Source organism: Mytilus edulis, chromosome 6 (genome assembly GCF_963676685.1).
Source record: "Mytilus edulis chromosome 6, xbMytEdul2.2, whole genome shotgun sequence".
NCBI classification, from domain to species: domain Eukaryota; kingdom Metazoa; phylum Mollusca; class Bivalvia; order Mytilida; family Mytilidae; genus Mytilus; species Mytilus edulis.
Genome location: NC_092349.1, coordinates 43,053,760 through 43,125,848, shown reverse-complemented (window position 1 = coordinate 43,125,848; position 72,089 = coordinate 43,053,760). Strand labels below are relative to the sequence as shown.

General features: G+C 32.2%; 3 protein-coding genes and 1 long non-coding RNA gene across 4 annotated transcripts; 3 read left to right on the top strand and 1 right to left on the bottom strand.

Annotated features, from left to right (window-relative positions):
* Positions 1-34,978: 34,978 nt before the first annotated feature.
* On the top strand, positions 34,979-36,087 carry LOC139527701 (uncharacterized). Its single transcript, XR_011665417.1, has 3 exons — positions 34,979-35,105; positions 35,439-35,553; positions 35,922-36,087. It is a non-coding gene; the product is annotated as an uncharacterized lncRNA (long non-coding RNA).
* A 4,615-nt stretch (positions 36,088-40,702) lies between these two features.
* LOC139527700 (meiotic nuclear division protein 1 homolog) lies at positions 40,703-53,085 on the bottom strand. The gene is made up of 6 exons (XM_071323323.1): positions 52,960-53,085; positions 44,782-44,847; positions 43,534-43,707; positions 42,670-42,777; positions 42,082-42,241; positions 40,703-41,728 (listed from the first exon to the last, which is right to left on the bottom strand). The coding sequence occupies exons 1-6, from the start codon at positions 52,960-52,962 to the stop codon at positions 41,622-41,624; spliced, it is 618 nt and encodes a 205-aa protein (XP_071179424.1). The 5' UTR covers positions 52,963-53,085; the 3' UTR covers positions 40,703-41,621.
* Positions 53,086-53,220: 135 nt separating this feature from the next.
* Positions 53,221-65,839, top strand: LOC139527699 (uncharacterized). Its single transcript, XM_071323322.1, has 13 exons — positions 53,221-53,359; positions 55,317-55,411; positions 55,984-56,096; positions 56,667-56,850; positions 57,952-58,056; positions 58,999-59,075; positions 59,819-59,932; positions 61,094-61,190; positions 61,829-61,997; positions 62,422-62,513; positions 63,291-63,458; positions 64,485-64,610; positions 65,245-65,839. Exons 1-13 carry the CDS (start codon positions 53,281-53,283, stop codon positions 65,257-65,259), a joined length of 1,434 nt encoding a protein of 477 aa, XP_071179423.1. The 5' UTR covers positions 53,221-53,280; the 3' UTR covers positions 65,260-65,839.
* A 4,619-nt stretch (positions 65,840-70,458) lies between these two features.
* On the top strand, positions 70,459-71,550 carry LOC139526401 (uncharacterized). Its single transcript, XM_071321545.1, has one exon. It carries the CDS (start codon positions 70,459-70,461, stop codon positions 71,548-71,550), a length of 1,092 nt encoding a protein of 363 aa, XP_071177646.1.
* The last annotated feature ends 539 nt before the right edge of the window (positions 71,551-72,089 follow it).

Sequence of the window (72,089 nt, the reverse complement as noted above, 5' to 3'; positions counted from 1 at the left end):
TACGATCAAGTCGATCTGGTATTGCAGAGATCAGGCTGGGATAGAGTAGAGTTGATTTAGTCTAGCTAGTCGAGTAAAGATCGTGTAGAAATGGTGAATTGGTCAGAAATATCGAATATGTATTCAATTGGTGGTCGGGTTTGAGTCGTGAATGGTCGGGTAAAATCATAAACAGGCCCGATCAAGAATTTGGTCACGCTTGGTCGTGGAAATTTGGACAATCGGAATCATCGAGTTGATCTGATCGGCAGTGTGAACCTAGCTTGAAGGGAACAAGAATGTGTCCCCAGTACACGGATGTCCCACTCGCACTATCATTTTCTATGTTCAGTGGACCGTGAAATTGGGATCAAATTTCTTATTTGGCATTACAATTAGAAAGATCATATCATAAGGAAAATGTGTACTAAGTTTCAAGTTAATTGGACTTCAACTTCATCAAAAACTACCTTGACCAAAAACTTTAAACTGATTCCTATTTCCATTACACGTTTGTTTTAATAATCAGGAACATTCAATTAAACCAAATTACCAGATGTATTTTCGGAAATAAGCGTTTTTCTGATTTTTCGACGTTTCACATGTTGACCAAATTGAAAACCGTTTTGTAATATTTCGTGTCATTTTATTCCTTTCAGACTCAAACATGTGATTAATAAAAAAAAAATAGGCATTAAAAAAACTAGCATTAATTGCTTTCACAAATGAATTAAAGTTGAACGAAATGACTACACACAAAAAAAGACTGTGTAGAGAAGATTTGATAGAATCTACAATTTTTGAATACACCCAAGTCAGGACCCTATGGCCTATGTTAATCTTGTATAATTTTTTATTTTAGTTTCTTGTGTATAATTTAGAGTTTAGTATGACGTCTATTATCACTGAACTAGTATATATGTTTGTTTAGGGGCCAGCTGAAGGACGCCTCCGGTTCGGGAATTTCTCGCTGCATTGAAGACCTACTGGTGGCCTTCTGCTGTTGTCTGGTCTATGGTCTGGTTGTTGTCCCTTTGACACATTCACCATTTCCATTCTCAATTTTATCAATGACATTCATATTCCAGACTAGACCAACCAATTTAAAGCATACTCTGTTCAATCTGATACGACACATACTTTATCAGATGGTATATGTTAGGGGTCTTATCTATCAGATACATAGAGAATAATACATGGCAAAATCCCTATCATATGCCGTATCATTCCGAGATACCAATATCACCCAGAGGGCCTTTAGGCCCGAGGGATGATATTGGTCGAGGGTGATACGGCATGTGATACGGATTTTGCCATGTTGTATACGCTTTATCATATATTTCAACAGGAGAGTATATATGAACTGCTTTCAGATCCCTAGCACCTGGGTTACCTTCGTTTATCCTTTTGTCTTGTTTTTAAAGCTTTAAAAGAACTGCTCGATTACTCATCCGAAGCACATGGTTTACCTTACAATTTTCGTGCTGTTGTTCAAAAAATATTTTTGTTTGTTTGTTTTGTATGCTATTTCATTGAGTTCTTTTTCATAGTTGCATTTCTTGTGTCAGAAATATGAAAACTCGACGTTTGTGATGTCACATTCCAAACAATGACGTCATTCAATAAATTGCGTCACGTCCGAATGACCGTTCATTTAGGGCCCATGTTGAGGGGGGGGGGGGATTCTGAAGAAGCTTGCATAAATTAAAACGGAGTTTATGTAAAAATGAAGAAAAAAAATAGTATGGGTGTGATAAAGGGTATGATAAAGGGAGCGCATCAAAGTTGTGCGATATGGATTAAAAAGCAGACAGTTTATCAAATATTCAAATCTACTGTATTTACTACTAAATATATGATAAAGGAATATTAGGCACTCTAAGAATATATATACACGAATTTTTCTTGTAAAGGGTGCAATATAAAAGTACCTGCTTTTATGGTACACTCTGTTCTGTCGTAGCAACATTTGCATACATAATCGCCTGCATCCTCTGGCTGTGCATTTAATATGGTGAGCTTATGGACAAGACCATTGTTCCTTAAGTTATATTTTTTGTTTGCTGATATTTCGATTTCATTTTTGAACCATTGTACGCCGTACTCATCGTTGACTTCACAGGATAAAACAACGTCTGTTCCGATTTCAAAAGTCAGACTTTTCAGTGGTTCTGATGTAAAGTAATATCTCGCTGCAACTATTGATAAAAAAAAATAACATTAAGAAGCACTATGATAATTTCTACTTGTAATATGTAAAGTTAAATTCAAAGTTTATTCACAAATTCAAAAACGGGCAATTTCAAAAAGGACACGCTATGATGCATTTCTTATATTTTCTCGATCAGTTATATTTTGATTGGATTTTTTCGACTTTACATTTTATCTTAAACTCTTTGATCTTGGCAATAAAACATTCGAATTTCTACATTTAACACAAGTATTCCTCATTCCAAATTAAAAGACAAAAAAATGAAAGTTACAATACTAATCAAAATACAATTGTGGAAGTAATTAAATGATTAATTGTATTATCTAGTTATGTCGGTGTTGGGTTTTTTATAAATCAAACTGTAAACCAAATGTATCGTATACACATGGAAAAAAGTATTGCAACACCTTGATTTTTCAAAAATTGAAAAATCAGCCTCTTTTTTTGGATGATATATAATAAGATATTTGTATAATATTATTGAAACATAGTTTATGATAACATTGGCATTGAAACGAACAAAAAATGTTTAAAAAAAAATGATTTATATAACCACAATTTTAATAACAAAATGAAGCGTTTTTTGTACAAAAAAATGCATTTTACAACTTTGACTGTAGTCGAACTTTACAATGTCAGACATTTCAAAATTAATCTTCAGATGACTGTTCACATCATGGTTGATCGTTAAACGCCAAAGAATTAGTACTTTGTGCGCAGCCTCCATTCAAACGGATAACCGCATCTTAACGTCTTCTGATTCCTGCCAAAAATCGACTAATTTGTTGCTAAGGTAGCAGCAACCATTTCTGATGAAGGGCATTGTTTATTTCATGATGTGTTTGAACTGCGGTGTCCTTTCGCGCACTTCCCGCCCAATAGTGTTCCATATATGCTCGATATGGTTCAAATCTGGGCTACGATCCGTCCACGGAAGATGACCCGAATTCCATTGGAACAATGAATCTTCCTCCATGATGCATATTTTCAATTTTAGCGAGCTCTGCACTACATTGGATACGGAAAACTGTGTGTCTGTTCGTGAACAAAGGTCTCCGAAATGGTCTTATCGCACGATAATCGGTAGCGATGAGTCAATCTCGAACAGTTCTTGTTAAAAGGTCCCTGTATGCCAAACACTCTCTTTTTTGGATTGTATTGTATGCAAGGGGTTTCCTTCTGACCAACCTTTTTTATGCTTGATTTTCCCTAGCAAATGGTATAGAGGGTCTTCTTTATTTCGGAAGGTCTTTAACATCGTTTAGTGCCATTTTTAATTCTCAAATCTTCTAGTGGAATGGTGATGACCAACAATACGTGCAGTTATTACAGCGACCTCCTGCTTCACTCATGCTGATAATCTGTCATCTTGCTGCAGTTAAGAGTTGTCGATGACCCATTACAAGGTGTCAATCACATAACTTTAAAATTTTGGTTATTTAAAGTGTTGAAAACAATGAGGATGAAAACACCTGTTTTGCTGTTTACGGGTACAGTAGCTGCATGTGCAGATAAAAACTTACCGAGTCGATATTTATTGATTAAACTCAGGTGATACTTAAATAATGTTTAAGTAGTTCTATTTTACCAAATTATATCACAAAAAAATAAAAAGTGTTTTTTTAATTTCAATTTCAATTTGGTGTTGCAATACTTTTTTCCATGTGTATATAAATTTAGTTGAACCAAAACTAAAATCTAATAACTGAAATGGGTGATTAATTATCTTTACCATACGAATAAAACAGAAAAAAAAGTAAGATTTACATGTACAAACAATAAGACCTTTGACAAAATTCGATAAAAAAAAAACAAATATAACATCACAACTAAAGACATGAATTTTGGATAGAAAAGTAACGTGACACGTGTTATAAAAATGCGATACACACTCAGCAAACCAGTCATAATCGGGAATAATTATAAGTCATGTTCGGTATTTAAAAGATCAGACGACGTAAAGACAAACTCCAATTAACACGTGTTAGTTTGGACAAAGGCACATCGAATGGATCAACCAATTTGTGATGGTGTCTATGAAGTCCATATAGTGAGAACATGCACTTACATAACGAGATATGTATACACCATACGAAGGCGCAGAAGGTATGTTGCTGCTGAGAAATGGGAAATTGATAATTGGGAAGTTGAAATTTGTATTTAGCACAACTTTTTGGAATTTTGGATCCTCAATGCTCTTCAACTTTGTACATGTTTGGCTTTATAACTATTTTGATTTGAGCGTCACTGATGTGTCTTATGTAGACGAATCGCGCGTCTGGCGTACTAAATTATAATCCTGGTACCATTGATAACTATTTACACCACTGGGTCGATGCCACTGCTGGTGGAAGTTTCGTTCCCGAGGGTATCACCAGCCAAGTAGTCAACATTTCGGTGTTGATATGAATATCAATTATGTGGTCATTTTTATAAATTTCCAGTATAGAAAACTTTAAATTTTTCGAAAAACTAAGGATTTTCTTATCCCAGGCATAGATTACATTAGCCGTATTTTACACAACTTTTTAGAATTTTGGATCTTCAATGCTCTTCAACTTTGAACTTGTTTTGGCTTTATAACTTTGTTTTATCTGAGCGTCACCGATGAGTCTTATGCAGACGAAACGCGCGTCTGGCGTACTAAATTATAATCCTGGTACCATTGATAACTATCATCATAGATTTTCATGTGAAGTCGCCTATCTGTGTCAGTATTGAGGAAAAGATCAAGGTATAAAGCGTGTCTCACATCTTGACTTCCTTCTAGAAATAAACTCATTATAGATACCAGGATCGACATTTTATATTTACACCAGACGCGGCGTTTCGTCTAAAAAAAACTGACAATCAGGATCGGTTGAACACATTATTTTACGAGAAAGGAGATGATTTCAGTTTTCATTGATAGATAATTGCTTACGAGTTGATTGACCGTTGTGAAATATCCGTTTCACAGATGATATTGGATATGTTCCTTTTGTTGTTACTACAATCCCGTTCCCTCTTCACGAATGTGATCTACCGAATAAGACTACCTACCAGATTTGAAATAAAATTACCGACACGAAGAGTGCCACATGTGTTACAGAATCTTCTTACCCTTCCGGAGCACATGAAATCTTTTTTTTGTTAGGGTTTGTGTTGCTTAGTCTTTAGTTTTCATTTTGTGTCTAGTGTACTAATGTTTTGTCTTTTTGTCCTATACATGATGTTGTCAGTTTATTTTCGATCTTTGAGCTTGACTGTCCCTCTGGTATCTGTTGTCCCTCTTAATAGCTGCATCGCACGAGACACAATAGTCATCCCAATATCTTTGCTCAAAGAATTATAAATGTTGAGATATACATTGTATTATACAGATGTACTCCAAGTACAACTGATTGTGTTTTTTAGGGAACATGACGTAATGCAAATAAGGGGTTGATACAGTTTTTGTAACCGTGACTACGGAAGTTCTTGCAGATTATGTGTTTAATAAAACCTTTGCAACCGTGACTGGTAGCGTTATTATCAAGGATTGTATAACACGTACAAATTTCTTTTGTTTACTAACAAGTATTAAATAAAGGTCGGAAATTACCGTTAAGAATTTGAGCATTTTCAAAACTTTGAACGGACGTCCAACGGATGAAGTGTCGGTTGAACGCGCGGTAGGCGCCCGTTCTGTACGGTACTCGTCCGTTATCCTTTTGTTGAAGGTCTGGAAGACAAATTCACAAACGGACTTCTACCGGACGTTTTACGGACACAACGGATGTTGAAAGAATGTAAAACGGATCTCTACCATACGTATAACGAATAAAATGGATGATGAACGGATCTGAGACGGATAAATGCCAATTAAAAATTTTGCGTCAGAAATGCCAATTATTGGTATTCAGATTCCTTGAGAGTCATGAATTCTTAAATAACGATCAAAACCAAGGAGTAAACAAGGACTAAAAGAAACAAAGGACATTTACATCAACAGTTATAAATAATAAATAAGAAACAACACGAATTCCACTAAAAACCGGGAGTGAAATCAGGTGCTCCGGAAGGGTAAACATTTCCTGCACCGTATACGGCACCCGTCGTGTTATTTCTCTAAAGTTGGGAAGATTATTATGACTGAGGAAGAATATCAGATATGATTTCTGACACACTTTTGTCATAATGGCCAATCAACTCATGATGGTGACCGTAAAATTTATTGAGTGATGGTCTTAATTTGATTGATTCATAGCCCTGTCTTAGCAACTTTTGAGAAAGCAGTATTCCTCGATCAACAAAAGGAGAGTAAGGACACGTCTTCACTATCAAGCAGCTCTTATACAGGCCAGACATAACCGCTTGGCGGCATTTCGAAAAACAAACCAAAAAATAGTTACACAGAAACTTTTTGAATATTTGTGCGATTTATATGTATTATTATTGTTTTATCCGGTTCCCTTCCGTTAGGTGTCCGTTTGATGCGGTACTCGTACATTGGATGTATGTTCGATATCCGTTCTGTCCGGTAAGTTTCCGTTGCTCGTCCGTTGCATATCCGATGTGTGACCGTTATGCATTCGTTACACGTCCTTTTTATTTGGTCATTACATCAACGGACTCCAAACGGATAACAACTTGTCAACGGACAATTTTTTTTCATCCGATAGACGTCTGTTTGAGCTATCCGGTGAGGTGTGACCAAAGCTAAACACATATTTTTAGTATACACGAATTACTTAATATTCAATCAAATTTAAATAACATTGTAAAAATTAACAATTTTGTTACATTGATTAGGTTTTTTGATTGTGAATATGAAAAACATCAAATAAGGCCGTTAGTTTTCTCGTTTGAATTGTTTAACATTGTCATATCGGGGCCTGTTATAACTGACTATGCGGGATGGGCTTTGTTCATTGTTGAAGGCCGTACGGTGACCTATAGTTGTTAATGTCTGTGTCATTTTGGTCTCTTGTGGACAGTTGTCTCATTGGCAATCATACCACATCTTCTTTTTTATATGTATTTGCTTTTAACTATCAATCCTCAGTTTACAAATCGATCCACAGCGGTCATTGACATATTATATAGACCCTCTCTATTTAATAAACTCTGTTGCCGGCATGGATAGTAAACTTGAAAATAATAGCAGATAGCAAATACACTTTATTCATAGTCTTTGTATGTTCAAAGTACAGAAAAACGCAAACCGGAAGTCTAGTCTGACTTAAAATTTCGTCCAATGACGGAAAAATATCCGGACGCATTTTTTCCCCTTTTTCTCCCAAAATAACCCAAACTGAATAATCATAAGAATGGATGACAAATGCGACTAAACATGGTACCTACAGGACAAAGAAGTATGATGATTAATTTATTGGGGAAGGAAGAGAAGCGACACACAAAACGAGGTCTTCTCGTTTAATAGTATAGATGATAGGACAAAAAACTGTCATAAAAAACTTAAGCCAGGCTTGGTATGCTGTGTTTGTGGCTGTTCTATTTTACCCACTGTTAGAAATTTAAGAAAATAATCTATCATATCTGTACCTTAATGAATCATTTCTAAAATAACCGCTAAATATGATGTGATTGATTTTTTTCTTCTCAAAGCCAACATATTCTATTTTTTAATATACGTTTTGTCTCGAAAGCTACCGTCAAATTTACTGTTGAAATTTTGTCACCAAGGAGCTGTCATTTTGACTAGCCATCATTAAACGTACGAATAATGCATTAAAATAGAAAAAAGGCAACAACCACTTCTAAACTCTATATTAATGAAATATTTTCCGAGTTTAGAAAAGAAATGCAATGGAAAAATCATCAGCTATGCCGTTTTCATTCGTATGACATAATGTTCGGAAACGGCGTGAATGAGCCAAAAACATTCCTGAAATTTCGCAGAATATTAATTTATTTTCATTTTGTACATTTTTCGATCTCTGATGCATTACTTCTTTTTATTATGCCTCAGAATAGTAGGTTTTTTTTCAATTGTAATGTTTAACACAGCTTAATCGTTTTCACATAGGTCGCGTAACATGTGGATTCAAATGAAAGTATATTTTAACAGCCATTATTATGCACGCTAAGTATAGATATATGGCGAATTTTATCAAGGTGTTGTTAACAACGCGAAAGAAGCATTATTTCGGTACATTGTTTTTGTACTTATACATCTTCGGATTTTTAATATTTGACTTTGAGTGTTCCTGGTGAAGGTAGATCTAAAATAGCGCTTCGGACACATGATATTATTGTTGTTTATTTTTTTTATAGCACAGCTGGTGGACTATCAGTCCCCGAGGATGTCATAAGCTCAGTAGTCAGTACTTCGGTACTGACATGATTTATAACAAACCTTCCTAAAATTGTCCGTTTCTAGATTTTGAAATTATAAAGAAACTAAGGTTTTATCTCTCTCAAGCAAAGTTGACCTTAGATGAATTTGGCTATTTTTAAAAGTAATTTTGGCATATAGCTCTTCACCTATTGGGTACTTATACATCACCGGATCTTTAATACTTTGCCTTGAGCGTTTCTGATGAAGGTAAATCCAGAAAAGCGCTTCGAACGCATTACATTATTAAACGTAATTGGTTTTTTTCATATTAGAAAACATCATATAGGTACTATGACAATGGAAATATTATTACAAGTGATTTATCCGCAAAAGCTCAATTTTTATGCTTGGTCGCTTGATCAAACATCCGACAGCAAACAGGCATACAAAATGAGCAAGTAGGGGGATCAAATTTGAATTAGATAGACTACAAAGATTACGACATATTTCCTAAATTGATTTTAAAATGTTTAGTTTAGAATAAGAATATTTAACATATACAAAACAAAGTTACGGCCAGATATTCCTATCAAACGAAACCGAACACGAATGGCAATTAAGCTTGGTTAAATGACTTTTCAAAAATAAATGGCAATGTTGCTTTAAAAAAGTATATATCACAGTTCAAAAAAGGGATAACAAATTCGACGTACCTCTTCAACCTTTCGGGAAAAAAGTGCAGACGTAAACAAAGAAACATTATTGAGTAAATATGTACAACCCGAACGTTAAGGTAAATAAAAGTTAGAATTCCAATGAGATAAACGGACAGATATGGAAAAAAATAACGTATTAATCATTTCATGTAATTACTCCATATGCAATAAAAAAAAACTTTGTTTAAAGTCCTCAAGGATAAAATACAAGTTATAATATCATTCAATAAATAAAATATCATTGAAGTTCAGAAAAATAAAAAATTGAAAATGAATAAATTTTTGAAGTTAATGAAAAATATCTAAATATAGAATTGAAACTCCTAAAGAAATTGACAAGCACGGTTTAATTTTACTTACGTTGAACGAATTTTGCGATTCCAACCTTTTCTGTTTCATAAAGCATGTAAAGTACATCAATGAACGTACGTAATATTTCTTCATTTATTTCTATATACTCAAACAATTTTTTTATCCCCGAATATGGGGAACTGTCATGAATACTCAATTTCTGCTCTTCAGTAATTGCGTTTCTGTTGTGCAACATAAATACAATGTGATTCAGATGTTTAGAAATCAGGTAAACAAATCGATCACTATGTTCTTCAAAGCAGTTGCTTATCCTCCCCATATTATTTTGTTTGAAATAATTGCATATATCCGTCAGGGTTATGTCAAAAATAAAATATACATATCTTCCATCTTTTTGGCACATTTATTTTAAATCACCAGGGATCACAGAAGACCTCAGCAGAAGACAGTCTAAACATGTCACGCATGATAGATATCTACACGTTGAAGTATATAGACATAAATGACGAACAGGATGAGTTCATTCGTGTCCTTAATAGAACAGAAAATGGTGGAATCGTAAATTTCATTCGACGTAAGTAAAATTAAACAGTGTTTGTCAATCATATAGCAGTTTCAATTCTTTCAATTCTATATTCAATGTGATAGATATTTTCCATTAATTTTTAAACCCAATTCAATTTCAATTCTTTATTTCTCTGTACTCCAGTGATATCTTATTTATTGAATTATATTATAACTTGTATTTTATCCTTTACAATTTTAAACAAAGTTTATTTTTACATATGGAGTAATAACATGTAATGATTAATACATTAGTTTATATAAATATATTCTAGGTACTGAAAAACATCTGCTAATATAGGTGTTAAAGCTGAACTTGGTATACAACCAATAGAAAAATATATAAAAACACAAGCAATTCTTTATCGGGCTGGATTAAATACTGAAAACATAAACTCATTACTAAAAGAAAGTTACACATTAAGTAAACACCTTGATTCACAAGGAATTTATACTTGGTCCACTTTTATCAAAGATTCAACACAAGAAATGAATATTGATATACAAAAAAAAATAATGTCCTGTCAAAATATGGAACAAGTAAACAAACTAAGGACTTGGATTAAGAATATTACAAACAACTTTTATTCAGAATTACTGGAAATTAAAATAAACAGTTTGAACGAAAAATAACAAACTTTGTATTTACAAAAATATTAAAGTCAAACAAGACCTAGAATTTTATCTAAGACATCCAAATTTTTAAATTAGACGTTTATTTACAAAAATTAGAATTAGTGACCATAATTTGCTCATTGAGAAGGGTAGATATATAAAAATACCTCGAGACAATAGAACATGTCCAACTTGTAAAACCTTCAGTTATGAAAATCACGTTCTCCTCTACTGTCAAATTAATCATGTTTTACATATAAAACTTTTTAATGACATGGCAATAGATAATCCTATGTTTCCAAATCTATCTGATACTTAAAAACAAGTAGTCCTACTAAATCCTTCTTATATAAACCAAGTGAAAAAAATAGGTTTCATTATAAAACAGTCTTTAGAGCTGGGGACAGGGGACTTGTAGTTAGTTTTACTTGTATATATATATAGATATGTGTGTGTTCAACTCAGTTATTTTATTGTTGTTGTTACTTTTGTTTATGTCACAAGTATAATGTTACTTATATGACAAATGAAGATTATTATTATTATTAATTTTCCTTATTTGTCTGTTTGTGTTATCGGTATTCTTAATTGTATTTACCTTATTTATGTTTGTTCAATAATGTTTCTTTGTTAACGTTTGCACTTTTTCCTGAAATGTTGAAGGGGTACGTTGAATTTGTTAGCCCTTTTGTGATCTGTGATATATTCTTTTTTAAAGCAACATTAGCATTTCTTTTTGAAAAAGATATTCAACCAAGCTTAATTGTCATTCGTGTTCGGTTTTCCTTGATTGGGAGATCTGGCCGTAACTTTGTTTTGTATATAATAATCTTATTCTCAACTAAACATTTTAAATCAACTTAAAAAAAAATATGTCGTAATCATTGTAGTCAATCTAATTAAACTTAAATCCCCCCACTTGCTCTTTTTATATGCTTGGTCACTGTCGGATGTTAGATCAAGCGACCAAAAATAAAAAATAAGCGAATGCGGAGAATCACTTGCAAATAGATTGTTATTGTCATAGTACCGATATGATGTATTCTAATATGAAAAAATTGAAAACAACACGTTTAAAAATGTCATGCGTTCGAAGTGCTTTTGTGGATGTACCTTCATCAGGAACACCCAAAGTCAAATATGCAAGATCCGAGGATGTATGAGTACCGAAAAAGTTGAAGAGCTATATGACAAAAATACATAAAACAAATAGACAAATACATCTTAGGTCAACTTTGCATGAGGGAGTTGAAATCTCAGTTTCTTTATAATTTCAAAATTGAGTTACGCAACCTAAGTGAAGAGAAGATGACATTATTCAGGGAAATCCTTTTGATATAATCTTTTTAAATACAAAGTCTATGAATATGTCGAATTTTATCGACATGGAAAGAATAGGGGGTCCTTGGGCCCTCCGTAAAAGAGGGACGAATGATACCAGAGGGACAGTCAAACTCATAAATCGAAAATAAACTGACAACGCCATGGCTAAAATTGAAAAAGACAAACAGACAAACAATAGTACACATGACACAACATAGAAAACTAAAGAATACGCAACACGAACCCAACCAAAAACTAGGGGTGATCTCAGGTGCTCCGGAAGTGTTAGCAGATCTTGCTCCACATGCTGCACCCGTCGAGTTGCTTATGTGATAAAAAAAATCCCGTAAATAATTCGGTAGGTCACATTAAACCGTCATTTAAGCGGTATCAGGTAGGTTTTCGTTATATATTTTGAACATCCAACTGGCAGTTGCCTCCGTAAACATAGAAGACAGAAAGTGTACCCCATTCCTTTAAGTCACGTGTTTATCAACCTATTAACTCACTGTCTTGAAGTTCTTAATATCAGTCAGATTGAGGGGGCTCTCGCCGTTGCTCTGCGTCCTTTGTCATGACATTTTGACAATGTGTAGATAAAAAGTGACAATTTATGCCCTCCGTAGATATCGAAGATGACAATATTCTGGAAAATCACTTTGATAAAATCTCTATATATACAAAGTCTATGAATTCGTCAAATTTTATTTTACTTTGCTTGAGGGAGTTGAAACCTTAGTTTCTTTAAAATTTCAAAATTTAGAAACGGAAAATTTTAGATAGGTTTGTTATAAATCATGTCAGTACCGAAGTAGTGGCTACTGAGTTTATGATAGTCCACCAGCAGTGCTATAAAAAAAAATTAAAACTACATGTTTAATAATATCCTGCGACCGAGGCGCTTTTCTGGATTTACCTTATGCAGGAACGTTCAAAGCCAAATATTTGAAATCCGAAGATGTATAAGTTCAAAAACAATGAACCGACATAGTGCTTCTTTCGCGTTGTAAACAACAGCATGATAAAATTCTCAATATCGTCGCTGGGCCTCCAAAATGTTGCATATGACTTTTTTTGGCTATAAATACTTTTTGACACCAATGGTCTGGGCGGGAGAAAATCTTTGGTATTACAAAATAGCAAACAGTTAGACCAATCAAAACGTTTAAAATAAGGCATACTACAAAATTGCTAATGTCAGTTGTAAAGTTTGCTTCCAAAATGTTATATGAAACTTGAAAATCATTGTATAACGGCTTTGGGAATTAAATAATTGTACATTTCTCTGATAATAATTAAAGTTCTTAATCCAGAAATGTCTCAGTTTTCATTTCACTGCTATTTACAAAAATATTCAATTTCACATACACCATTTTGGAACCCTGCATTTTGTCAAAAGTTTCAAAGACTGTTTGTGAGATATTTTTTTCTTAAAAAATTTGTAATTTACAACATTTTGGAAGCCAAGCGACGATATATATATACTTAGCGCAGACCTCGAGATGTACATAACAATGGCTGTTAAAATATACTTTCATTAAAATCCACATGTTACGCAACCTATGTGAAAACGATTTCGATAATTATAATAATACAGTTAAAAAAAACTACTATTTTGAGGAATAAAAAAGAAGTAATGCAATAGAGATCGGAAAATGTACAAAATCAAGTAAAAATAAATTAATATTCTGCGAAATTTAATGAATGTTTTTGGCGCATTCAAGCCATTTCCAAATATTACGTCATACGAATGAAAACGCCAAAGCTGAAGATTTTTTCCTTTACGTTTCTCTTCTTAACTCGGAAAAAAATCATTTAAATAGAGATTTGAGGTGGTTTTTTCTATTTCAATACATTATTCGTACATTTCATGATGGCTAGTCAAAATGTCAGCTCCTTGGTGACAAAATGTCAACAGTAAATTTGACGGTAGCTTTCGAGACAAAATGTAAATTAAAAATAGAACATGTTGCCTTTGAGAAGAAAAATCAATCACATCATTTCTAGTGGTTATTCTAGAAATGATTCATGAAGGTAACAGATATGAAAGATTATTATTTTTTATTTCTAACAGTGTTTAGAATAAAACAGTCACACACACAGCATACCAAACCTGGCTTAAGTTCTTTATGACAGTTTTTGTCCTAACATAATTGTAATAGTTCATGAAAGCCATAGATTTGTTGCGGAATTTTCACATGGTCTGAGCCGTGATATTCGTGAATATTATCTCTCGCTAACGCTCATGATAAAGTTGGGATATCACGGTCCAGGTCATGTGTTAATGTCCAACATATCGATGAAATCCGTCAATCATTTCTTAATTAAATTGTCTGTAATATCCTTCAATTATCCATTTTTAGATGGTGACGTTCCCTTGTCACCATCTTATGGTGTTTATATATCTCAACTTGTACGATTCGCTCGTGTATGTAACAATGTATTAGATTTTAGCGAGAGAAATTTATGTATTACTGAAAAATTATTACACCAGGGTTTTCGATATCACAAACTGGTCAAAACATTTACTAAATTTTATCACCGGTATAAGGAAATAATTCGTAAATATAACTCAACATGCAGACATCTTATACGTTCAGGTATTTCACATCCAAAATTTTATGGAAATATTCTTTATAAAGCACAAAAATGTCAGTATTCTCCTCAGAAACTAACAAAACCTTTAAATAGACTTATTAAAAGGGGATATAGTTACGATACTGTTGTCAGGTCATTAAAGATTGCATATTTTGGCTTTAACATTGATTCACTGATAGGGTCTTTGCATCGGAACTAAACACATTTATTTCTAAAAAAAACAGTTGTTGGCATGACACGGGTTATGTTCCTCTCATATATTTTATGATAGTATGATACTAAACCCCTAACGGGAGGGATTGTACCTGATATTCATATGATGAAGACATAATCTTTCAATCAGTTTAATTGAGGTCTGGAGCTGGCATGTCAGTTAACTGCTAGTAGTATGTTGTTATTTATGTATTATTGTCATTTTATTTATTTTCTTTTGTTACATCTTTTGACATCGGACTCGGACTTCTCTTGAACTGAATTTTAATGTGCGTATTGTTATTCTTTTACTTTTCTACATTGGCTAGAGGTATAGAGGGAGGGTTGAGATCTCATAAACATGTTTAACCCCGCCTCAATTTTGCGCCTGTCCCAAGTCAGGAGCCTCTGGCCTTTGTTAGTCTTGTATGATTTTAAATTTTAGTTTCTTGTGTATAATTCGGAGTTTAGTATGACGTCCATTATCACTGTACTATTATGCATATTTTAGGGGCCAGCTGAAGGACACCTACGGGTGCGGGAATTCTCGCTACATTGAAGACCCATTGGTTGCCTTCGGCTGTTGTTTGCTCTATGGTCGGGTGGTTGTCGCTTTGACATATTCACCATTTCCTTTCTCAATTTTATTATTCAAAACAGTATACGTAAGCACAAATTTTTACAATCACCAAGCTATCAATGATCATATTTATCTACAGGAGATACAATCTCATAACCTTGAATACCTCATTTTTTGTGTAAATATAAGGTCTAATCTATTATTGGTGCACGAACCAATACGTGAATTTCAAAACAAACATTTTATCAGATCTCACAAACTAATATACGTATTTCGTGGAAAGTACCTATTATTTTTGTTGACCATTTATATACTGTTTTACAATAGTGCCGTTTTCTAATCAGATGAAGCGTTGTTTTTTTTTAATTCTATTTGATGTTCTTCATTTTAACAATCATGGATGTGAAGTTAGCAGCCGGTTCGTTATTCGATATTCGATATTCAATATCCAACCGGTTGCTAGCAGTCAGTTCAATATTAGAAGTTTAGCTGAAAATCATAAAAAAATAAATACTTGATAACATTAAAAGCATGATTTTTATAGTTAAGAGGACTGATAAGATACGTAGGATATGGTTTTATGACCCCAATCTGTCGTAAATTCTCGTTGTTCTCTGTTTTTTAATGAATACTTTTAGTTTATTTAGTGCCTCTGCGTTTATGTTTATTAAGAAATACGCGGTATTTATATTGTTTTAAGATACTTTCGTGCCTATAAAATTTTGACAAAGTATGTAAACAACAGGGGCAAACCAATATATTATCATATGAATAGCACTTCAAAAGCCAATTCAAGTTGATTACTGGAGATCGGCCAAAATTCATTACTAAAATTTATCCTACATTGTATTCTGACAAACTTCAATTGATAAAAATGTCATTAATATAAAAATTAACTAATTTTGGCAGAGGTTTTGATGAAGACATAAAATAAGAGTTTCGATCTACCAAGTCTAGGATAATGCGGGGTTCACGTGAACATTGCCGATTATTGCCGATTATTGCTCCCGTTTGAGATCAGACAGCGATACGACACGAAAAGTGAAAAAGTCGGATTAGTATCCTCAATTATCTGGAATGTCCTATTATTGTCTGAACGCAGTCGTTTTAGTTCGTAACAGATTCCTACTGGTCGGGAAGGGTTCGAATAGTTCGGCAAAGCACCCCGACAGTTAGGTGCGTCCCGTAACATTCGGGGAAACTCAGCCGATTTTGTCTAGTCGGATTACAATCGTGCCTATGTCGTGACAGATTCTGCTGTATCGGATCGAATTCCTAACAATGTTCTGTGTATTCGGGACGGTGTCCTGTGGAACGGGAATGATCTGGAGAAGTCCCGACAATAACAGAATACAATACGACTGAGACCAGACAAAGCCGTTTGCAATGCGATAGAGCGGACCGTGATAGGATTACGTTCCGACAGTACCTGATCATCCCGATTATGCCGACAGTTTTCAAACGGATAACTTCCGTCAGCGTCGGTTCACTGTCTTGTCACTATCTGATCTCTGTCGGATACATTCGGTAGAATCGGGACGCAGTCGTGACAGACTCGGTCGAATTTTACCTGGCGAAAGATACAAATCGAATTTCCATCCACGATTCACAGGATCTTGATCAGACTTTTGACAAATTTTAATCGGGAATGGTCCTGTCAAGGACGGCAGTAAAAATCGTAAATGTGTGATCCCCAGCTTAAACCAATTAAGATATCAATACTGTGTTATATTCATCCATTTCAAATCAGGTAGTGAAGTTATGATTTAATCCATATTTTCATCATATTTCTATAACACTAATCGTCCTACTTGTTATATGTATCATATTTCTGTTATTTTATGAAGTCTTACCAAATAATACAGTTATCATATAAAGTAATGTTCAAAGGTCTTACCAAATAATAAAGTAAGTTAATGGCGTCGTTCTTTAAAATAATACTTTTATACCTGATTTAAAGACATCGGATTCAAAAATCAGCTAAGTCAGCTAAAATTTCAGGCCACCTTTTTATTGCATGTATGTCTACGATTCTTCACAGGTTAAATGCTTTTCAAATAAGAGGATGACATGTTTTAAGACTTTGCCCAATACCTAAATAGTTTTTAAATACCAAAATTTTAAAAAAGTATATATATATATATATATATCCATGCCTTATATATCATGTACTGCAGTACGACGCTAGATTAAAACTGACGAGAAAAGGTAACACACGGCCACCGAAAGCTTTATTTTAGGGTCGTGTGGTCTAGCGGGACGGCTGCAGTGCAGGCGATTTGGTGTCACGATATCTCAGTAGCATGGGTTCGAATCCCGGCGAGTGAAGATAAAAAAATTTGCGAAAGCAAATTTACAAATCTAACTTTGTTGGGTTGATGTTTAGACGAGTTGTATATGAGAGCCCAGGTGGTCGTGTGGTCTAGCGGGACGGCTGCAGTGCAGGCGATTCGGTGTCACGATATCACAGTAGCATGGGTTCGAATTCCGGCTAGGGAAGAACCAAAAATTTGCGAAAGCAAATTAACAGATTTAACATTGTTGGGTTGATGTATATACAACTCGTCAAAACATCAACCCAAAAATGCTAGATATATACGTTGATGTTTATATATATAAAGTGCCTAGAAAATCAACCTAACGATGTTAGAGTAGATTTGATTCGTAACTTCCTCCCCGGCGCCGGGGCTGGAACCTGTACTTTTTATTTCTAACTTCTACGACAACACCGCCTAGCATTGCGCAGAGACCTTATCCCCTCCTCTAACTCTAGCTTATAAAAAAATAGCTTCCGTTTCCGGAGGTGTTACCTTGTCGTAGGAATTAAACAAGGATCTATATATATATTGTACAGTACATATTAAATATAAATCATTAACAAGAGGCTCTCAAGAGCCTGAATCGCTCACCTGAATTTTTTTGGTTTAATCTCTCATCAATGATTATTTTGGCTTTTCAATTTATTTAAATGTTCTTTGAATCGTCCTATTTTCTTCAAAAGCAAAAAAAAAATCATTTTCTCCTATGTTCTATTTTAGCCATAGGAGCTATGTTTCTTGACATACAAGGAAATGAAATATAAAATTTATACTAGATACTCTGAAACTCTAAAACTCATTTAGCCTAAGTTTGGCTGAAATTGATACAGCAGTTTCAAAGGAGAAGATTTTTTAAAGTAAGTCAACATGATGAACAAATTGTGAAAAAAAGTCTTTAAAGGGCAATAACTCCTTAAGAGGTCAATTGACAATTTTGGTCAAATTGACTTATTTGTAGATCTTACTTTGCTTACCATTTTTGCTATTAACAGTTTATCTGTATCTATAATAGTATTCAAGATAATGACCAAAAACTGCAAAATTTCCTTAAAATTACCAATTAAGTGGCAGCAACCCAACAATGGTTTGTTTGATTCATCTGAAAATTTCAGGGCTGATAGATCTTGACCTAATGAACATTTTTACCCCCATGTCAGATTTGCTCTAAATGCTTTCGTTTTTGAGATATAAGCCAAAAACTGCATTTGACCCCTATGTTCTATTTTAAGTAACGGCGGCCATGTTTTTTGACGGATCAAAAATCGAAGCACACACTTTGTGCAAGATACTCTAAGGAACAATCATGCTAAGTTTCATTCAAATCCATTCAGTAGTTTCAGAGAAGAAGATGTTTGAAAAATTGTTAACGAAGTCGACGACGACGACGACGACGACGGACGCCAAGTGATGAGAAAAGCTCACATGGCCTTTTAGGCCAGGTGAGCTAAAAATGCATTCAACATTTGATAGTTTAACTTTTCTTTGCTTTGTTATGTTTTTTGGGGGAAAGGGAGTCTTTTTAAGATTGCTTTTATTTTCTTGTCTATAAGATAAATTATATTACAGCTGGACTTGAGGAAGCTCTTTTGGAAAATTTTTTGATTTCGTTTTCAGACTGAGGTTAGTGGACCTTCATAGTAGCATATCATATGATACGTTATATGATAACTAGAGTTGTCAGTGTCATATTTCAAGGTGTTCTTTTTATTATTTCTTTTATTATTTTGAATTTATATGCGTCTACAAATCTATATGACAAAAGAAATAGAGTAATACGATTGGACTCTTTTATCGTTTAAGTTTCAACTAATAATTTGAGATTTTTTTAATCAATTTGTCCTTTTCCCTTTTAAAACATGAAATTACTAACAGCTGAACACTGTGCTTCCTCTGCCAATCTGCTGATGAATTCGTTGAAACCCCAGCTGACATGCTAAGCATTTCGACAACGACATGACTGAAATAAAAAAAACACAAACATACGCATGATATAACATAAACTGATGATGTTCTCCTGGCTGGCAGCAATAAGATGATGGCCCTCCAGCAGCAAGTGCTAGAGATATTGCGACCAGTCAGCTCCGGCAAGGAACGAGAAGCATTTGTTGACTGGATACGTACGGTAATTACTTTGCAAGATGACGTCATATGGCGGCGATGTCAGCAAGACATCAGTAACACTATTTACAGGTACATCACAAAAAATGACCAGACAAACATAGCACAAAGCGTCCTTACTCAAGTGGTACCACCGCAAATAAGACAACAGATGCAACCTCTGCAAGCACCATCTAGCAGCTCCTCCACATAATGTTAACCACCACCACCATCTCCATGGCAAGCTTATCCATAGTCAAACACTTCTATGTGGTAGTCACAAGATGTCAATAGGGTTTCACAACAAAATACGTCCCAATTTCAGCTTATTCGATCTTCTTTCGCTGGGTCAAGTGTGCCAGTATCGGGATGGGGTGGTATTGCCAACAGATCTATGACTGCATCACCTTCACCAAAAAGACAAGCAGATAGTTGGCGCGTCAGTGTGTCTTTCTTTTCATCTGAGTGATTTAATAAACATTTCAGACCCGGATCCAGAAAATGCTAAGATACCGTATTATGTATTCGAATAAGTATCTCATTTTGTGTTATTCATTCCGACAGAGAGTTTTTAAAGTCATTATAATTGGTTTAATAATAAAGTAGATTGTGTATGCTTTTTGAGTTTGACTGTCTTTCTAGTATCTTTCGCCCTTCTTTAAAAAACCTATCACAGTGTGTCAGTCCGTCTGTTTCGCTGTCTATCCGAAAAGTGATGCGGTTTGGTTACGTGTTGTAATAAAGTATTTTTGGTAACTATTTTTTTTTCATATATATTTTTTTACTGTTTTTTATTCATATTTGTTTTTTCCTTTTTTTTTATTCATTAAATTTTTATATTTTTCGGTCACAATATAAAGGAATTTGATGCGACTGTCATACAAGTGAGAGGTTTAGCTAGCTATAAAACCAGGTTCAATCCACCATTTTCTACATAAGAAAATGCCTGTACCAAGTCAGGATTATGACAGTTATTATCCATTCGTTTGATGTGTTTGAACTTTTGATTTTGCCATTTGATTGGGGACTTTCCTTTTTGAATTTTCCTTGGGAACAGTATTTTTGTGATTTTACTTTTTAACTATTTTTCTATTCATATCTTTTTTTAGTTATTCATATTTTTATGCTTTATTAAAACATTTCTTGAATAAAATGAAAAATTATTATGACAAATACAATGTAGGATAAAACATATATAAACATTTATTGTGATGTTACAATGCATTCCTGCCATGGTACAGATCCAGTTGGGCTATTGAAATAGAGATTGAAGTATTCTCTCTCTTTGTTGCAACCGTATCCCTCTTTGGGCCTGCTACATTATTGAACTCATGCATGTTTGCATAAGCTCGCCAAAGACTGGTACAAGATTGAGAAGGTCGTCTTCTATGTCAAGATGGACATTTTGCAGGTTTGGATATCGTATCCTCATTAAGTGTGCAAACATACACATTATGACACTCACGATGTGTGGTACTTGCACCATATCGGAAAGAAATTTTTGCCTTTTCTGTGATTTCCGAATGCATTTTCCATCACTCGCCCCCCCCCCCCCCCCCCCTGGATATTCTGTAATGTGTTATTGCTTGTTCTTTTAACATTTCGCATATGGAATATGACTTCATCAAATACGTTCTCAACCCAAATGCGTCGTCACCTAATAGAAAGTATGGCATGTTCAAGTCATCATTAGGCAATGGATCTTTTAATCATTAAGTCAGTTGGATATGACATCACCTTAAATTTATATTCTTCAACTATTGCTCGGCAAACCTCGGATAAAATGTGTTATAGTATTCTGAGCAACTCTAAAGTCATACTGCAAGGTCGAATACTTGTCACCAGTAGATAAATGTCTTAAAGTGATGGCAAGTTTGGACCTTTTGGATTATAGCTCTTCATCTTTTATATAAGCTTTGGATTTCAAACAGTTTGGCCACGAGCATCACTGAAGAGACATGTATTGTCGAAATACGCATCTGGTGCAGGAAAATTGGCAACGTAAATGTCTTCTTGATTCTTGGACCAACTATGTTAAGAAGTTCGTCGTATATGGTCTTGTGTTTCCATGGTTCAATTAAAATTGTTGAGTTGCACCGTTTTCAAAATAGTTATTATGGTTATGATGAATTAAGGTGGTACCCAACACTTTCACTAAAATTACTTTGGCTCGTTTAATTTTCATAAAACTTTGTCAAAGTATTTACTTTGACCTTTACTTTGACCTTTTAACAAAAATATAAACATTTCAAAAATTTTGAACCAACGTTTTGTCAGAAAAAATTACACTAGTAATATAGCAGTTTGACAAACACCAATTTTGATCATTGAGAAGCTTAATATTCCTTTTACAACACAACGTAATTAAAACGTTTAGCTGACTTTACAGAGTTATCTCCCTGTAGTGTTAGGTACCACCTTAAATGTGAAAAATATATTTCTATTTTACAATATTTCACAATAATTATGATATGTACAGATCGTCGACCAGTCGGTTTGACGATAATAACGAACGTCCAAATGTTCTACATATTTTCATAATAATTTACTCAGTTATACATTTATAGCGACCAATCAAAGCAATATAAAACCAAGTGATCATTACATGTGAGGTTCGATTGACATTTTTTTTAGATACAATACTCATAACGTAAAAAGATAATTAAGCATGCAAAATGTTAAAGATTTATGCCTTTTTATTACATCAGGTAGTTGAGACAACGCGTTTGTTTCAATTCACTTCAGTATGATATATGGATCGTTGGTGTGACGTTAGGCTCCTGAACAACACTTGACAGATATTTTATTATCAAGTTGATTTTCAAATCGAATATTACAATTTTGCGTATTTTTTTTTAAGAATATCTGATAATTGTGAGCCGGCAAACTAATTTAATTGAATATATTGTCTTAACAAGTCGCCACTCTTGTGTATAACAAAAATAGCTGAAATAATTTAGTACGTTTATGTTTTAAAAGTTGAAGTTTTAAAGAGTTTTTTATTTGGAATGGTTATCATAGTTTAAATAATTCTGCATATCCTTACTAAAAGTAGTAAGACATGTTTAACCAATATAAGATTAATCTGTGTGTTGGTCTATTTAGTTTGTATGAGACCGAATCATCTGGTAAAGTTAAGATATCTGTTATAAATCTGTCGCGTGGTCCGGAATTGTCATTTGTTAGATAACTGCAGAAGGACTAACATGAAACTTTTCATTCTAATTTTGTGCATTGGTGCAGGTAATTTATAGAAATGATCAAAACATTTGAATTATATTTAAACGGTGATAATCGATGAAATTGTCTAGTTAGTATATCCATTTTATAAAGCTGATTTCAGTTTCGAGTGAAAGCTATCGATTTCATAATGATTTTTTTGTAACAGTAGTGTGCCTATGTTAAAATATTTTAAATTACAAATTAAGTTAGAGAATAAACTCATCATAGATAAAAGAAAGTCAAAGAGAAGAATATACAGATTTCTTTTAAAGAAAGACGTATATTTAAAATGACATCTTTAACTGAGATTTACAACTCTTAGTTTCTTTAGTGAAGATGTTGAGTTTTAATTCACATTTCAAAATTTCTATTTATAACTATGATTCATAGTAAGTATTCAAAAACATTTATCACCAAATGAAAAAAAATCAAATAGCACGTATGTGCAACACCAATTAGATCGATAGATAAAAATGATTTTACAAAATATCAAACATACTTCATCTATCAGAATATTTGCAAGTTGGATTCTATAGACAAAGATATTCATTAACGTGTTAGTCAAATTTAGAAACATATTTAATGCAGTCAACGTTTATTAAATATGAGAGATTTGTTATCCCTGAAACACGTACAACCATTGTGTGCACGAACAAGTTATATAATACAAATATTGCAGGTTTCACTTATCCATAAAAAAAAATGTAGAATGGAATAAAAAGAAGATAATGAAACAAAGAAAATGGGCCATTGATACCCTACGCTATGTTGATACGTTTTTATATTTAGTAATCAACAGCTGAGCATAATGACGTAAAAGATAGCAACTTAAGGTCACAATACGACTTCATCATTGATCAAAATCTATACCTCAAAGCAAGCTATTAAAGTCCCGGATAAAATACTGCAGAATTAACGACAACAATTTACCATAATGCTAATGAATATAACGGCTTTTACTTTCACCATCCGGAGCTACAGTGCTGACGTCTTCCTACAATATCTAAAAAAAGTAAAATCACAAAAAATACCGAACTCCGAGGAAAATTCAAAAAGGAAAGTCCCTAATCAAATGGCAAAATCAAAATCTCAAACATATCAAACGGATGGATAACAACGATCATATTCCTGACTTGGTACAGGCATTTTCATATGTAGAAATTGTGGATTGAACCTGGTTTTATAGCTAGCTTAACCTCTCACTTGTATGACAGTCGCATCAAAAAAGGGATTTGTCATATTTTAGTTTAACTTGAATGTTTGCTTTGGAGCAGTTTCAAATATGTTTTAGACTTGGATTTTGATGTAGAAAAGACGTTGGTACGGTACATCATAGTTTTGTTTCGAACAGCTTTGAACTTGCGCTGCTACAATGTATCTTATGATGGAAATTTTCATTATTTTTTTTCATTTTTAAGTATATTAACTTCCTTTATGACATACATATAAAATTTATTTTAGATTACTCTATTATCTATGATATATCATACTTGTTTCTTTTAACAAAAAATTTACATGACAATTAAATATGCTATTTTAAAAGAGGGGCGAAAGATACCAAAGGGACAGTCAAACTCATAGATATAAAATAAACTGACAACGCCATGGGCTAAAAAAGAAAAAGACAAACAGACAAAAAAAGAACACAAGACACAAAGAGAAAATTAAAGACTAAGCAACACGAATCATTCAATTTAATGTACTATGGTTTTTTATAAAAATTCAATTTAATGTACTATACTTTTTTACAACATTCAATTTAATAAGTCTTTGTTGTATCATTTTAACTTTGAATAAGTCTTTATGATTTCATTCTAAAACTACCTTTGAAATACTAATTTTAAAGTCACTTTTACCTTATGAAAACTTCAACTAATCACTGTATGTCTTCTATCAATACACCATCTCAGCTATTTATGAAATAAAAAGCATGTTGAAGTGTTTATAAAATTATTATTTTTGCTTTATCTTTCATTTTCTTTCTAGCCCTGGCCGCTGATTGTCCACAGATTTGTCCCTTTAATTACATGCCTGTATGTGGCTCAGATGGTATAACCTACAGTAACATGTGTGGTTTTGAGGCTGCCAAATGTGTGTAAGTATTCTAACTTAGAGAAACTTTATTTCTTAAAGGAGTAAAACAAGATCTTGTCGATTTTAAAAATCTTTTAAAATTGATAAACTAATGTTTTCCATGCAAATCAACTAAAATAAATCGGTCCCATAATTTTCAAAAATATGCATCCATTATAAATGGTATTCATAAACTCAAGGTTTAATTTTATTTATTCTGAATAAAAGGTCACTGTGGCCTTCAAATCTTCCAAAATTAGCAATAAATAGAGAATTGAGAAATATCAGTAACAGATTATGGGTAGGAATTTTGCCCTTGGTCGTCGCTTTTTTTATTCGTTGACACAGATATTAAAGTTTTCTGTCTTTTTCCAGTTCATCCATTTTATTTGTCCAAAAAAGACTCAGTATCGCTCATGTAAACATTTCAAAGCCCAAATCACGTACAAAATTGATGAGGATTTCCTGTAATGTGTCAGGTGAATGAGTTAAGTCTTGCCAAATATAGAACTATTCATTTAACACACTTTCGTATTATTCAAAATAACGAAATAAAATGAAATACACTCATGAAGTATTTATATAAATATCTCTGAAGGATTCTTGTGTTTACTTTTATTGAAGACTTGAATGCTTTTTTGTAAATTTATTGGGGTGTAAATGCGTTGACCGAAGTACATTTTGTCTGAAGATGTAGAGCTTCATTCTAAAAATGTGCGCATTATCAACGCGTTTACAACCCTATAAAATTACTAAAAGAAGCATTCAATACTTATGATTACATTTTTTTACAAGGATCATGAAAACACAATTACTATCAATGTTTTCATTACTTACCTGTGCACTTTATTGTGGAAGCTCATGTCATCATGATTGTTAAATTTTCATTTTGAAATGAATGTTCATTTCAATGTTCATTTCAAAATGACTGGAGATTGTTGTTAGCCAATCAAAATAACGTATCATAATGAAACATACATGTAATATTTTAAAGTATAATTTTTCGTTCCAGAAAAAAATAGAAAAAAGTTTTCTAAACCTTTGTAAATTTATTTACCCGACTAACAACAATATTGAAATATAGTTCCCTATCATGTATATCATTTTTAGTTAAAGATAATAGACATATTCAGAATTCAAGCACATGCGCTTTATAAGAAGCAAAATTCTGATTCAACAAAAAAAATGTAGCATTAAAAAAGTGCTGATGCATTTACAAATCCTACTGTACAACTGATGGTGGTCTTGCATTAGTCCTGTATGTAATAGAACGATAAGAGACAGTCTTTGTTTATAAAAAAAATAGAAGTACGGAGGGGACAATTAAATCTCATAATTCGAAGAAAACGACGACCCCCCCCCACCCCCCCCCCAAAAAAAACAAGTTTACGAAACACTACATAACAATATATAGACTAACCATCAAAACAGGAGTGATCACAGGTGCTCCGGAAGATTCGGCAGATCCTGCTCCACCAGTGCCGCACTTTATCTTAATAGCTATTTCTTATCCTGATAAAACGTATGTGTGGTGAAGATGACACATTATTAATGGTATTGTTGAAAATAGAAAACAAAAACCTTGCACGTTAAACCGATTTGTTGAAAAAAATATTAGTTTTCAACTAAAATTTGGACAATTTAAAAACGAAACAAAATTAAAAGTTCACAAATGGTATATACAGAATATGTATGCGTCTTGTAGAGCTAGAAGTAAACATAGAGTCAAGTATTTATAAAAAGTATTGAATACAACAAAAATGCAGACAAGTCCCGAAAAGACTGAAAAATAGAGGCGAAAGATACCAAAGGAACATTTAACTTCATTTGTCGAAAATAAACTGACAATGCCATGACAAAAAAAAAAACTGACCAAAGGACAAACAACAGTACACAAAACACAACATAGATTTTTGAATTGCAATTATTTTAAAATGATCTCAGTTCCTTGAACTATAAATGAAAGTATGTTTAAAAGTAGATAAATAGATGCAGTTCTTCTCAAATCCTAACACTTTGAAATCAATTTTCCGTTTGCCCACTGTTATGTCACATATTTCGTTACATTGCGAGTCATACTTTATGATGTCATACTTATGTCATTAATATTATTCTTTCAGATTGAAATAAGAATTATCAATAAACTTGAGTCTTATGTTAATGGTTTTCATCTATTTCAGACTATTAAAGGCAGACCCCAGATCAGCCCCAATCACAGTTACTCAACGCAGTGCATGTGCTACGCCAGTTGGATAGAAAATTGAGATAATTAAAACATTTGAAAAATTAAATGTCTAATGTTTGTTTTTGATTTATTGAGAGCTTGGAATATATTCTAACCAAGTGCAAGTTTTCTTCGGAAAGTGTCTGTACCAAGTTAGGAATATAGTAGTTGATTGTCACTTGTTCCGTTGATTGATAGCGGTTGATTTTGACAGTTTTAATGGATTTCCCATTGTTGAATTTGTTTTGGAGTTCAGTATTTGTGTTATACATTTTGACACTACGTCCTTCTCTAGATTAACATCATACAATACGACGTAAGGAAGAGATACATTCTTTAATACAATATCATCTGAAAAAAATATGATTGGGACCAATAACGTTCAAATGTAATGGTTCCAAACACCAAAATTTAAAGCAATTAATGAGCCTTCCATGCAATAATTGAATGAATAATCAAAATATAACTAATGACGTATAAAAGTTTGAAAATAATTATTATACAATAACGTAAACGTACCAATTTTAACGCAATAGATGCGCATTTCCACAAAACATGTATCTTCAGTGATGTTCGTGTGATACAAATATTGATCCATATGGATATGTTGAAAATAATCTCATCATAGATACCAGGACCAAATTTAGTATATACGCCAGACGCGCGTTTCGTCTACAAAAGACTCATCAGTGACGCTCGAATCCAAAAAAGTTAAAAAGGCCAAATAAAGTACGACGTTGAAAAGCATTGAGGACCAAAATTCCTAAAAGTTTTACCAAATACAGCTAAGGTAATCTATGCCTCAAACTTTCTAGTATCTACATAAAGTATAAAATATACCTAATGGGCATCAAGACTTAAATATTCTATTCTACTATATTGCAACTGATTTGTACGAAACAGTCATCCAGTAAAAAAATTAATAAATCCTATTCACATGTTTAAATCCTGAGTTGATCCTAAAGTAAACCTTTGACCTTGTACTATCACGAGTCGTATGATTACCTATTATATGTCATGAAGTTGACCTCCTTTGTTGCAATAAGATAAGTCACAGAAAGTTGGCATGAAATAATTTTCATAAAGATTGGTGAGTGATTTCCAAACGAAAGCCTACTTTTCTAAAACAAAAAATCCAGATCATGTTTATATTAGTAAAATTAGTTCAGTTTTATCTGGAGCCTATTTATCGAAATGTTATAACATCAGTCCTAAGAATATAAATTGAGACAATTTTAAAACCGACTTCTGAAATTTCTGAGCAAGCAAATTGAAGCTATATAGAGGAGGATTACCTTACAATAAAAATGTCATATAAAAAAGAAGATGTAGTATGATTGCCAATGAGACAACTGTCCACAAGAGACCAAAATGACACAGACATTAACAACTATAGGTCACCGTACAGCCTTCAACAATGAGCAAAGCCCATACCGCATAGTCAGCATAACAACTGCCATAACTGTAAACGTAGATAAAAGCAAATGAAATATCAAAGATGAATCTACAGGCATCTAATATAATTAACAAATATAAATTTAATTATGAAGATAAATAATCACAATATTTATTATTATCATTATGAAGGTAATAACATGAATAAATAATATCGATACAATACATGATTGTACAATTAAATTCTATGAAACAAAACTTAAAATTTAACTACGTTTAATATCAGAACTTAACAAAATAATTGTAAATAGTTGCAACGTAATTATATAATCAGTAACAATCATTTGATCTCTTTTAGTTGGCTTTAATTCGAAGTGTCCCGTTGAAGAACCTTGAATTCGGACGAGGAAAATTTTTACAGTGCTTTTACATTGTGTTTTAATCATTTTCATATTTTAAATAATTTGTACATTATCGAAAAGGTGTGTACTGAATACGGTATGAGCTACCAACTACAGGTGTCTTTGTAAATCTACCATCAACTACACAAACGTGTTCGTCGACATCTTTGTCAGATTTATTATGTTGATCAACATATTGTAGGTATTCCTATTGGCACCTATAGCGCCCCTTTAAAAGCAGACTAGTTATTGTATTGTTATGAATCACAAATACGTCTCAGTTGCATTTAATAGATAAATTCTACAATGCTTACAGGTATTTTGGTGATATTTGTTTGTTAAATAATCAAGTAATCTACATAATGAAATGCCTGTACCAAGTCAGGAATATGAAAGTTGTGTATTTACATCTTAGTGTACTATTTTTGTGATTTTAATTTTTACAAATTTCTTCAAAAGATTTTGTTTTGAAGCCTGGTTATTTCAAACGGGATAGCACATCCTTTTTTATGGAGATATTGTTTACCGAACCCGGGAAATCATAAAGGATCCAGGTAAACTTATCAGTCCTTTAAGTAAACATAATCTAAAAGGTTAGCAATTCAACACTGTAATAAGGTATTTGAATATTGTTCTTTTTATATTGTAATGATATTAATTTTGGTATCAGTGCTTTTGTTTGATGTATTTCTATTTGTATCTACCTGATGAGTTAATATAACTAGAGGCTCTAAAGAGCCTGTGTCGCTCACCTTGGTCTATGTGAATATTAAACAAAGGACGCAGATGGATTCATGACAAAATTTTGTTTTGGTGATGGTGATGTGTATGTACATCTTACTTTACTGAACATTCTTGCTGCTTACAATTATCTCTATCTATAATGAACTTGGCCCAGTAGTTTCAGAGGAGAAGATTATTGTTAAAGATTACTATGATTTACGAAAAATGGTTAAAAATTGACTATAAAGGGCAATAACTCCTAAAGGGGTCAACTGACCATTTCGGTCATGTTGACTTATTTGTAGATCTTACTTTGCTGACATTTATTGCTTTTTACAGTTTATCTCTATCTATAATAATATTCAAGATAATAACCAAAAACAGCAAAATTTCCTTAAAATTACCAATTCAGGGGCAGCAACCCAACAATGGGTTGTCCGATTCATCTGAAAATTTCAGGGCAGATAGTTCTTGACCTGATAAACAATTTTACTACTTGTCAGATTTACTTTAAATGCTTTGGTTTTTGAGTTATAAGCCAAAAACTGAATTTTACCCCTATGTTCTATTTTTAGCCATGGTGGCCATCTTGGTTGGTTGGCCGGGTCACGCCACACATTTTTTAAACTAAATACCCCAATGATGATTGTGGCTAAGTTTGGTTTCATTTGGCCCAGTAGTTTCAGAGGAGAAGATTTTTGTAAAAGATTACTAAGATTTACGAAAAATGGTTAAAAATTGACTATAAAGGGCAATAACTCCTAAAGGGGTCAACTGACCATTTTGGTCATGTTGACTTATTTGTAAATCTTACTTTGCTGAACATTATTGCTGTTTACAGTTTATCTCTATCTATAATAATATTCAAGATAATAACCAAAAACAGCAAAATTTCCCTAAAATTACCAATTCAGGGGCAGCAACCCAACAACGGGTTGTCGGATTCATTTGAAAATTTCAGGGCAGATAGATCTTGACCTGATAAACAATATTACCCCATGTCAGATTTACTCTAAATGCTTTGGTTTTTGAGTTATAAACCAAAAACTGCATTTTACCCCTATGGTCTATTTTTAGCCATGGCGGCCATCTTGGTTGGTTGGCCGGGTCACGCCACACATTTTTTAAACTAGATACCCCAATGATGATTGTGACCAAGTTTGGTTTAATTTGGCCCAGTAGTTTCAGAGGAGAAGATTTTTGTAAAAGTTAACGACGACGACGACGACGGACGACGGACGACGGACGACGGACGACGGACGACGGACGACGGACGCCGGACGCCAAGTGATGAGAAAAGCTCACTTGGCCCTTCGGGCCAGGTGAGCTAAAAATAAGGAAATTTGGTATGATTGCAAATGAGACAACTACCCACCAAAGTTCAAATGAATTGGATTGACTTAAGCATTTTTAAACTGATTTTTTTTTATGTTGTACTGTTACACCACTGTCCCAGGTAAGGGAAGGGTTGGCACCTTCAAACAAGTTTAACCTTACCACATTATGTATGAATCTGTCCAACTTCAGGAGCCTGTTATTCAATGGTTGTCGTTTGTGTGCTGTGTTACAAATTTGTTTATTCTTCGTTCATTATTTTGTACATCAGTTAAGCCGTTACGTGTTTTTTCTTTTGAATAGTTTTATATTCGTCGTTTCGGGCCCTTTTATAGCTGACTTTGCAGTATGAGCTTTCCTCATTGCTGGGTGCCGTACTGTGACTTATAGTTGTCAATTTCTGTGTACATTATATCTAAAAGTTGATAATCGTCTATCAGATTGAATTATGTAACCAATCTAGTCGTCCATCTGGATTGACAAATATGTATAATGTTTTCTAATAAATCAATGTTAGCAAGTATTGATACAATAAAAAATACCCCCTTTCTCTAGCAATTACATATACGGCATATAGTTACGAATATTTTTAACTCAATTTCTAAAACGCAGAGAAGGCAATGAATCTAAATATTGTTATTTACTTATGTAGATAAATAAAATGTAGTGCAAATCTTGGAAGGAATTATATCAAAAGTTGTGTAGCCATAACTCGGTAAGAAATCGACAAAACTATAAAAATAAAATTTTAAAAAATAAATAAACAACGAAAAGAGTTGCCAAAAAATATGTTCTTTCTCTACCAGCTTAGCTCAACTTTTCATGAGGTCGCATTAGAAAACGTCAAAAGACTACAATTGTTATTGTCTGTTGGTGGTACCTAACATTACAGGGAGATAAATCTGTAAAATCAGCTAAACGTTTTAATTACGTTGTGTCGTTAAGGGGAAATTAAGCTTCTCAATAATGAAAAGTAGTGTTTGTCAAATTGCAATATAACCAGTGAAATTTTTAAGATAAATTGGTTGGTTCAAATTTTTTGAAATTTTCATATTTTCTCAAAGGGTCAAAGTAAATATTTTGTCAAAACTTTATGAAAATTAAACGAGCCAAATAAATTTTAGTCAAGGTGTTGGATACCACCTTTAAAGAGAGATGAAACATGGGTTGTATTTGACATTGTATACTTTTTTTCCAAATCAGAGTTCGAAAATCAGAGACTTTCTTGGAGAACAATATTGAAATTTAATGACAGTTTCGAGTTTATGCTCTTTATATAAGAAAATTGAAAAGTTTGCATCTTACATTAATGGAAATTGGAACAAGTTGACTATCAGGTCCTTGATTTTATCTATATTAATTTTATTTAGCGTATTTGTTAACACTACCACTAGAAACCAATTTTGAATGCAATAAAACGATGATTTTCCTCCTAAGATAACTCACAAGAAGTTTGTTAATTTTGACATTTTTTAACTAATATGTCTTCTTATTTTATTGACGCATCATTGTCAATATAATTAAATTTTGTGCGACTTTCATACAAGTGAGAGGTTAAGCTTGCTATAAAACCAGGTGTTCTTTCACTAAATAATTCAAAATTTAGTGACTATGTGGAACGCATCTATCCCATTGAACTAGATAAATGATACTACAAATAATGTTAAGTCGGCCTCATATCTTGACTTACATCTAGAAATTGACAATGAGGGTCGGTTGAAAACAACAAAAGAGATGAGTTCAGATTTCCAATTGTGAACTTTCCATTTCTAAGCACCTGCATACGAGGTATATGTCTCCTTATTGATACGATATTCCCGTGCTTGCATTTCCTATCATGATTTTCTTGATAGAGGTTTGCTGCTCACAAGGAAGATATTAAACTAAGAGTTTCAAATGGTGAAGTTCAAATCATCCCTTAGTAAATTTTACGGACGCCATCACGAGTTGGTTCACCGTTATGGAATAACCGTTAACAAATGACATCATTTTTAGCCATGGCGTTGTCAGTTTATTTTCGATTTATGAGTTTGACTGTCCCTTTGGTATCTTTCGTCCCTCTTTTTTAATCCACCCTGTTCTAAATAAGAAAACGCCTTTATCAAGTCAGGAATATGAAAGTTGTTATCCATTCGTTTGATGTGCTTGAGCTTTTGATTCTGCCAATTGCTTAGGGACTTTCCTTTTAGAATTTACCTCGGAGTGCGTTTTTTTGTTTTGTTATTTTACTTTTTCATATTGTAACTATAGTGGCAGACAAGAATTTGTGATGTAGACGAAATTGACCTTAAAACTATCGTATTGACTTTTGTATCCAAAAAATAGGCAGATCGTACATATTTTGACTTTATTTAATGACTACGTTAGTTCAGTATCAACTGTAATTAATATATTCAAATGAAATTGAAAAATGTTTTTTTTTTGTTCAGATAAACAATAACTTTACCTAGTGAAGCGGTGCGTAAAATATATTTCGGCATTACTTTTCGAAAAATGACTTGTTTAATGGAATAAAACTTGTAAACTTTCTCTTTTTTTTCTCCGCAATAGGTTTTTAAAAAATAATTTATGAACTGTGTATTTTGAAAATTTTGTGGAAATAGAAGAAGTGGCAATTGTTACCTTTCATACCTTTACTTTCATTGATAAAACATAAAATTGACTCGTCAAGTGTCCAGTTCTGTCATGTATGAAAAGCATAACTTAAACCAATCAAATTGCATAAGATTCAATAACAATGACCGGTCCACACCATAACATGTGATAGGTGTAAATTGGGTAGGGAGAAAAGTTAGACATAAATTTTTAAAGTTCATTAGTTTGCAATAATGAATAAAAATTTGTCAACCAAAAGTTTTGCTATAATTTCGTAAACATGTCGTTCTCTATTGATATAGTTTTTGGAACTTTCATTTGCGTATTTAAGGCAATAGAAAGTTTGGGCTTCAAAAGTCTACATAATTATTTACTTTATACAGAAAACTCGCCCTTTTAAAACATTAAATATTTCACAAATAATAAATGACTTCAAAGTAAAATTATTTCTTAAAACACTGCAAAAAAATTCATTCTGATTGATATAGTTGGATTTTCATAAAGTGTGCTGGAATGAACAGTGGTATAACAAACATCGAATTCCCTCGCAAAATGTTATCACACACTGAGTAGTGTATTACTATTAAATCAGGTTTGATAATAAGTAGAGTTCCTGCTTGTCAAAAATGTGAAGTATCTACCAAATTAGATTTATATTTAAACAGTAAAGAAGATGTATTCTAATGGGACAATCACAGACCGAAGAAATACAAAGACACGAGTATTTCATCAATAAAAGATAAAAATTGGCCTTTCAGTTTTCTGTCATAACATAACCCATTGATAATTGCAAATACTTAAAGTGTAACTCTAAATGTAAAACAAAACACTGCCAGTTCTGTAGAATTTTGACAGATACCCAACTTGATTAAAAATCTTGCTTCACAAGAAGCTACGATACTCTGAAAATCAACAAATCTCGTCTACGTCCTAGAGTGTTAACTTTGCAGACATGTGTGTGTTGGCTAACTGAAAGAAGGTTTGATAGACGTATGTGCGGTCATTAACCATACATATGAACAATGCAAGCGAAAAATACTAGAGGGACATTCAAATTTTACATAGAAAACAAACTGACAACGCAATGGCTAAAACAGAAAAAGACAAATAGATAAATAATACTTCACAAGACACAACATAGCAAACTAAAGAATTCCACAAAAAAACTAGGGGTGATCTCAGGTGCTCTTTTCGCGAAGGCGTACATGTCAATGCAGTGTGCTTTATCAATGAACCAAATACTGTGTCAATAGATAATTAGAAAAGTTTGCACAGTACTGTTCGGAACCTTTACATACACTATTGTGTCTAGCGTCGCTGGTGGATAATATGAAATTAGTACTACTTCTCGTGTGTATTCTTGGAACTGGTAAGACATATAAACGCTTCAGTCATAAAACTTAGGATAGTTTGTATTTCATCATATTTGATAGAAAATAATAGTAATGACAACTTGTATGATTAAAAAATTAACAGGACCCATCAATTGTATGTATAAGTTGCATATTGTTTTTGAACACTACTGTCTCGAGCTATCGACTTTTTACTGTTTAGAATTGTACACTTCATTTCACCTCGTGCATCATTTTCGGACCAACTTATTCTTTATCTGTATATATTAACTAGCACAGCAATGTAAACAATGTACGTCATATCTCATATGTTTCGTAGTTGTTCATTTATTTTGCATTTTCTTTTCAAGTGTTCCTTACTGAGTCAGCATGTCCCTCTATTTGCCCTGCGGATTATTCCCCTGTCTGTGGATCAGATGGCGTGACATATAGTAACAAATGCAGACTGTTGATAGCTGCGTGCTTGTAAGTTGATTATCAGAAAACGAGCATCATAGTTTGTTGAATGTATAATACCATTCTGATAAAGGTTTTCTTATTCTGTAGTAAAACAAACAATTTTATATAAAAGATCTGACAAAGGGACAAGCAATTTTACAAAACCAGATTTTTGCATCACTGAATTTTCTTGCACCGTTCGTGGTTTACATTCATATGTATTAGATAAACAGATTTGCATGTATTTTTTTTTTATTCTGACAGATGTTTAACTTAATTTAACATAAAGATCTAAACGTTCGTCGGTATTTTGGTTGAAATACTTATACCTTTTCATTAAACAAACGTTATTCTAAATGTTTTTAATATAACCATTGTTTGTTGTCTACTTACAGGAAAAAGGAAGAGGGTGTTATAATCCATGAGGCTCATAAGGGGCAATGCTGAAAAAGTTCTAACATTAAATGGACTTCACGACTGTAGACGTGTTGTATCATACTTTAACTCGCTATCATGAGGTTTACATTTTAGCCTGTGAATTAATAAAAAAAGAGTCTTTTATATGTGTATTGTGTATTCATTGTTTTGCCAAGGTTTTTTTTCATTTATTGGGACGTCTTCTTTCTTTTTGTATGTTTTATTTTTAGTTTGTTTGGTAAATGCGAAGTTTTTGGTTAGTTTGACTACCACCTACATCTCATACACTGAAATTAATGACTGTGTATGACATTATAACCTTCATAAAGGGGAAAGGAGGTGGAGGGCAATACCTTTTTATGTTAACCTGTTTTTGGCGGTGTTTTTTCAAGGTGTTATTAACTGTTATCTGAGATCAATTCCAACTGTTTTCAAGCCACTTTGTTAACTGTTATCAGCATTTTTGCATTTTTTGTTAACTGGTTTTGCCAAAATTGAGGTGTTGTTAACATGTTAACGGACCCCCCCGACCCCCCCCCCCCCCAAATTGCCATCCTCCCCCCCTTTTCTTCATACAGCTTATACGAAGTTTCTTGGTTGTGTAAAGAACTTATTTTATAAACATAAATTTATTTCATAAAAAGACTTCATATGTTAGCAATTATTTATTTTTTTATATTATTTCAAATCACCACTTTATACATAAGAAAAGCAGTTTGTGTTGACGGTCACTGTTTAACTTGAAATTTTCAAACGAGTTAGATTGACTAGGTAGATTATTCACCTCTGAACCAGTTTGTGATTCAACAAAATTTGTACCATGTCCTAGTTCAAAAGGGAATCAAAAAATGTATATAGATAGAAGAAGATGTGGTACGATATTAATCAGTAGCTAGATGGGGAATTATCAGCAATGTTTGGAATGTGAAATAAATGTATCACAACCACTAATACATTTATATTTATGTGTTCCATCTTGGAAAGAGGCAACTCATATGCAACTAATAACCATACAAACACGAGGTCTCCTCTTTGAATGTTTATAGACGTTTTAAAATGACCAAGGATATATATTACAAAATTTTCTGTCGAATCCCACTAAATGTCTTCAATTGTAATTAATCATCGAATGTAACTTAAACCAGGCGGTAACCTGTTATGAAAAGAGTGTTACTCATAATAGTTATCAAAGGTACCAGGATTATAATTTAATACGTCAGACGTGCGTTTCGTCTACACATGACTCATAACCGACACAATGATATCATTCTATGTGCTCCTGAGTAAATTACAGTAAATTCCGATTTGAATAATTTATTTTCGTTTTGTTTAGCTATTTTACTTGCACAATCAAGAAAATTTCTAAGTAAGAAACAAAATATTTTGACAGGAATCCCAAAAATTTGTCAACAGAATATGTACATAATGGGTAACTTTTTGCGAATTAAAATATATAAAACTTTGAAAATCATTTTATGTTCACAAGTGTGCATACGATATCAGATATAATGCCGACCAAAATTTCAAACTCTAAAACATCCATAAGTTGTCAAAATATATGTACTTCTCACTTATAATTGTGGGAAGGAATTGAATAAATGCCCATTGCATGTACAGGCTAACAGTACAGGTTTTGATGTTCACAAAACAACTGTTTATGGATAGCAAAAAATAACAAGAGGCTCTCAAGAGCCTGAATCGCTCACCTGAATTTTTTTGGTTTAATCTCTCATCAATGATTATTTTGGCTTTTCAATTTATTTAAATGTTCTTTGAATCGTCCTATTTTCTTCAAAAGCAAAAAAAAATCATTTTCTCCTATGTTCTATTTTAGCCATAGGAGCTATGTTTCTTGACATACAAGGAAATGAAATATAAAATTTATACTAGATACTCTGAAACTCTGAAACTCATTTAGCCTAAGTTTGGCTGAAATTGATACAGCAGTTTCATAAGAGAAGATTTTTTAAAGTAAGTCAACATGGTGAACAAATTGTGAAAAAAGTCTTTAAAGGGCAATAACTCCTAAAGAGGTCAATTGACAATTTTGGTCAAATTGACTTATTTGTAGATCTTACTTTGCTGATCATATTTGCTGTTTACAGTTTATCTTTATCTATAATAATATTCAAGATAATGACCAAAAACTGCAAAATTTCCTTAAAATTACCAATTAAGTGGCAGCAACCCAACAATTGGATGTTTGATTCATCTGAAAATTTCAGGGCTGATAGATATTGACCTAATGAACATTTTTACTCCATGTCAGATTTGCTCTTAATGCTTTCGTTTTTGAGATATAAGCCAAAAACTGCATTTGACCCCTATGTTCTATTTTAAGTAACGGCGGCCATGTTTTTTGACGGATCAAAAATCAAAGCACACACTTTGTGCAGGATAATCTAAGGAACAACCATGCTAAGTTTTAACCAAATCCATTCAGTAGTTTCAGAGAAGAAGATTTTTTAAAGTTAGCAAATATGATGAACAAATTGTGAAAAATTGTCATTAAAGGACAATAACCCCTTAAGGGGTCAATTGACAATTTTGGTCAAATTAACTTATTTGTAGATCTTACTTTGCTGATCTTTTTTGCTGTTTACAGTTTATCTTTATCTATAATAATATTCAAGATAATGACCAAAAACTGCAAAATTTCCTTAAAATTACCAATTAAGTGGCAGCAACCCAACAATTGGATGTTTGATTCATCTGAAAATTTCAGGGCTGATAGATCTTGACCTAATGAACATTTTTACCCCATGTCAGATTTGCTCTAAATGCTTTCGTTTTTGAGATATAAGCCAAAAACTGCATTTGACCCCTATGTTCTATTTTAAGTAACGGCGGCCATGTTTTTTGACGGATCAAAAATCGAAGCGCAGATTTTGTGCAGGATATACTAAGGAACACTCATGTTAAGTTTCATTCAAATCCATTCATTAGTTTCAGAGGAGAAGATGTTTGAAAAATTGTTAACGACGACGACGACGACGTCGACGACGACGACGGACGCCAAGTGATGAGAAAAGCTCACATGGCCTTTTAGGCCAGGTGAGCTAAAAAAGTGAAAGGTTTCCTGCATCCTCAGTACGACATTAGTTAATACATTTGAAAAATAATGTTTAACTCTAAAAACCAAACATGCATTAAAAATGTTAAGAAAATTTGATCAAATTCAAACTGAATAAAAAATTGAAAAAAGATTCCATCAGGATCATTCCATACACCTGATGCTAATAGTATCTGAATTATGAACAAAACATTCAAAAAAGAATTTTCAACATTAGTCGTGGAAGGACATATTGACATAAATTTCATCCAATGTACCAAATATAGTTGACCTATTGTTATCTGAAATATAAGAATTCTGTAAGCAGATAACTGATCCATGATCGAAATTCGTGTTTCCAGTTACTAACAAGGAAAGACTTAAATTGTAAAAAAACGATTTATTTGGCATTCACTGCACAGTTTCACTAAATTTGAAAACCAGAACAAATGAAAGGTCGATACTTTGAAATATAAAGCATCATTATATAATGTATGAAATATCCATGTATCAACATTGTGACTTGGACGGAGAGTTGTCTCATTGACACTCATACAAATCTTATTTATAATTATATCTTCTGGCAAATATACCAATAGCTGCACCCACCATAGAAAAAGCAGCAACAGGTAAAAATTTAATCAAAAAAATTAAAAATCTGTATTATTCATTACTTTTTGTAAAATATAACAGCATCTTTCTTCAGATAAGTAAGCTGCTTGGTAGAGGAATATTTCCAAGATGATCCTCTACCAAATTTACTTCTTGTGGTTTTCGATTGGAGTGAATTTGTATAAATTGTTGTAAATTGTTTTTGGGTTCAACAATTGCAATTTTGATCTTTTCTCCAAAGACTTTTTCTTGTTTTAGTTGCAGAAGTTTCATTTTCTTTAACTTTAAATTTGTCTAGATGTGTCATTATGACATGAACTCCAAGTTACTTTTAAGGTCATTTTTGATGTGGACAATAGGGCATTGATAGTGGCTTGTGAAGTCCAGATAAACCTGTGTACTGCCTAATCTCTTATTGGAGCGGTATTAACAAGTTCTTAGCTATAAAAATTTTGAAAAAAATAATGTGTTGGATCCAATGTATATTGTCACAGTATTATATAAAACTGTAAACAAAAATTGTAAAATGGACAAATTACACAAAATTTGTTAGATGCAAGACCTTTCCAAATATTTTTTTTATTTTGAAATGTTTTTCTCATCATCTTATCAACAAAAAATATATTTTGGGCTGCCCTTGTGCTCTTTAACAAATGTGTTTTTGTGATATCATTGTTTATTTGGGCAAAAATCAGTTAAATCTCCATAATGACACCAAAAAATAAATCTGATTTTCTTCCATTTAACACTTTTCTGGAAGTTAAATTACTTTTGACATTGTCATAGGACGCATGCACTTCCCCATAATATGTGACAAAATAATGTATTCTCCATTTCATATGACAAAATATAAGTTCTATTCTATATGATAAAATAGGTGACTCATTGGCAATCATAACACATCTTATCATTTTCATATATATATATAAGCACAAAAACAGCAATGATGATGAAAATCCTGTTATAAAATCCCTATTGGGGAACTAGTGATGATAGTTTCATTTACAGGGAAACCCTATCTGTTCAATACATACTTGTTTATGAAAATTACTTTCTAAATCATGTTTTTTGCAAGCAACTTTCAAATGACACATATTCTTTTTCTAATTTACTTTAATAAATACAACATTAACACATTCAACAAACAATGATAAAAAGTCTTATACAAAAACTAAAACAAATTAAAATGGTACATGTTATATCAATATTGTCATTATTCAATCCTGTAGTCTATTAATGGCATCAAGCTTATTACCTGATTGTATTGGTTTAATGAGAAACTATCAAAACAGTCATAAATGATAGGTTGCTATTACAGCTAAAGTTTTAGACCATGTAGACTGGTCAATTCAAACTTAATTTTTCAAAGAGATGTTGCATGATTTATTATCCGAGTTTTCATTTTATTAACATGCTTCACATATGTATTTCTGCAAAATGCAAACAATCAGTGGGACTCACAGATAAATTTTGAAGGTAAAAAAAAAAGATTCAGGTTAAAAAATTTCAACATAATGAACCTGTCTATATACATCCCTCAGGTAATACAATTTTGAGTGAGGTAGGTAGGTGTTTAGCTTGCAAAGGTTTATTTCATGTTAATAGTCACGGCACATATAAAAGACACTTTCTACAGAAATAACTTTATACAGACTAAACTCTATTATTGATCATGATTTTATCCAGGTACATGTATTAGCAAAATTTATCTGTGCACATCTCAATCTAATTAAAATTAAATCCTTGGATTCCTCTTGTTCTGATATGTTGGCATCAAGGCTTTATGCACGACATGTCAGAACAAGAGGAATTCAAGGATTTAATCTTAATTAGATTGTGCACATCTCTAATTTCTCAACAAACTTAGCATCAATTGTTTTTTTTTTTTACTTTCACATAATATATTAGTATTCACAATCTTTTGGAATACCAAAGTGTTAGTTAAATACACTTTCTTCACTCAATATAGTCAAAATCTGCAGGAATACTAAATGGTTTGTTTATTACACTTTCTTCACTCAATATAGTCAAAATCTGCTGGAATACCAAACTGTTTATCTATCACACTTTCTTCAAAACTAAACTTGTTCTTGATCCATGATTTAACTGAAAAAATGTTGTCTGAAAAAATAAATTGTATAATTAAAATACAAACTATTGTACATGAGCAAACCCTACCCAAAGGTTGAAACAGTGGGTTGGTAGGTAGGCATTTTCTTTATTTTTTTGGACAAAGAGAAATTAAAGTGTCAAATGTTTTTTGATCTTCATGCCTATCTGATTTAAAAAAAAAATCACATCAGGTCAATAAAAGCTTTTTAGTAGGCTACTATTGTTTGGTAGGTAGGGTTAGGGCAAACAAATATAATCTTTTTTATGGCCTCAGCAGCAGCTTTTAACATTTCTGATAAATTTCTACAAAAATTTCGTACCCCAACTTCTTTTTTTTATCTTTTTTAACCCTTATTTCATACCTGTCCATCTGTTAGCAGCGTCTTTAGATATCTCTGCCTGTTTCTTTACCCCCTCTACAACCTCTGGGTCACATTCTTTGTATTTTTCTATTTCTGACATAAGATGAGATTTTTCTGTTCTTTTCTCTGTTAAGGCAGATAACAGTTCTGTTCTGGAATCCTAAATCAAAAGATGAAAGTTAATAATGTTACACAAATTACAAACAGTATTAGAACTTTTCAAAAAAATCAAGTTGCAATAAGGCAAAAATAGATATGTGCATTTCAGAGTATTCGTACAAACCCTGGTTTCTGACCCTTACAATTGTTTTTGGATACACTTACATCTTAAAAAAAAAGTTATTGTAACCACTTCTTACTAAATCATGTAAATAAAAATATAATTCAGAATTGATTTATAACATGTTAAACATAATCATATTGTTAATATACATAATTGTAAATAGTTTAAGTAGTATGCATTATACCATAAACAAACTCAGTATATACAAAATAAGACACTCAAATTAGCTTCATCATAAAAAGGTGGAACTTGAAAGATTAAAAAGAAACCCAACAATATAATTAAAAATAAAAAAGACCACTTACAGATTCCTCTTTTCCCATTTTAGCTTTTTCTATGGCATCTGACAGTGATTGCTTTTTTGAGTCTAATTCTTCAATTCTGTTTTCTAAATCCAGTAATTTTCTTTTTCGCTGTAAAAATTCAAAGAAAAAATATTGACATACATTTTACTACCATAAACAAATTAATGATTACTTTGAAAAAGTTAAATTCTGAGTGATAAAAAATTACAATAAAAGAAACTTTTTAATTGTATGTAAAAAAAACAACATGTTTTATACTGATTCCATAATGAAATTTATTTTGTTATATATATTACGATTTATCAGGTCATCTTGTTATATATATTTAGATTGTATCAGGTCATCTTGTAATATGGAAATAAAGATAGTTTGTTAATTTTTTCTAGGATCTGTGATTTATCATAATGATCATGTTTAGGGGGAAATCTGACATCAATACCTACAATTGGTTCAAAATTATTACATAATTTTAATGCCATTATGGATAAGTTGTTTATACATATATATATTCTCTGTAACTATGTATTTTGTAGTTAATGAGAAATAAAATTCATTCATTCATTCATTACATGTAGCAAACAAAACTGTGACATTGAAGGCTTGCTGTCACATTGAAATTAATCCCATATCTCCTTTTATTAATAAAAATATTACCCTTATTTCGAAAAATATCATTTAATGCTGTATACAATTACAAAAAATGTAATGCTAACAAAATTTAAAATGAAAGTTTTGAAACTTTACTTATCATGTAACCTTTTTAATGCAATATCTGTATTTAAAACATTACAAAAATTTGTGCATCAACACTCTAGTCTTGATCCTGACAAAGATTAATCAAACAATAATGAAGCCAATATTTACATTCTGACTAGCTTTACTAGGAAATGCCCAAAAGTAGACGGATGTTCCAATTTTATCGTTGTCGACCATACCATCATCTACCAGACTCGTCACAATCTCCTTGACAGACATTGATGTAATACCTTTCTCTTTCTGACATTGCTTCTCTAATTCTTTCAACAGAAACACGTCCTTCTGCAAATATTAAAAATTATCTACAATTATGTACAAAAATCAAATCAAATCAAATATTTTATTATAGTTTTCACCTCTCTTCATGTACAATAAAAATGTGAATACAATATCTACATCATGTTTTACTGGTATTTAAAAGTACAAAACAATCTTAGAAACATTTGATAGCCACTCTCGAAAAAGTTATGAGAGACTTTTACATACATATGACATACAAATGGATGTATCGATAAAAGTAAAAAAAAAAAAATCTACTTAAAACCATTAAGTTAAAACATTCTTCCTTGGGATTAAAATATCATGGCAGGTTTTGGCAGAATAAAAACTGAAATTTTCATTTGTTAATAAGAATATAAATGTAAATGTATTCAAAACAGGCCTCAACATTTAGTGTTTGTCTGCTGTGCACACTTGTCTGGTATGACAATATATCTAGAATATAGTCTGCAGTCCTTGAAATGAGCACAGGACCAACAGGACATATCCCGTAAAAATTAATTCTGTCACTACAATTTCTGTTAATTTTGTAATACATTACTAAGAAGAATTTGAAGAATCATCGATTTTGTCCTCTAAATGCAAAACCCAAATTTCTATGAATGAGCCGGCATGAAAATTTTTCTGATACTGTAAAATCAGAAATTATTGCTTGATTTATTATGGCAATTTAGTCATTTTAGATAAAAATGGGATTATTAATTTTGTCGTGATTTTGAGAAAAAATCCTGTTTAATTCATACAATCATATAAAAAGATTCCAACCCCAAGTTTAAAATGATTATTGCATTTTTCACACCCCAATAATTTCTGAAATAATATGTAGATGTCATGTGGACTCCATCATGTCTTTCATGTCCATTAATAGTCTACAAGACCAACTATATGTAAACATTGATCATCATGCAGTGGCAGAACCAGAACTTTTTGCAATGGGATAGGACCGCTGACTGACCTAAGGGGAGGGGGCTTGTCCAGTCATGCTCCAGTGATTCCCTATATAATCAACCAAAATTTTACAACAAAAAGGGGGGCCTAAATCTTTCCAAAATAATATTCCAAGTTATAATTAATTACCTTTTCAAAAAAGAACTCCATCATTCTTGTTCTCTTCTCTTCTACACTCAATCCTCTCTTCTTTGACTACAAAAAATGCATACGTTATTAGTGCTTAATAGTTAGCAGCACTGTTGAAAATCATAGGATCTGTTTAAACTGACTGTCAGACTAAAAATATATTTACAAATTTTGGTTTGAGTTTGTTTATTTGAAGCTCGAGAGAACAGCTGGTGTTAGCCGATCTCTAAAGCTGTCAACAGTGGTGGTTTCAATAACTGTTTATGGTAGTAAGTTCCATTGAATAATTGTTCGTGGGAAGTATTACCATTTGTATGTGTCCTTGGAAGTTTGGATGTGTCTGTATGTCTGAGTATGATTTTGTCTTGTTCTGCTGTCTGTTAGTTTAAGAATATGCGATGGAATGGCTACAAGACAATGTATTACTTTATAAAATAAAATAAGTTTGGTTTTTAAGTGTCTTTCAGCTATTGGTGGCCATTTCAACTGATTTAGCATGTTTGTGACACTGCCAGTGTAATTGTATTTGTTGTGTACATAAAGAGCAGCTTGTCTTTGTACCTTTTCTTAATGTATCTGTTGTTCTTTCATATGGGGGTCCCAGACACTAAAACTATATTCCAGTTTGGGTCTTACTAGTGCCTGGTATGCTCTGGATTTTGTTTCTGTGTTTGTAACATTAAAAAGTAAAATCACAAAAATACTGAACTCAGAGGAAAATCAATTTGAAAAGTCCATAATCACATGGCAAAATCAAAAAACAAAACGCATCAAAAACGAATGGACAAGAACTGTCATATTCCTGACTTGGAACAGGCATTTTCAAATGTAGAAAATGGTGGATTAAACCTGGTTCTATAGCGCTAACCCTCTCACTTTAATAACAGTCTCATCAAATTCCGCTACATTTACATGATGCGTTAAATAAACAGTCACAATTAATAAAATAGTCAAAATATGGGTACATCAGTCATCATCGTATAACAACTTAACAGGACACAAAAACATCTACTATCTACGAACACATGGATTGATTTGAGTGTCTGACGTCAGAAAAATTATATACGTCACATAAATTTGTCGTTCAATGTGCATACAAACAATTTTAAAATCTATATAGACAATGTACGTATACAGGGTTAAAAAATCAAAAGTATGTAAGAATAAATTACAGAAATAGACCGAGATTCAAACTAGTCCAAAAGTTATACATAGAATTTATGAGAATCCAAAACTTTTAAAAGAAACAATTTAACAGGACACAAAAACATCTACTGTCTAAGAACACATGGATTGATTTGAGTGTCTGACGTCAGAAAAATTATATACGTCACATAAATTTGTCTTTCAATGTGAATACAAACAATTTAAAAAAATTTCATAGGCAATGTACGCATACAGGGTTAAAAAATCAAAAGTATGTAAGAATAAATTACAGAAATAGACCGAGATTCAAACTAGTCCAAAAGTTATACATAGAATTTATGAGAATCCAAAAATTGTTTATTCCACTACGCCATTGATTGATTTTGACGTTTGTGGTTCAACATATATGGTAATTCATTATAGAAATATATCATAATGACATATGACATATTATAGACAAATATCATACTGACGGGATCTTTTAAAGTACAGAGTCACGTTATAAGCACAAAAGAAATACAAAGAGTCACATATACAAAACAAATCACAAAAAAATGAAAGCCAATACAAACACATTGACGAGATGTATAAGTACCGAGCCACGTCAAACGGATATCACATAAAACCATTCAACAGTACAAGTAATCTTAATAATAGAACAAAAACAAATAAAAGAACAATAAAACATGTTGTTAAGATGATACACAACATCAGTACGCAGATCACTTGGTTTTAAAAACCAAGTGATCTGTTTAGTGTTCCCATTTGATACTATACTGTCTATATGTTTGTTCCACTTTTATAGATTGGATTGCAAGGTAATGCTGATATTTTGAAGATGTTACTGATTGGAGGATGTGAATGTGGAGGATGTAATTATGCCGGTAGTTATTTTTCTTTTGTGAGATAGTAAGGTTGGTACATTTATAAGGGTGAAATGTCATTTATAAGCCAATCTGACTCGCATCAAGCTGCTGATTCTCGATCAAGTTGTAGTTTATGACAATCATCTTGTGTTTTTATTTCCTTGTAAATTATGCTGTCATCTGCAAAGAGTCTAAGCTTGCTGGGTTGTAGGTATTCCGGTCAGTTAGTCATTTTTATAGATAAGAAACTAGGCCCGTAGGCAGGAATTTCCATGGGGGGGTTCGTTGGACTCATGAACTCGACTTTAACAGTCACAATTTGAACAAAACGTTGACTTTAACAGTGCTTATTTGATTTCAAGGGGGGGTTCGGACGAACCCCGTCCGAACCCCCCTGGCTACGGGTATGGAAACAGTATTGGGTTCCTTGTCATGCTTGTGGTACACCAGATGTTATGGGAGGAAATGCCATTGATGACAACTGTTTGTGTTCTGTCTTGTAAAAATGCCTGAATCCAATTTAGTGTGTTATTTTGAATACCATAGAATTTGAGCTTGTAAAGGAGGCGACAATGTGAGACTTTGTCAAACACTTTAGAGAAGTCCATTATGATCAAGTCAATTTGTGTGTTACTATCAGGGGTACTACTTGTACAAGTTATTTTTATTTACTTGAAGAAGTAAAAAAAATATAGACATATAAGTTAATTATAATGTTTAAATAAAATTGCCTTTAATTTTCTCACAAAAATTCTCAAGTTTTGAGATGTAAAATCATGGCTTTAATAATTTTTCCCAGGTTAGCTCATATCCTTTTTATTAGAGTTCAATGTTTCATCTCATTAATTCAACAAAGAAACTGATAGTGCTCACAGAGATCTTAAGTATTTGCACAAGGCCTTCAAAAATTGATCCTTGGGGGCTTGTAAATGAGCTGAGTGTTCTGAAGATAATAGACAAATGGGATTTTAATTGTTCATGAAATTACACCCTCTTGCTGCCGGAGGGACACATATGTCCAAACCGGCAGTGCCGGAGGGACACATATATGTCCATGGATAAATTTATTCCAGCTTCTTATCAATGCTGTATCTCTTTCAATTAAAATACAGAAGAATAAACAGGGTCATGTTTTTCTCCAATTGGTCCCAAATGTAGTGGTCATTTTGTTGTGACGTCATATATCGAATGACGTGGTTGTTTAGCATGTTACGTCACAGACGTTGAGCTGTCGTATTTTCCGGCATATGAAATGCAACCTTGAAAAACGGTCGGCAGCAAGAGGGTTAAATGATTAGTAAAGACAACTGCAAAGGGCAGATAATTTGAAATTCTATTTGAGCAAAGAAATCCTAAGAATTCAATAAAAAAAGATAGGATAACTTTTTTGCTTCTACAGTAAAAAAATCTGAATGTCTAAGGGACATAACTCACCAAATATTTTTTTTAACCTATATACAAATAAATAAAATTCACTTGGTTAAGTATCCTTCAAATTTACTTGTATAAGTATATTAATATTGCTTCTTCAAGTAATTTAAAATAATTTGTACAAGTAGTACCCCTGACTGACTATTATTTGATTGTGCTAGTTCTTGAATGAAGTCTATTAATAGTGTTTCACACGACCTAGATTTTTTGAAGCCATGCTGAAGATCGTATAATATATTGTGTTTTTCAAGATGAGACATGATTCTACTTGTAATGATATGCTCCATGAGCTTGCAACAATATGCAGGTTAAAGATATTGGCCTGTAGTTTACGGGTTTGTATTTTCCCCCTTTTTTGAAGGCTGGGGCTACATTAACATTAGCATGTTTCCAGTCCTTAGGTGTTTCTCCAGTTTCAAGCGACTTTTTATATATCAATGTAAGGATTGGTGAGATTTGTTCCTTTAGTTCTTAAAGGACTTGATATTGTCAGGGCCGCAAGCTTTATGTGTAAAATCTACAGAAAAAAATGTACAACACAAAATGATAACATACATGACATACAAACTAGATTACCTTGGGTAACAGACAAACTGCGTAAGCTTATCAACAAGAAAATCAAAGCTTATCAAAAGAGGAAGAAATATCCCGAAAAATATAAAAAAGTTGAAACAAACAATGCAAAAAGAATTGCGTACAGAATATTGGAAATATATGGAAAAAATGATCTGTGATATACCAATATTAAAACGAACCTGGTCAATATGAAACATCAAAATCAAAACCAAAAAATCGGTTCAGCTACATCAAAAGCACATGATCTGATAACACTGGTGTTGCACCTTTGAACAAGAATGTGTCCAAAGTACACGGATGCCCCACTCGCACTATCATTTTCCATGTTCAATGGACCGTGAAATAGGATAAAAAATATAATTAGGCTTTAAAATTAAAAAGATATTATCATAGGGAACATGTGTATTAAGTTTCAAGTTGATTGGACTTCAACTTCATCAAAAACTACCTTGACCAAAAACTTTAACCTGAAACATGCACTTTCATTTTCTATGTTCAGTGGACCGTGAAATTGGGGTCAAAAGTTTAATTTGGCTTTAAAATTAGAAAGATCATGTCATAAGGAACATGTGTACTAAGTTTCAAGTTGATTGGACTTCAACTTCATCAAAAACTACCTTGACCAAAAACTTTAACCTGAAGCGGGACAGACGGACGAACAGACGGACTGACGGACGAACGGACGGACGGACGGACGGACGGACGGACGAACGGACGCACAGACCAGAAAACATAATGCCCCGCTACTATCGTAGGTGGGGCATAAAAAAGATGGCAAACTAGTCACAGACACTGAGGAAAAAGCGAACATTTTAAATCAACAGTTCCAATCAGTATTTACAAATGAAACGGATGATAACATCCAAGACAAAGGTAGAAGTCCCCACTCGAAAATGTCCAACATAACAATCACTGAAGCAGGTATTACAAAATTACTGTCAAACCTCTACCAGTCTACAGTTACAGATGGTACAAGCTAAAGAGGAATTTGAACCCTCAATCTTGGAATCTAAAGGCAGTGCTCTAAACAATAGACCCACAGAAGATATTACCTTACTCAACCATTTGATCTACCTTTATATTTCCAGGTATTCAACACCAAGCAACTTAATCCTTTAGATTTGGATTCTCAATTGTTCCACATCCAGGATTGATTACCAGACCAAATATTCATGATTTTTTGATAATCTAGGACTGTATTTTTGATTATTTGATTATTTTGTTAAAAAAATAATCAATGATTATGTGATTACTTGGACACCCCCAATAAGAGCCTCCTTAACGGGGGTACATTCATAAAGAATAACGTAAAGATTCTTGCCAAATGACAGTAATTGTAATTTTTGGTGCATGACAATAAAATCATGAAAATGTACTTTCTTATAGCATGTTTAGACCATAGATGTAATACCCATAGATGAAGCTCAACCCTGACTTCAAAGGTTATATGTGGGTTGTAATGGCTTTCACACTTATCTGATAATGACATGAACCAGTTGGTCATTGAGATGCAGATTGACAATCAGGACAATAGAAAACTGACAATTAAAATCTACTTAGCCATTAAACATGCTAAAAATCAAAAAGAAACAAAATCAAAATATATATTTTATATTGACTTGATTTTAAAAAATAATATTTGTTTAGATAAAACAATATTACAAAATATTCTCGTAAAGAAACAATTAAATGTGAATATTTTTCATTTTTAGGTAGAACTTCCGTTTTCATTATATTTATATTTTTAGATTTTATATAAAAACTTTATCTTTAAAATGTATGCTTACTTTTATAAGCAAGTTTATTGAACATATAATTGTTAGAAAACATTGAACAAGTTAAAAATATGTATGCTCCAAAAAGTATTTTCTATGCCTTGTATGTTTTGTTATTTAATGCATGCACTAAATTCTTAGTTTAAACATATTTATTTATAGTGGATTGTGAAACAAGTTTTGCAACTTATATTAATCCCTTTCCACTTTGCGGGTGCGAGTGCTGCCTTGTAGCGGCATTAGCCTGCTCTTTTTCGAAATCTACAAGGGTGTCTTTAACGTGCAAGAGATATGGCTCTCTCTTAACACGGGTCAGCCATTTATCGTCCCCTTCCGACGGACTATCATCGTTTCCTCGAGACCATACTCGCAAATGGTGTCAAGGGAGAGCCGAAAATTCAGTTCCTGAAATTTTCATCCCAATTGGGAATCGAACCAGGAACCTTTGTGTTAGTAGTCCGATGCACTAACCACTACACCACGGCTCTCTCTAAATTCTTAAAACTCTTTACTTATAAATACATATTCATAAACATCATGAATGAAATTATTATAATATTTTTGATTATCCAAAAAATATAAAATACATCTATGATTTAGCAACTAACTTATTCTGTAAAATTATAAAAATGGTTTGAAAAAGACCATTTCTCTTCTAAAACTGTAGAAAAACTGATTAAAAAAAGAAAACAATGTACATTTTTGTACTTTTTCTTATTTTTTTTCCCAAATTTGACGCAGTTCGGCACTTTAATGAAGCATATCAAAGAAAAGGTGTATTTTAGAAGTTCAACAACGTGCTATTCCCATTTTCCGGAACTTACAGGAACATAGTTTTTATAAAATATAAAGATACAAGCCAAAAAATACATTTTTGAATTAAGTTCAATATATTCCTTGTAAAATGCGCAATTTTTGATCGATTTCATCCATTTTTTGACCATTTTATTTGTCTGTCCAGTGCGCTAAAAATAGACATAATTTAACAACAGAAGGGACATAACTCGAGAAGAAATTTAAGAAAATCTATTATGCTGTACTGGTCAAGGAGATCAACAAATAAAAGATGTGGCTAGAGTTACTTGATAGAGTACAACACACATTTATAATGAACTTGGAATGTCTTATATCATCAATAACTTTAATTATGTTAAAGGTAATTTAAATTCTATTAAACAAAGAATTAATGACCAATGTTTGCAAGTTCAAAATGCAAATATATTTGAATCCAAAAAGTTAGACTTTTTCAAAAGTGTCTACATAATGGGCAGAAGACCACCCTATGTTGATATATTAAAAAACAGAAGTGACAGAGCTGCAATATGTAAGATCCGTATAAGCGCTCATACACTGATGATTGAAAGAGGGAGACATCTAAATATTCCCAGAAATGAGAGATACTGCTCTGTATGTAATTCTGGTCAAATTGAAAATGAAAAACATTTTCTTTTACATTGTGAAAAATACTCAACTAAGAGGGACATATTTTACCATAAAGTTTCAAATATAATCGTTGATCCTACAAAATTTCAAAAACATGAAAATAATATAATCTTTTTATTAAATAATAATTCATACACAATCCTAAAATTAACTTCCTCTTTCATCTCAGACAGTTTGAACCTGCGTAAAGCAGAACAAACTCTATAAAATTGCTAATAATCATTGTTCATAATATTACATATTAATATTGTCATTATTTTCAATACTTAATATGTTTGACCAACTATGTAATTGATATATTTTTTTTTTAATCATTTACTGTTGATGATATTGATATCGTTCGATGATATTGTTCTAAATATGCCTATTGCTATTCTATGCATTATTACTATTTGTATACCAGTTGTATGGGCCATTGCCAATTATTGTAATTGTGTTTGTGCCAATAAAATATTTGTATTTGTATTTGTATAACATCAAAGACAGTCAATTTGGTCATGGTTCTTTTTATCTAACAATAGAGAACAGTGGGGAACTTTTGGCGAGCTTTATCTATGGGTATTACATATATGTTTAGACAAATCACTTTAATTTTTTTCCAAAACTAACAGTAATGATGATAATTATTTGAAACCTCTGATGAATAACAATAGGAATATTTTGACAAATCACGGTAAAATTTTAACCAATTTTACACAAACACTAACAGTATCCGAAAATCACCCTTTGACAGTAAAGGGCAGTGCTTCTGCTTCTTATTCTTTCATAATGGTAACAATCAACAAAAAACCCTCCCCCTTCCTACCCTCTTCCAAACTCCGAATCTCAAAAGGGTTCCCAAGCACATGTGCTCTTATTGGTAAAATATGGAATATTTGAGTGGTTATAAAACATGAATGCCTGTATGACAACCATATGTTCATATATATAATATACACTACCATTTTGTCAAGCAGAAATGATTAGTTAAATTTGGCGCCTTTTCATGATACTACTTAAAACCAACAGACAGAACTGAGGACGACAACTGCAAGGTAAATGTTTTTAAACTTTCTAAATATATCTTATTCAAATCATGAATGTATCACTACAGTACTATTATCGAATCATTTATATATTCCTTTTACTCCACAAAATATTGACTCAACAGTACAAAGTATCGCAATCTTTTTTATGTTGAATTGGTTTTAAGATAAATCTTCAAGGGATTATAAAGCGTTGGTTGCTTTCCCTTCCCAAACCTTCCCTTATTTTTTTCTGTGATGGACAGAAAAGCTCAATATAAACACAAGACAGATGACGTTGATACAATACGAAATAGAAATAGAAGTGAAGAAATTGGTAGGAAATTTGGCAACCTGTTTGTTTTATGTTCAAGTTTTTGTATCTAATGACTAATGTCTGTTTTTCGTTTCTGGCTTCAGCAGTTCGAGGTTTCACTTTACACAAGATACACAACAGTCACCTTAATATTTTGAGTAAATGATTGAAAATAGGTTAAAAACGTAATTTGTGTCACTGTATTTAGTGTAAAGGAGAAGGTCCGGTAAGACCCCTTTTTGGCCCCAAAATATTGCAGTTTTACCAAATTGTTAAAATGTAAACTTTTAGTTATTTGTTGGACAGTAGAATGCTTCTGCTACATAATTATGGGCTGTTTTTGACAATACAATGCACATATATCGAGTACTAGCACCACTAAGTCATGCTAAATTACTGAAATCTTCACAATTCTATCATTTTAGTTAAATTTTAGACGGTTTTCGCTTAAAACGAAAGTGGCCGCATTCCTGTTCATCCTTAATATTGGAATGAGAGTTGTATTTTATGATAATACATAACATATATAAAGGTTTAGGATGAACACGGATGCGGCCACTTTCATTTTTGACAAAAACCATCTGAAAAGTGATATTTTTTAACAAATTTGGTAGATTTTTCATTTTGAGCTTGAATCGGATCGTTTTTAATGACTAAATCAGTTAAAACCTTTCACAAAAACTAACTGAATCAAATGAAATAGACACTTAAGTGTTTAAAAAGAGGTCAAAATCTTTCGTCAGATGAACCTGAAATTTGAGGCCAAAATCGGTCCTTACCGGACCTACTCCTTTCTTTTATAAGGCAGTTATTTGAAAACAGAAGAGGACAAAGTCTGTATATTTTTTTTTCATGGATATGATACTTTTTGTTTTAATATCAGATAAATTTGCGGGAATTCATAATTCTATATGAAAGATCTGTTCAACTTCATCAGGAGTCTTTCACAGCTCAGAGAAACCCTATGCACCTTGCATGCAAGTTAAAACTGAAAATCTGACAAAGTTCAAATATCTCCCAAAAGAGCAAATATTAATACAAAATGCACTCATTTAATTACATTAACATACATTAATTCCTGTTGAACATTGAAAAAAATACGGAAAATAACAAATTTGTTATCAAACAAACTTGCATTATTTTTGACTTATAAAATGAAGAGCTACAGCCGGTTTTTTGGAGTACTTTGAAACGTGAAACGAGGACTATAGAATTCATGAAAACCATACAAAACTTTAATAATAATCTATAGTCTATGGTGCAATGGATAAACAAAATATTGTTCTCATGATGCATATAGAAATAGTACAAGTATAAATATTAATATTGTAAGCTTTTTTTTTAGACTTCCTATTCATGAAAGAACAAATTTCTAGACTAGTATCTATTTTAATATTAATGCTTCTTTTTTTTTTTTACTTCATATTAAAGAAAAAATGTACTAGTATCAATAACAAGATGTTAATTTTTAAGTAAAGAATATCAATCTTAATATACAAGTTTTGTATAAATGTTTAAGTAAGACATACATGTAGTTGTATAGGGATTTCACATTAAAGTGTATGTTTCTATATTTTTTCTATTATTAATTTCTATACTTCTATTTCAATCTTAATCAAGACCGGCAAAATAGCAAAACTGTATACAAATCGCTATTTTGCCGGAGCCGGCAAAATAGCCACTGCCTAATACAAATCAAAACCCTGACCACATGCTCATCTACAGTAAGTCAATATACATGTATGTACAAACAGCCAGCAAAGAAAAAAATTGCTACATGTAGCATTCAAACTGTAATTTATACTTTCAAAATTACATGTACAGGCAAGATATAACTCTATGAGAACAGTACTACATGTACTAGTTTTAAAATAAGATATCATTTTGAGTTGTGTCACATATTTTTTGGATCTGTTTGTGTTGCATAATGCATAACCATAATTATAATAAGGAACCACATGATTTTTTTTATTTTCAGCTTTAAGAAAAGAAAAGAAAGATAAATTACTAAGCTCAAAAAGATTTCGTTTAGCTGAAGGAGAAGAAATTACAGATGAATACAGTATAAGTGAGGTATGGATAGTTTATTTTAGTAAATTATGTACATGTATGTAAATGACATGTACAGGCAATTTTAATGGCTGTAGTTTAAATTACTGGGTGGCAAAATTGTCTGTGAAAAAGTTGAATATTTTGTTTTATGAGAAGTACAACAATTTGGAAAGTGATACAAAGGAGGCAATGAAAAAAACACAGACAACACCATGGGTAAAAAAACAAAACAAGACCAACATCAATCCACATAACACCACACAAAAAACTAAAAATTTATAATAGATGTTCTGACATTAAGATAAAAGTTTCCATGGAATCAAATTATCAGTTTTCAAGAAAGTTCAATATTAAGATACATTGTGCAATGTGTTTAGGACAGTAAAGAGATTACTTTTAATTTCAAAATATAAAAAAATTATGAAAGCATTTTATACAATAACCATGACAAGGTTTATTCAATTCTATTTTAGAAAAAAAAAAACTTTGATCTTGATTTAATATATCAGTGTGACATTGCTTTTACTGTTTTTTAATGTGAAGTAGAAATGGATATGCTGTTACATTTCATTTACAAGTGTTATTTTTTTTAGGTAAAAACCATAACAGCTAATTTAAAGAAGTCTGGAACTAACACTTTAGCAGCTTTAAAACTTTTAAGACAGGCATTTTCACAAGGAACAGTGTACATTGATGCATTTGTAAGGCAAGTAAATTATCATTATTCAGGGCCTTTGATTGGTCAATATACAATATGGTGCACGAAAAAAACATACAAGGGGATTCAATTGAAAATCAATGTTAAAGGGGAGATAATTGAAATTGCAGGGCTGGGGTTCATTCACAGTTCCTGATCATATTTGTTGTATATCACTCTTTGATATGACAGGACATTATATTTATGCCCTTAGTGAGTTGTAGTGTAATTTGTTTGTCTACTGTATCTCTATCTGTCAACACTGAAGTTGTGAGTTTGAACGGAGTACATGGCAGGTGTGTTTGTCTCTAATGAAAGTTGACTAGGGTTGTCGGTTTTTCCTGCATGGTTCTCTCTTGATACTCTTGCAGCCTTGCTTACTTCATCATTAAACAGTGACTGCTGTGATAAAGCTTATACTATCGAAAGAGACATTAAACACCAATAATAAATCAATCTGCCTTTAGAGATAAAGTAAGTAATTAAGCTACTTAGCTACGCATGCTAAAAAAATTCTCTGTGTTATCAGTGTTTATTCAACTTTATAATTAATTGATAATGAAATTTGATTTTTTCTAGTGAGGAAAACATTATACACACACTGGTTGGACTATATACAGGAACAAATTCAGATTTACAGCTAGAAGCTGGATGGTGTATTACAAACATATCAGCAGGAAGTCATGACCAGGCCATGTTAATCTCTAAATATGTAGCTCCATACTTAGTAGCTTACTTAAGTAGTCAGAACTTTCTCTTACAGGTACTAATCTATTCTACGAGAAGAAGATTAATATTTTAAATGTGAAAATTTTTGCAGATTGATATTTTACTATTTCAATGCTTACTGGTAACCTTTAACAATGTTACACCCAATCCTGAAATATGAAACTTTAAATGCCTCTTTTTCATGAATTAAGTTAAATTTTGCAAATTATTATGAATGTCAGATTTTTTATGCAGAGTATTCATGATTGTGAAATAAGCAAAAATAACCATCACACAGAAATTTTCATGTTTATTGTAAATATGTAATGTGTTTGTATTAGTGGTATTTTTCTTCAGCTGCTATTTATTTACCAACTGTGAAGTGTGTAAAATCCTTATAACAATATAAAGATTGCCAATGAGACAACTATCCACCAACAACAACCACTAGAGGAGAATGCAATATACTGATTAATCAAAAATAACTGATAACTTAGAAAGACATGAAATACAGGTGGAGGTTGATGGGATTAAAGTTTGGTTTTGTCGTTTTTACAACAATAAAAAACAATCAAATATAAATGCAGTTTATTATGGATTTAACATGAACATTTCCTTTCTGTAACCAAACCTTGAAGGACCCTTTAAAAAAAATAAAAATCAACTAAAAGGTTGTTTTCTCTGTGAATTTTTGTTTGATGGGACAAAGAGCCATATAACCAACATTTCTAATTAAAAACAGTTGTAAAAAGAAGTTGTTAACTTATTTTTTTTGTAGATCAATCTGAAGTTTAGTCTCAAACAGATGTAATTCCTCAAAACTAATGCTTTCAGTACTAAAACGTTTCTCTTCTCATAGCTTTTTTCATATGATATTCACGATTCTTACTACATGTACTGCGGATTCATTATTATTCATTGGAAACCAATTTTCGTGGGAACAGGTGAACCACAAACTCAAATGTTCAAAAAGTTACAAATTTTATATAGGCTTTGTATAGCATGTATAATTAAGAGATAACTAAATCATGAAAAAGTTTTCCTCAATCAGCGAAAATTGATACCCACGAAAATAAACGAATCCACAGTATTGAATAATTTCGTGAGTTTTAGGAGCAGCTGTTGACTATCTTTACCTTATGTTTTATTTTTATAGGACCAGAGTGCTTGGGCCCTAGGTAATTTGGCAGGTGACAGTCAAGAATGCAGAAATATGGTCCGAGCTCAGGGTGTGGTTGCACCATTAATTAAATTGCTACAGGTTAGTCTAATATGAGATTTACATTGAAGAAAAATGTGTATAAGTTAGATATCATTATCAATGAATACTCAGAAATAGTTGTGCTTATTTTTTTGCAAACCAACTAAACTAAAATGATTTTAATACCAATTGAAATGCTTGCTTTTTTTCAATAAATGTTATATGCTTAACTTGAAACATGAAATTTTAAAACATATAAACCATATCTATTAACACATGTACAGACAAGTCTTAAGGAAACGATGATAGTCTGTCGGAAGGGGACGATAAATGGCTGACCCGTGTTAATTAATGGAGAGAGCCATATCTCTTGCACGTTAAACACACCCTTGTAGATTTCGAAAAAGAGTAGGCTAATGCCGCTACAAGGCAGCACTCGCACCTGCAAAGTGGAAAGAGATTAATATAAGTTGCAAAACTTGTTTCCCAATCCACTATGAATAGATATGTTTAAACTAAGGTTAATAAGGATCCTTAGATAAAGTTCCTTCACTATGTTAATTTCTCTAATGGCTATTACAACATTTAAAGACCTTTTAGTCTTAAAGGCTACATGATTTTGAGACATTATATTCTTGATAGGATACATAGCATTCGGATATCAAATCAACTTACCGGTATTAATATCTCAGTATAAGTGTATGAGGCATTGTTGGTAAACATTGATAGAAGTTTTCTCAGAAAACCTGAGAAACCTATTCTTAAATAGAATGTGCAATAGTTGTTGTATCCAATCAGAGATAACATAACTCATGTTAAACATTAAAGATGATTTATAAAATTAAACCCAAATTTATTTTATATGATCAGGAACACAGTTGAAACATGAAGGAGTAAATTAGTTAAGAATGAAAGAAAGAATATTAAAAATCTCACTGTTGTTTTTTGCAATGAACATTTTCTCTGAGTTTTCCTTGCAGTAAAAGATTTGCTTTATTTCAGTCCCAACATCCTGCTGTTGTCCAGTCTGCAGCTTTTGCTTTGTCAAACTTGGCCAAGGAATGCATTGAAATCTCAAGGTAGGATGTTTGAATTGTATATTTTGGATATTAAAAAAATTGATACTTGTGAAGCCTGAATGGATTTTTATTAAATGAAAATGTGGTAACAATTTAAAGTTAATGCAAAGGTTAGATAACGTGTCAGCTGATTAAAATATTGACAAGTAAAGCTTGGTCGTCTGTCCCTAAATCTACACTTTGTATAAAAGGGGAGATAATGCTTTGATAAAATTTTATAAAAAAACTTGTGCTTAATCAATGGATAAAAGCTCACTTTCTGTTTTAAAAAGTTTCAGTTTGTTGTTCCATAGTTAAATTGTTTGAGGCTATATATCACATATATTGGACAAGTTTGTTTTGATTGAAACTTTACACTGTTGTTTCAAAAAATATCTTGATGGTCGTTACAGAGTTATGGGACATCAACCATCAGATAAAAGTAAGTTTTTCACATGTCCAGCAATAAATACAGTTTACTGAGATCGATTTACTTGAAACTTTTGTTTATTTGGGGGTTTGTTAAAAGCAAACTCCCTTTTAATTTCCAAATTTTTGTTTATAATTCAAGAGTTGTGGGACTTGAATCATCAAAATAACTGCATTTCATACATGTTATGCACTAACTGTATTAGATATAATCAGATTAATTTACTTAAATTTTATAATATTTTGGGGATTTGTTAAAAAAAGCTGCCTTTCTTATATACGATTTTCAGATTTGTTCTTTTAAATTTATTGTAATAACTGTTGATATATTTTAGGGAGATGGTACAGGGACAGGTTATTTCAGCATTACTGCCACATTTCATCTACCATCCAGACAATGTCAATATACTGTCAGAGGTGTCGTGGGTCTTCACTTATCTAGCCTCAAGGTAGGTTAACTGAATACTGAGTCAGGTTATAACAGTGTTACTACCACATTTCGTCTATCATCCAGACAATGTCAATATACTGTCAGAGGTGTCGTGGGTCTTCACTTATCTAGCCTCAAGGTAGGTTAACTGAATACTGAGTCAGGTTATAACAGTGTTACTACCACATTTCGTCTATCATCCAGACAATGTCAATATACTGTCAGAGGTGTCGTGGGTCTTCACTTATCTAGCCTCAAGGTAGGTTAACTGAATACTGAGTCAGGTTATAACAGTGTTACTACCACATTTCGTCTATCATCCAGACAATGTCAATATACTGTCAGAGGTGTCGTGGGTCTTCACTTATCTAGCCTCAAGGTAGGTTAACTGAATACTGAGTCAGGTTATAACAGTGTTACTACCACATTTCGTCTATCATCCAGACAATGTCAATATACTGTCAGAGGTGTCGTGGGTCTTCACTTATCTAGCCTCAAGGTAGGTTAACTGAATACTGAGTCAGGATATAACAGTGTTACTACCACATTTCGTCTATCATCCAGACAATGTCAATATACTGTCAGAGGTGTCGTGGGTCTTCACTTATCTAGCCTCAAGGTAGGTTAACTGAATACTGAGTCAGGTTATAACAGTGTTACTACCACATTTCGTCTATCATCCAGACAATGTCAATATACTGTCAGAGGTGTCGTGGGTCTTCACTTATCTAGCCTCAAGGTAGGTTAACTGAATACTGAGTCAGGTTATAACAGTGTTACTACCACATTTCGTCTATCATCCAGACAATGTCAATATACTGTCAGAGGTCTCGTGGGTTTTCACTTATCTAGCCTCAAGGTAGAGTTACTGAATACTGACTGAAATATCTGAACTGAAGCATTTCGTAAAGAGACAAAATTTTATAAAACTATGTAACTTTGTAGAAATGTTTGCAACCATTTATTCAAATTTAGACATAAACCTTTTCTATAATAAATATTGTGTCTTTCAGAAGACTCAATTAAATTTAGCTGTCATTAAGACAAACATTTTTATTGTAAACATTATATTGATTAAATGTAAATGTTATATGCATGTTATTATTTGAAATACTGTAAAACAATTCATATCCAATATTGTGAAGTAAAATTTATTTAAATGCTTTTTCTTTGCTTTAAGTGGTGAATTCTCTGAAGAAATTGTGAAAAATGGTGTTTTGACACAAATAGTTGTATTGTTGATACAGTTATCTGAGGTGCAACCACATATAGCAACGGTAAGTTATAATTCTGAAAAAGAATATATAGATAACAGTGTTGTTTCCATTTATTCCCATATATTTCACATTTAAAATATAATTTTTTGCACACAAAAAATGTCATCTTCACAAAAACAAATATATGATCCTATCATTATTTACACATTTCATGCATATATAAAACAATATCAGGTATAAAAATATTAAAAAAAATAATATTTGAATTTTAGCAAGAAGCATACATAAAATTATTTTGGTACTGTTCCAGAGCGGGGAATCGTTTTTTTACACCCATGAGTACAGAAAAATAGTAGTTAAGTAACCTGACAAATGACATCATAAAGACATGCATATTTTTTAAAATCCCATATTGAATTGACAGACATAACTCTCAAAACCTCTATTTAGCATATTGAGTACTTTTTAATGACAAAAATTTGTGGATTGTTCATAAATGCTAGTTGCTATCTATGAAATCACAAATCTACTAAATACATTTTCACTTATCCCTAGAAAATAAATGAATCCACAGTATGTTGCATTTGGATTTGTGGCATTGAATTATGTGCTATTTTAATAGATACCGTCACCATGCTTCCAAATAATTGTTCCAAACATCTGTTTTCTGTCATGCTCATGCTTTGTAATTGTAATAGGTTGTAACCCCATTGCTACGTTGCCTTGGTAACCTGTGTAGTGGTCCAGACGAGTACACAGTTATGGCATGTGAGAACCAACAACTACTTCCTGTATTAGGCACATACTTATCATCCAATCACAGACATGTTAAGAAAGAAACATTATGGGTTTTATCTAATTTAACAAGTAAGATAATTATTTTGTACTTTACTGTAATATAATATTGAATAGATAGAGAGAATCATATGTTTTTTTCAAATTTATATCCATATCGAAGCAATACACCAATATAATCTCAAGAGCTCTGCTCGAGGAATAATGTTAGTTGAGGGTTGATACGTTGCCTGATATTGAAAAAGCTATATCAAGTAGATGGTTTTTTTTCCAATGACATGAGGTACTACAGATAAGATAATTGCTATAGAGACAGTTCTTCACCAGAGTCCATAGGACATACAATTTCAACTGAAAGTCACCATACGCCCTTCAACAATGAGCAAAACCCATGAAAAACTTTCTTAATAATATTTAAACCATACAACTTGCCTTGAGTCTTGGCTAATGTTATTGTTGCATGTATACATTTTCCATACCCTCTTCTGTATTATAGGTGAATCTAAAGCCTGTTCAGCAGTAACACATAGTCCTTTATTACACCAAATCCTGGAGCAAGTACCTGCTGCTTTTGATATCAAAATGGAAGTATGTTTTAAGAAACCTTTTAGCAATTAGCCAATCAAATGCAATATAGAAATGCTAATAATGACAACTTATACCCTATCTCAATATATCCCTATATTTTCAAAAGTGGAATAGCAATTAAATGTTTAATGCCTAAGTACACATTAAAATTAAACTACCAAAGGGAGATAATCCATAATAAATATGTGTCATAAGTCAGAAAATAACTTCCCCTTTGATAACATGCATGGTTTGTAAGAATATTAACTAATTGTAATGCCAGAATGGTAGTTTTATAAGGAGGATGGTTATTGGTTACATTTTTATGTCACAGTCTTATAAGAGGGTACTATTCAGTTCAGATCTTAAATGCAACCATAAGTATTTATGATTGACACCTGATATTGTAAAGCAATGATATCACAGTGTCAATATTAGATTTTGAACAGATAACATGAACCTATGAATAGTTTTTTTCTTTGAAGAGCCAACTATGATTTATTTGTGCAAAGGCTATTTTCACACAATGAAAACTTTTTTAAACTGAATATTTCATAAACCTGAAAACTGATATCTTGTAAATTCCTTTGAAAGGTAAACTGTTTCAAATAAACAATAATGACTATTAATAGGCTGGGTTCCATGTGTTGGCATATCATGTTATAACCAATTGGCAGAGTTCTGTGTAATGGTACATTATGTCTTGTTATTTAATTTCAGGTATTGTATGTGTTATGTAATTTCAGGCATTGTATGTGTTATGTAATTTCAGGCATTGTATGTGTTATGTAATTTCAGGCATTGTATGTGTTATGTAATTTAGCCATTCATGGAGAAGAAATCTGTAGCTACCTTGTTGACAATGGAGTTCTACAGCAAGTTACACCAGTTTTAAAGTCTTCAGATGTAGAAATACTAAATTTAGGTCTATCCTTAGTAGAAATGGCACTCAGAATGACTCAAAATGTAAGTTTAAGTTGTTGGAGGTAAACATTTTAGAGACCAAGATCATACTGTGGATTCAATTATTCTTCGTGGATTCTTACATTTTTGTTGTTTTTCCAAAGTCCACATACAATTCATAAGAAAATTTGTAATTCTTTGCAACTTTAAAGAACCTTGTCGTTCCCCTAATCTCAAGAAAACTCTGAAAATTGTTATTCTGCGAATATTTCTGAATCCACAGTAGGTCCGTGATATTAGATGTACTACCAAGAGTTGGATGACTTTGACTACCTATGAGTGTCTTACACAGATGGCTTTAAGCATTTTGGAGCTTCGAATATGAACTATTTTTTAACCACTAAGCTCCATATGTAGTTAATGTACAACAACAAAATTAGTTTAAACATATTTATTTATAGTGGATTGGGAAACAAATTATTGAAACTTATATTAATCCCTTTCCACTTTGCCTTGTAGTGGCATTAGCCTGCTCTTTTTCGAAATCTACAAGGGTGTCTTTTGCGTGCAAGAGATATGGCTCTCTCTTAACACGGGTCAGCCATTTATCGTCCTCTTCAGACGGACTATCACTGTTTCCTCAAGACCATACTCACAAATGGTGTCAAGGGAGAGCAGAAAATTTAGTCCGTGAAATTATCATCCTGGAACGGGAATAGAACAACAATATTAAGGAATATAATATATAAAAAGTAAAATGTAATGCTGATAAAAAGTGCCAAAAAAACCCAAAGTATTGATATTGGTAAAATATGTGTTTATGTATGTGTTACGTATTGAATAGTTTGTAGTAAAAATTATTTAAGAAAACTTTGTCCTGACATCTTCAAATGGTAGGAAAATAATTAAATGACGGAATTAAAAAAATTCTGCATTTTAGCAAATGTTATTTTATTTGATTTTAGGAAATAATTGCAATTTCAGCCTTTGAATATAATGTAAATTAGTTCCCAAAAGGGAGATAATTCATAAATAAATATGAATCCCAAAGGCAAAACTTTCTTAATTTCTTCACCCTCTGCATTATAGGGTTGTCATGTATTTGAGGAGTGTGATGGAGTGACAAGACTAGAAGCTTTAGATTACCACAATAATGATACAATCAGACACCAAGCCAGTGAATTGTTAGATGTATACTTTTATGGAGAATCACAGGTTTGTAAAATATTTTTTATGAAATGATAAAAACTTACTAATACAATCTGAGTCAAATTACAATATTTAAAAAAAATCTATTACAATTTTTTTACAAATATCTATTACATGTATAAGTATTTGTGATGTATTAGTTTGCTGTAATTCAAAAGTAAAAAGACTGGTACCTTAGTTAAATTGTAAATGAATTCAATAGAAACTATTGTAATATGCCATTAAATCTAAACTTCCAACGGACATAAAATTGTACGGTTTTCAGAATGATAACCATTTGACAGAGTTCCTCACTTTTGACAGGCACATAAACCCATTACAACGATCTATATATTTTGTTTATATTTACTTTTTTTGAAAAGTTCTTAATAAGGTGTGGGATTTTCTCCCTGCATTGAAGACCCTTTGGTGGTCTACAGCTGTTGTCTGCTCTTTTTTGGGTTGTTGTCTCTTTGATGCATTTCCCATTTCCATTCTCAATTGTATTCCTTTACAATTCTTTTTATTGTATGAGCTTTTCACTATATTCTGATAGCACAAAATACATAAATCTGCATAATGTTTTAAAATCAATTTGTTATTTTAAGATAATGTATGGTTCTAGATATGAAAATATGATTAAAATTTCATTTCTTTTCAGGAAGGTGAAGGATGAAGACATTGTCAATTTAGCCATTTAAAAGACAGAATTGTATTAGGCAGCAATCTATAATTTGCTTTGCTATATTTTGTGAGGTCTTCCTGCATAAACTTTGAATTATCTATGTGGAATAAGTCAAATTATTCAGTGCTTAATTTACCCCCAAAAAATGTATTAGGTCTGACTGCCAACATTAAAGAAGCCTACACAAAAAGCCAAAATACAAAAACATATGATTTTGACTTCAATTCACAATACATATTTCTAGAATAACAATTACACATGGAAAATGGAAAAGACCAAAGTTTTCAAACCAAAAACAAAATGTTTGGGAGCTAAAAAGATTGAAAAGTATGGTAATAAAGATCTTAAAGTCAACATTGCCTTAGTGATTTCATTTATTGACCTCTTGGGCAGGTTAAACTTGTCTCATTTTATAAATCGACAGTAAATTTAAATTAAGTGTGATAAATTTTTATATATTTAATCTATTTTACACAATTATAAGATGAAACATTTATAATGTATTTTGCTTTTATGTTTAAGATTGTAATGAATTACAAGCTTATTCAGTTTTAATAAACATCATTAGTAATTACATGTGTTAGATTGTGATTTATTACTTAGAACTAGTTAAGCAATTGAGAAGAGACATTTAATCTTATGATTATGACAAATACGTTATATTCTTGCTAAAGGTTGATAGGAACCGTGTAAATGATATCAAATGAAAAGAATGGTTTTGATGTTAATGAAATAGCAACCCAACCATACAATAAAATCAGAAAGTGTGTCTAATATTGTTTTGATTATACTGATGTATACAATGTTTGGATTGCCCCAACATGTATGTGTCAAAGTAAAGACTGTTCAAATCAGGGAAGTTAAACACTGATATTATAGTCTCACCTTGACAGAGTCAAAAAGTGAGATATAGGTTTGCTGTTTCAGCGTTGTCAACAACGTATTAGTTTTGGTCTAATTATGGTTAACCGCAAGTGGTAGGTCAATCATATTTGGTATGTAGTTGTTTTAGCATTAGCATTTACACTTCACATTTCCATTGAGACTATTTGGCTCTGCCTCCTCAGTCATGGTCTATTGACTTTGAAACTTTTGCTTAGTCAACATGTATTAGTTTGTGATTAGGTTTTTTATGGGGAACCACTTGTAATAGGTCAATGATATGAGGTATACAGTTTTATAAGCATTGACGTATCTCATTTCCATGGAGATTTTTTGGCTCTGCCCCCTTAGTCACGGTCTTGACTTTGAACATTTTCTTATTTAAATGTATAAGTTTGTGATTAGGTCAGTTCAAGGAGAACCATTAGTGTTAGACCAATTTTAATTGGTATACAGCTGTATAATCATTAGCACATCTCATTTCCGTAGAGACTATTTTGCTCCACCTCCTCATTCATGGTCTATCGACTCTGAAACTTTTGCTTTGTTTACATGTATTAGTTTGAGATTAGAATAGTTTAAGATCAACTGCTAATGTTGAGTCAATGATATTTGGTATGCAAATTTATTGGCATTTGCAAGTATGGTTTCCATGGAGATTATATAGCACCACCCCCTCTTCATGGTTAATTGACTTTGAAACTTTTACATAGTTTACAAGTTAATGTTTGTGTTTATATCAAAGGGAACGACTTCTAATCAGGCATGGGGTAATCATAATCAGCTGTAATTTATTACATTTTGCAGTGTGATCCTATGTAATCAGTAATCATGCCATTTCTGATTACAAGTAATTGTAATGTAATCGATTACATTGCAAAAAACAGGTGTAATCATGATTACTTTTAGATTACATTAAGATTACATTCATATGATTACTTGCTGATTACAAATCTTGTATATATATGAAAATAGATTTTGATAGACCAGATGAAAATAAGAAAATGTAAAGCTTGAATGAAAAATCATGAAACTACATGTAGTATTCACAATGATGGGACCTTGTTTAATGTGATAAATTGTATCATTTATATAACAAATTTGTATAACCAAGTGTTTTATTTTGTTAACAGTTTACTAAAGGAAATTGCCTCTCCAATATTTAGTTGTGAGATTCAGCTCTTATGATACAAGAATTTACCTTGAAAACATTTTTTTTAATAAATTTTGTTTTCCATAAATTTGTGTATAATATGTGCTTTCTAATTTTATTCTTTATTTACAGCTCATCAGTATAAACAAGTACATGTATACATATGGCATAATATTACAAACAATATGCATAGTAAACAATAGGTGGCATGTCCAGGATCTACATATTTAAATTTTAATGCATTTTATGTTTTGGACAACATTATACTTTTCTTGATTTTGCTATTCTTTTTTTTTCGTTCCTGCAGAAGGTGCCAAAATAAATTAAGCTGGGAAAGAGTTTTGAGAAGCCTTCCTCACATTGTGAGTAGTATTGATTTAAATGGACAATAGACATTTGCGAACAATAGGTGATTTAAACTGTGTTCTTGAGAGAACCGTTTCATATGAAACATGCGTTTGTTTATTTTGCTGTCTTCTGCAGACTGGAAAAAATGTACATCAAACACCAGGTAAGTTTTTAATTTTTTGAAACATAGACCACATATAACTTCTATACATCTAGGTTCTGCAGTGTCTTTAAACTTTTCTAGATGCACCAGTTCGTCTGTATTCGGAGAAGATTTTGTGGTGTAAAAACGGCCATATTTTTAACCCCTTTAGAAGAACCTTCAGGGTTATTTTCCTGTCTGCAGAAGATAGAAAAATAAACCAATACGTGAGTTTCATTTGAAACAGTCCACTCAGTTACACAGTTTAAATAACCTATTGTTTGCAGATGTTTATTGTCTATCTATTGTTCATTTAAATCAGTACTACTCACAACATTCATTATATCAGGGGAGCTTCTCAAACCTCCTTCTCAACTTAGTTTATTTTGTAACCTTTTGCAGGAAAAAAAAAAAAAGAATTAGCAAAATTCCAGAAAAGTGTTATTTTTTCCTTCGTGATCTATGTAGTGGCTCTACAAAACTAGGTCTTTATGAATCCTCAACAATGGCCACTTTCCAAATATGAAGGAAATAATTTAATTTATGACTAAAATCTCTTTTTTGATGATCTTGAATTGCTTATATTTTTATTATTTTTTACAGTTCTTGTCTATCTTCTGTAGATTTTGCCTAAACAAAAAGGGTTAAAAATCGACATTTAATGGCAGAAAAAAGTAAAATAACAAAAATACATAGAAGATATCTAACGGTTTCAGCCATTTTGACTTATGTCTTTCTGATTCTTTCATAGGCTTTAGATATAAGAAGATAACGTATGACACCTCTCTCATACGAGTTACAATTTGTAAAAGCTAACCATTATAGGTCAAAGTACGGTCTTCGACACAGAGCCTTGGCTAACACCGAACAGCAAGCTATAAAGTCCCTGAAAATACTCCGAGGAAAATTCAAACCAGAAAGACCCTAATCAGATGGCAAAATCAAAAGCTCAAACACATCAAACGAATGGACAGCAACTGCAATATTCTTGACTTGGTATCTAGATAAAATTATGTTCAAACTTATATTACTGATACTTTTTTATATCTAAATTTCTATCTATTTATTTTCTATTTATATTTTTAAGATAACAGACAAAAATGCAAAAAAAAATAATGTTACAATTGTTTAAGGGCTTTAACCCATAAAGAGTTGACCAATTAGTTCAGCAAAATGATGGTTAAGTTTTAGTAATTAAAGTTTCTAACTATCTATAATATGTTCATAGTAACACAAAACGTAAAAAATGGTAAAACCATCATAAAAGAGCAAAAACTCCAATAAGGAGTCGACTGACGATTTCGGCCATGGTACTTTTTTAGTAGATCTTGTCAAGATTGCTGATCATGTTAGCTAGCTAAAGTGTATATATTCATCTTTTATAATTTACAATGGTAAAATTGGTCATTAAAGGGTATTTGATGTAAATGAACAGAAGTAGATCTTAGCTCAGAACATGCGACTGACGGATTGCTTAAATTATTCAACGTGTTGTTTTCAATTTTTTACAACACTGGGTCGATACCTCTGCTGGTGGACTATCAGTCCCCGAGGGTATCATCAGCTCAGTAGTCAATACTTCGGTACTGACATGATTTAACAAACTTTTCTAAAATTGTCCGTTTATAAATTTTGAAATTATTAAGAAACTAAGGTTTCAACTCCCTCAGGCAAAGTTGACTTTAGATGAATTTGGCTATAAATTTTAGGTATTTTGTCATATAGCTCTTCAACGGTTTCGGTTACTTAAACATCCTCGGATTTCAAATGTTTGGCTTTGAGCATTCCTGATGAAGGTAAATCCAGAAAAGCGCTTCGGACGCATGGGAATTATTCAACGTGTTGTTTTCAATTTTTTGAAGCGGGTTTCAACAGTATTAAACATTATCGCTGTTTAGAAACCTGCGCCGCTTGACCCGAGAATCTGCGCCTCTTGAACTAGCGTCGTCATTTAACAATTACTTTTCCATTGTGGCGTCATATATTTTCTTTTCATACAGCAACCAAATTATTCATATAAATACCGATATATGTTTTAATTGAACAGTTACGTGAATTCAAAATATTACGGAGACCTCTTTGATCAAGTATCGATAGACAAATAACGATAAGATGGATATAAAAGACGAATCTTGGATTTCTCCCCATGTAATGTTTTAGCCTTGTTGATTTGGAGGCGGGGTTATCGGATTGTTTTTTTTACACCAATGATGACTATGGACAAGTTTGGTGGAATAAAATGACCGACAATGACTGACAACGGACACCAAATAATGAGAAAAAACACGTTGATCTTTTGTCTAAATGAGATATAAAAATAAAATAAACGAGAGATTACACATGTTACAATAGCTCGATATCGTTACCTGATATCGATTCGACCTATTTATTGTATCTCAATGTGACTAGACAACCATTAAAGTCACTTTTAACATGATGAATGCATTAGATTATATTTAAAGATAGTATCATGTCACTGCTTAATCAAATATATGGTCAAGATTCAAGTACAAAACTAGTTATGCTGTTTGCACACTAATTCAATAAACAAAAAGATCATAAACAAACCAACATTATGCATTTTTCGCCTGTTTAAACAGGGGCCTAAAATAGAACAAGGAAGTTATTTTTTGTAACGGTTGTTTTGGGTGTAATAATTGTGATGATGGCAGGACCATCGACAACTGCTCATATGAGAAAGGCACAGGTGCCGATATCATGTAACTTTTGTAACGAAAACGTAATAACATGGAAATGCGAAGAGTGCGATATACTTATGTGCGATTCCTGTAAAAACAGAATCCACGAAAGGATGAAATCTACAAAGGATCACGAAGTTATATCTTTTTTGAATAAAGAAGAGGAACCATCTGCTTCTATTGAGGTTTTATCTGAAGTAATTTCATATATATTTCATTCTTATACAACAAATGTGCCAGTAGGTAATTTGTTATGCTCAGATGATGATATTGTGTACATTGTTGGATCTAAAAAAAGTCTCAAACTCATTAAGGGTAAAATGCTAAAAATGTCTGTTCGAACAATAATGTCCATTGATATACCTACATTTGACATTGCTGTAAACAAAAACGGGAACGTTCTTTTTACTCATCCTTCTTTTGTACCGGAAAGTCCCATCTCTATAATATTGCCATCTGGAGAAGTCGAGACTGTTTTGGATCCTAAACCGATGAGGTTACTTGCTTTACACATAAACAAGCAATACGAATTGATATGTGGTCTACGTGAACAAGGAGAGGTATTTCCACTTCATGATTTCTCCGTACGACAAGTTGTTCTTTTTGGAATCGATCACAAGAAAAAAATGACATTAGAAACCGACACCAAGGGTGAAAAGTTATTTACACACCCAGCTCGTATCCGCACTGACTCAAATAATAATATTTATGTTATTGATTGGACGGATAGTAACCATACTGGAAAGATAGTAGCTACAGATAGAAATTTTCGGCTGAAGTTTATGTATTGCGGACCTAACAACTTTGAGTTCTTCAATCCAATGTCAATTGCTGTTACTCCAAGCGATAATATCGTGGTATCTGACAAACACAATCATGCCTTATTAGTTTTAAATTCAAAAGGAACTCTCATTGCGCTACAGTGTGTTCTTGACATAAATATTGCATGTCCTAATGCTCTGTGTATAGACAGTGAAGGGTTGTTACTAATTGGTTGCTTCGAAAAAGAGGATACTGGGAAAATTCACGCAGTAAAGATAACAGAAATCTTGATGTGAAATATCTTAATTAGGAATAAAAGAAAAGATATACAAGGGGTCGCTGTTTGAAATCTAATGAACATTTACCTTTTGTTTCTGTTTTGGCTTTCGAATTGTTTCATCTGAGCGTCCCTGGTTAGTCTTGTGTGAACGAAACGCACATTTGGCGTATTAAATTTTAAACTTGGTACATTTTGTTAGCCATTTTCGTGTGTTTCTCTGTCCTATATGTTCTCCCATTTATTTGTATTGTAGTCCTGTCATGTAATTTTAATGTTATATTTAACATTGCCACTAAAGTGAGAGGTTTGGCATGCCACAAAACCAGGTTCAACCCACCATTTTGTTTTCTTAAAATGTCCTGTACCAAGTCAGGAAAATGGCCATTGTTATATTATAAAATTGAGAATGGAAATGGGGAATGTGTCAAAGAGACAACAACCCGACCAAATAAAAAACAACAGCAGAGGGTCACCAACAGGTCTTCAATGTAGCGAGAAATTCCCGCACCCGGAGGCGTCCTTCAGCTGGCCCCTAAACAAATATATACTAGTCCA

Coding starts and splice junctions, on each gene's coding strand:
- LOC139527699 (XM_071323322.1), top strand. CDS start 53,281: ATGGACAGAAAAGCTCAATATAAACACAAGACAGATGACGTTGATACA. Junction 53,360..55,316: donor AAATAGAAGTGAAGAAATTG/GTAGGAAATTTG, acceptor TTTTATTTTCAG/CTTTAAGAAAAGAAAAGAAA. Junction 56,097..56,666: donor TACATTGATGCATTTGTAAG/GCAAGTAAATTA, acceptor GATTTTTTCTAG/TGAGGAAAACATTATACACA.
- LOC139526401 (XM_071321545.1), top strand. CDS start 70,459: ATGGCAGGACCATCGACAACTGCTCATATGAGAAAGGCACAGGTGCCG.
- LOC139527700 (XM_071323323.1), bottom strand. Junction 43,708..44,781: donor TGGAGTTCTTTTTTGAAAAG/GTAATTAATTAT, acceptor TAATATTTGCAG/AAGGACGTGTTTCTGTTGAA. Junction 42,778..43,533: donor CTAGTAAAGCTAGTCAGAAT/GTAAATATTGGC, acceptor GAATTTTTACAG/CGAAAAAGAAAATTACTGGA.